The following is a 64216-nucleotide window of genomic DNA, read 5'->3' as shown; positions in this document are numbered from 1 at the left end:
GCTGCACAGAACGCGGACTCGATGAGCTTTTGTTCCCGGTGCTCATGATAACTTGGCAAGTTAATATGTTTTTAATGTTTTATTTTCATTTTTCTTGCTGACTGTATTACTTGGTTATGAAACAAGGGCATTAATGAATGAGTTCTGCCTTCATGTCTTCAAAAAATGAACTGATCATAAGGCTCTGCTACAACTAGTCAAAGAAAAAAAAGAAGATACCAACTGAGCCACCATTGATTCGAATGATCCCCTCCCATCAGGGGTATGGGTACGGGTGAGTGTGATGGGCTACCTCCTTTTGTTTAGCTCCATCGAGTAAAAAATAAATAAATAACTTACGTACCTTTAAATATTTTGAAATAATACTTTATATTATTTTCCTGTGTTTTATATTATAATAATATTTTCTTGTGTTTTCTAACACATACTTTTAAAGACATACATTATTTACATATTGCTTGTTTATTTATGAAAAAACGATGGCTTTCTTATTTAATTCATCTATATTCAAGTGTAACGCGTACATTGTGGCATTTGATAAAAATTAAGGGTATTTTTTGGCAAATAAGTATTTCTTGGAATAACCACTTATTAGTGTTTGGGAGGACCTTTCTCTAACCACTTGTTCTTATTTTAAATTCTTATTCGTGTTTGGCTGTTTGCTGTGTTTGGTGAGTCACTTATCCCATAATTACTTGTATTTATGAAAATAACAATTGTATCTATAGCTTAACATAGTCATATAATATATAATTATAATCTACATGTAATATATGTAAAATTTAATCGTAAGAATTATTAAAAATTGCAATTTGAGTCTAAAAAGGGGTTTTGTTTGAAAAAAAAAAGGTGAGGCAAGAAACCTACGACTCTTTGGAATGCGTATTATCCCAAAAAGTTGTCCAAAAAAACACCTCGATTGGACATTGAAGCACAAAGTTATGGCCTTTGGAAATTTACATACATGTTTAATGTACAATCATCACCCATCACCAGGTAAAACGGGTCAACGGTTTGACCCAAAATCATGGTCGGGTGATGGTTCAAATAGTTCAATCATATCAACAATGTTGAGAACATTGTATTGGATACGCATATTAACAAATAAAGAATAAATAAATACTTATCTCATAATTGAACTTGTTTCCATGTTCACTACAGTAGCTGTGTGAGGAAGAGAGGAGGGAAAGCGGGAAGTGAAATAAAGAAAGAAGAAATATAGAGGAATAAGAATAGGAAAAGAATGAGAAAAACAAATAAGTGTGAGAGAGAGAGAGGCGATGGTGGTAGTGGTGGTTCAAGAAATATTTAGGTAGTGTTTGGAACTATGGACGTCTATTGAATAAATGTTGCCACATATGCGCCACTTCAGCATTTCCCCATTATGCAAATCCATAAATATAGAGAATTGCAAAAGCAGGCCTTGATTTATATGCACACGTATTGTTGGGGTTATTCAATGTTTTGCTGATATGGTGTCTAATGGCACCTAAGATGGTGTTTAATAAATATGAAATCTGAAATCTGAAATCTGAAAAGTTAAAAAGATATTAAAAGTGTCTCAAATCTGAATAGAGTTATGGTAATTTTCTACTTTTTAGATATCCTGAATAGATAAGGTTGTTTGTGTTGGATCAACCATTTAGCATCTGAAATTTGATGATTTTACTATTTTACCCCCCAAACAGACTATCTGATAATTTTGAGTTCAATTTGTACTGTTTCATATTAAATAATTTATAAAATTCAAAATAATACAAATAATAAATAATAAATAACACATTTAATTTTATTAAAAATAATTGATGACTAATAACAAATATTAAGGTAATTAATACTTAATAAAAATTAAAATAATTAATAATTAAAAAATAACACAATTAAAATTAAAAAAATTAATGACTGCAAAATAATTATTAAGTAATAAAAACAATTAATAGTTAGTAATTTACACAAATAAAACTTAAAATAATTACTAATTAAAAATTAATAATTATAAAATAACACAATTAAAGTTAATAAAGATAACGAATGAATAATAATAAATAACTAATCAGTTTTGGCCTTTTGGGCACTGTTCATCATCGTTCATGTTGCAATGGACAAATAGGGGTTGCGGTATTCCTATTCCCCCTCCTCTCTTTGGTTATTTTCCCTCTAAACTCTCTCTCTCTCTCTCCTTCTTCTTCTTCTTCTTCTTCTTCTTCTTCTTCTTCTTCTTCTTCTTCTTCTTCCAAATGCCCATACATGTTGTTTGTCTTCTTCCTCTTATCACCAAACAAAGAGCGGCGGTAGTTCTAGTCAGTTTACTTCTATCGGCTAATCCCAGCAACACCAATTTGCTCTTCTCGGAATCGCACCTATAAGAGGGAGGACGTTCAAAGCTGAGGCAGATCAGTTTTGGGCATTGTTGATCATCGTTCTCATTGCGAAGGCCAAATAGGGGTGGTGGTATTCCCCCTGTCCTCTCTTCGATTATTCTCCCTCCAAACTCTCTTTATTTCCCCTCTCTCCCCTTCTTCTTCTTCTTCTTCCAAATGCCTGGATTTGTTGTTCGTCTTCTTCCTCTTATCACCGAACAAATGGTTGCGGGGAACTGTAGCGGTAGCTCCAATCAGTTTGCTTCTATCGAACGATCCTAGCTCTTCTTGGAATCGCACCTGCAAGGGAGGACATTTGAAGTTGAGACCTATTTTTGTCTTTTAACGCGGTCTAAAATGCATCTGACCACATTAAGAGGCTGGCCAACCACTTTCAATTTCAGATATGAAATGGAGTTTTAGACCCATATTCAGACTGGATTCCAAATGTCCACAATATCTAAAAAGCAGTATGAAAAGTGTTACCAAATGCCACCTAAGTGTCAATAAATGGGTTCATTATTGCTTTTCTCGGATTTGCAAACAAATCAAGTACAAACGCTTAGCAAATAAACACCCACGGTTCCAAGCACATACTTAGTTATGACAATGAAGAAGAAGAAGAATGAGAGATAGGGTGAGGCGGTGGCCAATGTTTTTTAACCGTCGTTGATCCAGACAGTTAGACCGTTCGGCCTGGAAATCGTCCAATCAACCGCTCCCATTTCACCCCTAACCCATTTTTGGGTAAAAAACCGGTGACTTTGTCAGAAAACCACTGACCTGAGCAGTTGAAGCGTTGACTCGTTTGACTTGGACAGTGGTTCACAGTATAAAGATGCAGAGAGAAACACACGAACTCAAATTTGAGTTTGTCTCAAATCTGAGTTCATGTCTGAGATCTATGGACGAAGAAGAAGAAAATGTTGCAGAGAATATCGGATATAAGATTTGAGAATTCAAATCTGTATTTGTTGTCATCGCCATTATCATTGTCGGTGACGTCGAACCATCCTCCCCCTCTTCTTTCTTCTTCCCCCCCCTTCCTTTCATTTCTCTTATTTTATTTTTTTCCTTTCTCCTTCCTTTCTTTCTTTCTTTCTTTCTTTCTTTCTTTTTTTTTTTGTTTTCTTTCTTAGCCACATCTCTTCTCCACTCCAACTCTCCTTTCTCGATTCTCATATAAAATATTTGCCTTAACCCTAATATACAAAACGTTCGACTCGGACAGTTGAACCGTTGACCCGGAGATTGATACCTATAACGGTTTCGTTTCTGAGTTGGTTTTTAAAACCTTGGTGGTGGCAATTATTCTGTGGAAGGGCGTTTTATCACCATTGGTTCAAGCCTCTACTATAGGAGGAGGAAGTGAACAATGATCTTCTTTTGAAGATGGGGTAGTCCCCATAAAACAAACAAAACATTGAAGACAACCTTGTCCCTAAAAAAGAAATAAAAAATTTATTGAATAAGCATTAAAAAGTCACACAATTTGGCATATTTTTAAGTGTTTATTTTCATAATAAGCATGATTTTTTTGCCAAACAGTGCTTATTTTCCGCACATTGTATGGTCCCACCACTTAAAATAAGTAAATGCTCTCGAAGAAGTTATTTTTTATAGATTTTTATATATGAAGACATTAAACTTTTTCTTTGTAGTTTTTTTTGGGGGGGTAATGTAATGCTTAAAAAACTTTGCTTTTTTAGTTGTTTATGAGTGAATATTACATTTTCGTGCATGGTCTTACCAACCAACTATTATCACAATTCAAAGGTATGATTCAAAAGTTAACACAAACCAGAGCTAATGTCTGAAAAACAATACCCTATTTTCTGGTTACTAAACACCAACCAATATGTTCAAACCATTTTTTTTTTTGCGTAAACTACCAAAATGTTCAAACTTTTTTTTTTTTTTAATTATGTTCAAACCTCAAATACTAGAAAAACAGAAAACCACGTCACGCAAACCTGATATTAAGTCATTAAGTTCTCTTAGATTCGGAGTCAAATTCCGTTGCCACTTGCCACCCTCTTTGGTTTATACGGGTTAAAAAAGGGTAAATTGCTGCAACCTCCTTTGAGGTTTCCCATCATTGTTGAAATTTCTCCTATTAACTTTTTGACAATTGCAAATAGGCCTCTAATAAGAGGTCTGAAAATGCTCATAATACCCACACAATTATTATTGCGGCTGGATTTAAAAAAAAAAATTTACAAGCGTCAAAAAAAAGTTCAAAGCTATAACTTTATCTTTGAGTGATTGATATGAAGGATAAATTTAAAAAAAAAAATCAATTTCAGACAAAGAGATCGGGTTTGAGCCAATGATTGATATGAAGAAATATTAAAAAAATATATATTTTGATAAAAAATAACTACATGAGTATTTTAGACATTTTGTGGCTCTTTGTTAGAGAATTCTTATAGAAGGGTCTACCTGAAACAATGTCAAAAAATTTAGAGGGTGTCAGCAATTTACCAAAAAACAAGTAAGTGAATATTGAATAGCATGAGATCGGATTAACCGATGGAAGCTAAGCTTTCTGAGGGTAAAAGGACTTAAACCTCCCTTGAAGCTTCCGATAAGTACTTAATACCTTCTCTTATGTTTTTAAGAAGACTAAACCTCCCTTGTCAGAATAATACCCTGATATGTGTGACAAATTAGTAAAAGACTTTTTAGCCCTTTTATACTCTTTAAATTTTCAAAGTTAAACACCAATATTATCAAATTCATCAACCATGTGTAGTTACTCTTACTTGGGAAAGCCAGACCTTTTTGCCCTTCACTAAGCCTATTAGTAGTAGCATAAGAACGAATGGCAAAATCAAGGTCAGTTTGAGATTAAGCATTCAAACTCCGATCCAAAAAGAACATAAAGCAATCCGACAATGTAAAGATTTCGTTCTAAACTACCACAACTTTGAAGGGGTGTTGTGGTTCTTTTAAGAAAACTCCTGCACAGCTACCGAGCAGGAAATCCTAACAATTCTCTTACAATAAAAAAAAATCCTTGTGTAAAAAATAAATAAAAAACAAATACCACCTGCTTTTGAACCATCAAAATCCCAACAAATGAGTATCAAGTAAATATAGCTTTGGTTCTTAAGCTGATCCCACTCCAATTACCGTATTTTCCGTGGAAACTCCTAAAACCCCAGTTCAAATTGTCCAAGTCCATAGCAAGTACGCCGGGAAACCCCAAATTAAGAAAATGCGAATGAAAAATTCTGTCGATTTATATTATTAATAGAAGAAGGTGATGAAGGTAGATTTGGCCCTCCATGACAATGTGACGTGGCATCTTATAATAGTTTGATGACATTTTGACACCACGTAGGCAATGATTTTCCTTATTTAAAATCTGACTTGGCAACCTATTTTTGCTGACCTGGCGATATACCTCTATCAACTTTGCAACCTACCTCTACCCACTAATTGGCAACCACATTTACAACTTAGGCGCCTCAGTAAGGCGGCTAGGAACACCATGTCAAGGGCCGATCGGTGGTATCTCATCGTTACTGGTCCAAGTGGCGACCTGCGATACGTACTTGCCAACCCCATCCGTGTGTGGATCTTGTCACTCCTGGGTCTTCCGGAAGTCAATTCCTGCACTAAATATTTTGGAGGCACAAAGCCTGGTCTATATGCGCTACTACCTCTGAAGACTTCAGCTTAGCCAACCATGATATCTCGGAGATTTCAGACGCTGTGCATAAAGCCCATGCCAAATAACACCTATATATAGGGCAATTTAGCTCTCGCATCTCTCTTCTATTTAGCTATCTCAAAAATCTCCAATTTACTAACTTAAGTATATGCGTGCCCACCCTAGGTAAAGCAACTCAGACACTCTAATATTGTTCCCCTGCAGGTTTCTCTAGAGAAGTACACAGCTTGTTGATATACTTATCTTGACATCTGAGTCACCTGCCAACAGGGAATTGCCAAATCGCACATCATCAAAAGGCAATGAGAAAAAATTTGACATCGCATAGAGGCAATATTGAGTTTTAAAAAGTCTTATCCGCCCATGATGTTATAAGCAAACTAATCTTCACAATTTGTTAACAAAGGTGAGGTGTTGTGATACACACTAGTAACCCCTCCTCGATATTTGTGGTTGCATGAATCAAATCCACGTGTATACCTAAGGGAACCAACTAAAAAGCGAGGGAAGGTTTTAGTATTTAGGAAAAACTTTTGGTTTAAGTCTTTTTTTTTTTTTAACCTTTATAGGTGATATTTGGCATTGATGTCATTTTCAGAGAAAACAGTGCCACGTAGACACTACATCAAAGAAAATAGTGTTTCAGAAAAATGCCCTCTCGTTTAGTACCGTTAAAAAAAAAGTTGCTCTAGACCATGCCTTTGGAAATCAGGAAAGTGTGGTCTAGAGTAATGCCAAATTCATTGTTTTTTGAGAAAACAATACGTTGATGCCATTAGTGCAATAATGTGATATTATCTTGGACGTTGGATAATATAGACCAATACTGAAAACAGTTATACAACACTGATACCAAACAAAACTATTGCTGTTTTCTCAAAAAACAATCTATATAACAGCACCGGTTTCAAATACTTATAACTCTACATACCCAGCATCGTTTTTATGAAGTGTCTGTAGCATCGATGCCAAACACCTACTTAATGGGTGAAATGACCTAAACCAAGTTAAGGCAATCCATTAGGCCTTGGCTTGTAGGCCTTTTAATTTTTTGATAGAGATAGATGAACAAATAATTGGATTATCCAACCTAAAGGGAAAAAAATAGTTGGTAGTCGGGGTCGGACCATACCGGATCGAGCTTTTGATAAATATTCTGGGGGACAATTGGTTCTTCATCTGGACATGTGGCAATTTTGTAGCGAGTTAATGTCGTAGCGCAGGGCTAAAGCAGAAAATCAAGGCCTTTGATTTATTGTTGTGAGTCTTGTGGCTAAGGCATTTAAGGGTTTGTTTGTTTCGTTTTTTCATAAGTACGGTATTGTTTGTTTTTACCCCTTTTTTCATTGATGTGTCGCAAGATATAAGTTGATTTTATTGAATCAATATGCTCATTCCAAACAGATCCTTTAAAAAATAGTCGCGAAGTACGGATAGGGCCTTGTTGAAGAAATTTGATCATTCCAAACAAACCCTCAAAAAGCATAAGAAAAAATGCAGGGTTTTTAAAGAGAGGCGAGGGTTTCGGCGTTGCTGGCGCGACACTGCAACCGTAGAGAGAATAAGAAGACGAGAACACCTGAACTTTGATCCTTCTCCCGCTAATTAATACTTGTATTATCGGTCTTGGTTTGATTTTCTCCGTTACAGTCACTCAGGTGATATGGGGAAGAAGAAAAGGATGCAGGAGAGTGGTGAAGGGCTCAAGCCGAAAGAGGATAGCGGTCATTCCCCATCAACGATATTCGTCAGCAACCTGCCCTATTCGTTCACTAACTCGCAGGTAAGCGTATCGTGTTTTAAATTAGTCTCTGTTTCGGGTTTCTGAGAGCTCAATCATTCTTTTGTTCTGCTTTGGAATGGTTGCGAAATCTTCTTTTCTGTTTTTATTCATACTTCAGTTGGAAGAAACATTTAGCGAGGTTGGTCCAATAAGACGCTGCTTCATGGTGACAAAAAAGGGTAAGTAAATGTGTTTCTATCGCTGATAAACTTTTAATTCTTCTTGTCTATTTCCAGTGATTGAACATTGTAGTTTACTTGGTATGAGATGTATGGTATTATTTTCTTTTGTATCCAGGGAAAACTCTGCCGGCCCGGGTACTGAAATACATGAATTCTCCTTTGATGATTTATTGGTTGCTATTTATATTGCATTAGTTGTTTCACGGGACTATATGGGAATTAGCTACTTATGCTTATCTTAAGTGGAACTAGTGTGGTAGAATCTAGGGAGTACTTTTGCATTCAATTGATTTTGTTAAGATCATACCGCTATGACTGTAACTTTTGGTGTGTAAATTAAATGCACACCATTACTGTAACTGTTTGGTGTAATGGTAAAATCTCAGGCTGTCATATTTCTGTTTTAATAAATTATATTCATTCATCAAAAAAAAAAAAATCTCAGGCTGAGAAATGTGAGAGTTGGGATTCATTCCGAGAGTGGCCATTATTTTCCCATTTAAAAAAAGAAAAGAGTATTATTTATCAAAAAAAAAAACGAAAAAGAAAAGAGAGCTAAAGGTTAGGTCCGTATCCAGTCCATCCCTCCCAAGATGGCAGATAGTTGGGACCAATATTGGGTAATGGCCTTTTACATTGTGTTCATAAGTTGGAGGCTTCACAGTTGGTACTACTTTTGCATCAAAACATGCTTAGTTCAACAATTCATAGAGAAAAAAAGAAATACCTACATTTAACATACTATAGTGACCAGTTCTAGAGTTTGCTATTACCTCTTATAATGTCGGAGTTTTGGGTTGACTCTTGTGTACTATAACTTGAGCATCTTAACAGGTAATCTATTGACATGTAGTTATTAGATGGACTAACTTGTTGCTTGTTGTTGTAGTGCGTTTGCTATTTACTCCTATCTTTTTTTTTTTTTTTTTGTGGCATTCATATATTGTTTTTCTAACCTTTTCTCATGGCTTGTTCACAGGATCGAATGCACACCGTGGATTTGGATTTGTCCAATTGTAAGTATAGGGAGTGAGATTGACTGGTATTTTTCTTTATAAAGTTTATTAACTTTATCAGGAAACAAAGAATAAGTAGCAACAACCATCAAATTCTTCCGAGAATAAGAATCCATGACTGAATATACTCACTCTGAATAGAAATCTATTGATTAACAAGTTGGCTGGTATCATATCCATCTGAATGACATATCCATATAAAATAGATCTATCCTTTTTGATAGAATGTCTAAAAGACTAAAGGGTAGAGAATACAAAAGAGAAGACAATATAAATTCAAAGGAACAAAACCCCCATTTTTATCATTAACATGATCTACTTGCTTTATTAAGAAACAATAAAATCTGAACTTAGAATTACCATTTTCTAGTTCACCCAATGAGAAAATGTGAATCAAAACCCTCTCTAGAAAAGGAAGGCCAAACAACAAATACCATTGGGAGAGATTCTTCTCAGTTTAAGGGGCCATTTGGCAAGTCTTTTTGGGAAGATTTTCTGGTAGCTCTGACAGTCAAAAGACGCATTGTGCTTTTGTGATTTGAGCAGCCTGAAGCCTGTTTGGTCAAGGTGTGTCTTTCCACGCGAAGACAAATAGAAAAAAACGCAAAAGATCTATTTGGAGCTTCCCAAAAATCGCCTGTTTTGGGCTTCTCGCGTCTTTTTAGTGCATCGGCTTTTGGCGGCTAGATCTACCGCGAACCAACGGGAATAGACCGAATTGCGGTCTGCCAAGCTTGTAAATAGCTGACATACCGTGCAGAAAGACGCGCCAAACGGGGCCTAAGTCTTTTCAAGTGCCACTTCTAGGTATACTGTCTGGTTTTTGCTGAAGGGCTTGCTGATAACCAGATCCCTCTAAATGAGATGTTTACTATTTTATTCTGTCCAATTGCAGTTTCTTTGCTATTGGAAAGGCCAAGGTTCCTTACATCCAGGCCTGAAATACCTGTAAATCACATGTGCTCTTCAGGGTTTTGCTTCTGTCCCCCCATAACAGGTCTAAGAACTAGCAGTAGCAGTTGATCTTTGTTTTATGATTCTCTAAAAAAATCTGTATATATGGCCCAGTCAAAGATGCTATTGTTGTGGTGGTTATCTTTAGATTTTGCTATCTGAGGCTAGTCAAACTGTTAAAGATAAGAGATGATGCTAGCTTTTTCCGGACTTCTATTATTAAGTTGTTTAAGCGGTCAATTCTGAAAGCTGCAGGAGTGATTGGATTGCTCCTGTTTGATTCCTCTGTAAATCCTTTTTTATGCTTCTTATTGGGTCTGTAATGCTTACCAATTATTTTTTGGAAATGCTGTTTGTGTGATTCTTATCAATACTAGTATCACCCATAAAGAAACAGGATGTCTATTCCATATCTTCTGCTGATGCTTTCTGTGGTTTATACTCTTCATGTGGACTGCATCAAAATCTGTTACTGACACTATTACTGATTTCTTCTTCTTGCAGTGCTGTCAAGGAAGATGCTAACCGTGCTATCGAGCTCAAAAATGGTGCATCTATTGGTGGTAGGAAAGTTGTGGTTAAATATGCCATGCATCGTCTTCCCCTAGAGCAGCGCCATTCAAGGGCAAATCAAGGTTAATATTTTTCACTTTAGCTAGTTCAGACTTTTTTAGTACAGATTCCTTACTAATTCTATTTGTTTTAGAGGCAGTTTTTTGATGAATTACTGTTTAAAACTTTATTAATCAAATAAAATTACAGATTCCTTTCTAATTTTATTTGTTTTAGAATTGTTTTTTTGAGCAATAACTGTTTAAGGTTTTATTAACTAAATAAAAAGAGTGAAGTACAAATTGGTATGTTCCATTGAACCATTTTCCAGTTAGGCTAGTCCCTGCTGCCTAATCCCTTTTAATTCTACTCTCCTTACACTTTTCATATTGTTTAATTGGGGAATCACCCTGATACAAAGAAGAAATGAACTGAAAAGAAGGCATGGTCCTAGGCCTTGGGTCTCACAACCCATACTTGCAGCCCACATCCTGGACATCCCATGAACTCGGGGCCCATTTTTGCAGTTTTGGCCAGCTCAAGTAGGATATGATAGTGATCTTAGTTAAATCAATTAAAGATTTGATTTGCCATCAATTTGTTCAAGGATTTGATAGAAATTGAGAAAACCTTTTAGATTTATTTAAATTTGAAGTTCTTTTCTTTGTTAGCAAGTATTTCCTTGTTTAGTTACACTTGTTAGAAAGATTATCTTGTAGATCTCAAAGAGGTTTGACATACATCTACATATCATTGTAAAAACTCTTTTAATGAGTAATGAAAGAATGAAGTTAAATCTTTCCTACAATTTTATGGTTTGGGAGGCTGGCTCCTAGGAAAACCCATTAGGACTTTTAATATAGTACAAGTTTATCAGTCTTTTCTTTGCAGCACCTTAACACGGCAGAAAGGAGACAAGAAGAACATCATGGATGGCCTTCTGGTAGTAAAATCAGATTTTGGGAGGATGTGTTGATTGGGGATACTCCTTTGGGTGAGAAATTTCCTTCTCTTTGTGATCTGTCCAGGTTCAAGGGTAAGCCTATTTCAGATTTCCTAAGTCAACCATCTCACCTTCCAGGGTTGAATTGGAACTTTGGATTTAACAGGAACCTTAGAGAGTCTGAACTTCTTGCAGTGTCCGAGCTGTTAGGATTGCTTAATTCAATATTTTTGGGGGAAGGTGGGTCAGATTCTAGGATTTTGGGTCCTAATTCAGATGGGTCGTTTTCTTGTAAATCCTTTCTACATTCATTGGTTGCCACACAATCTTCTCTTCCTTTCCCAGTCAAAGAAATTTGGTGCCCTCCTACTCCCTCTAAAATTAGTGCTTTTTGTTGGGAAGTTTTTCATGGTTGTATTAATACCTTTGATGTACTTTAAAGGAAATGACCAAATTGGTGCTTGTCCCCTAACTGGTGTGTCCTGTGTAAATTGAGCGGTAAGACTGCTTTCCACCTTCTAATATCTTGCCCTTTTGTTAGTTTTATTTGGAATTGGTTTACTTCCCTTTTTGGGTGCAGGTGATCATCTCTTGACAGGGTGGAAGGCTTATTCAACCCTAATGGTATCAGTGGCAAGACAAGGAGGGGTAGGATTCTTTGGAAGTGTACTAGAGCAGCAATACTTTGGACCGTTTGGGAGGAAAGAAATGATAGAATATTTGAAAGTAAAGAAAAATGCAATGAAGCTTTAGTTGAAACAATAGCATTGAGGGTGGCGCATTGGGTAAAAAGCTTGAAGCTGTTTTGAACTTTTAAGGAAGAAGACTTTTTCAGGGTTTGGGGACTTATCGTTGCAGCATCATCTATGAGACAACAGTTTTTTGAGGCTTGGTCCCCTCCAACAGATGGTTGGAAGAAGCTGAACTTTGATGGGAGTTGTGTGGGTAACCCAGGCCCTTCAGGCATTGGGGGGCCATTAGAGATGAAAATGGATTCATTATTGCTCTGTATTTCGGTCCTGACGAGGAGGGTGATATGGCAAGGGCAGAGTTTCTAGCTACAGCATATGGGGTTGAGAAGGCTAAAGAGTTGAGTATTAGTAGACTGATCATCGAGGGAGACTCAAAAGTAGTGATAAAATGGTTGCAGAAAGGGGAAGGGATGACATGGCAGTTGAAGAATGATTTTCGAAGATTTAAATGGATGTCAAGGAACATGTCAATCCAGGTGGGATGGGTTAGGAGATCTGCCAACAGTTTGGCAGATAGATTAGAAAAGCAAGTGGTCCAAAGAACACATATGTTTTGGGCACATTTGTAAATCTGTCTTGGGTGAGCTTACTAAGCTGATTTCTTTTGCAACATCTTGTTGTATCCTAAAGTATTTTAATTAATGAAATTCTTTCAAAGTTATTGATAAAAAAAAAGAAAGGAGACAAGAATCCAAGAATTCCATTACACCAAACAAAAAAAACATTAATTGCTCTAATCAAGACCTTCTGAGAAAACTCTCTCCAAACTACTGATGACCACACTTTCAAAAGACAGACTTGGAAGAACCCCATTAATCAGATACGCTACTATTATTCTTCCTCAACAAACTTATCCTCCCTCCCTTCAACTTCCTCATCCCAAACCTCTCCACCTTTCCCACCTACAGTCTTCTTCATTCCCTTCTTGCACCTTCTCTCGAGTTTAGCAAATGCTCTACGAGCAAACACCTCTCCACCCAGGAACCATAGGCCTAAAGATCTACCTAGCTCAATATCCCTTGTTAGACAGTTTTGTATGCCCTTAGCTTTAATCAAGATGATGTACTTTATGAGTTTATTGTAAATGAATAAAAGTGCATGTTTGATTCATGTTCCCTTGGTATGTTTCTGTGTAATACCCTTAAACTGGACACTTAATGAGTCTCGTGTTAGTTTAGAATGTTCACAGCTAGTGGGTCGGTCTGGGGAGACCTATCCTGACAAGGTTGACACTATGGTGCCACCAAGTCGGTTGGGGTGGCCTGTCTCAGTTGCCAGGGTGAGACCCTAAGCTCATACAGTGTAGGATTAATTGAATCTTTGAACTGGACCAGATTTCCAGTATTGCTCTGGACCTTGGAGATCGATGGTCAAAATTGGAAAGTTACACCTGACCCCTAGACTCGATTATGATATTGCACTAGGTGTCGGATTGAGCTGTCTTTGATATAACATTCAGTGAGATCCTTAGCGGGGGTCAAAACCTGAGTATGTTGGGATAGTCTGATAATTCATTTGAGTGGGTGATCATAGTGACAGGATTAGCCCCTTTGTCGGACAAAGGTAATGATCGGGGATGCACTCTCACTGATCGAAACCAAGACTGCTGGCAGCCGATTTCAATCGTTGAGATTTGTTTTTGCAAAATATATTTTATGAGATATAAAAGTATATATATTATGGTTTCTAAAAGGTTTGCAAAATGTTTTAATTCCCGGGATCCATATGAGCAGGGAGTGCAACACTGTTCCTTGCAGTCGAGGGAGAGGTCCTCTCTTGTCGGGCAGTGTATGATCATTATTGGCTGAGAGGTTAAGTGTAAGACCATTGAGGATAATACCTGATGGGCTAATCTTGCATCTGCCCACAGTCCTTGGGTGTTACAAGGTGGCTTGGCCCAGGGACCACTTAGGGTAAGTGTTGGGCCCATAGAGACCATGAGATGGTTTTCAGGGGGTGCACTGTCTATAACAGTGTATTCGGCCAGGCCTTGTAACAAAGGCTGGGCCAAACCCATGTGGCTGATGTGTAGATCAATGTTAGGGTCCCACGCCATACAAGGAAGCCCAACTGGGCAACAGTTTGGAAGTCTAAGTGAATATATAACCTTAAATGGGCCTTAAGCCCATTTCGAACTGGGCTAATTTGATTAGTCATTTAAAGGGGCGAATTCTGAGATGGATCAGATGATATGATTGGGGCCAGACCCTATCCACTTAGAGAGTTCAAGATCTAAATGAGATTTAGATCTGGAAGCCTCCTAATTAGATTAGGAGATGTCTGATCTGATCTGCAGATAAGATAAGAGTTATCCCTTATCACTTAAAGGGACTTCTAATTCAAATATGATTTGGATCTCCAACTCCTAATGGGATTAGGAGCTGATTTCTTTGAGATTTTAAAAGGAGGAGGGGGCGGCAGCCTTTAGACATGCAAGTAATACACGTTCTTCTCTTCAGAGCTGAAATCACAAGAAGAGAGAATCTCCACCCTGCAAATACTCTGTTGCCACCTCCTTCCTGTAGCCGCCGCCTCCAACAGTTCGATCTCCAGTTCTTGGGAGAAATCAAGATTTTATCTTGATACCAATCTTTTGGAGAAAAGATTGGTTGGAGCTGTATTCACAAGCCATCCAGTTGATTCTTGCGAAGGGTCAAGTTCTTTTGGAAGAACACTACTGATTCTGCTCTACCCTACACTGCGCCATCTTCAATGGGAGCAGACTTTGGATCATTCTTTGGGTGTGAACACCTCCATTGGGAGATACTGCTTCTCTGTATCAGGTATAGTCCCTCCCTACTCCTTTTGGTTCAGATCTGGTTCAGTTTATGGTTCAAGAATGATCGTTGAAAATATGATTTTCTAAATAGGGAATGCGATTCCCAGTTGGAGGGAGAGAATTTTTTTTTGAAATTTGCCCCTTATTCCGCAATCTTTGGGCGTCCATGTGATGGATATCCTATCCCTTCATCCCTCTCACCCATTTCTCAATTTCCACACTACCAGTCTTCTGTTCTTTCTCCTCCGATGGGTTCTCACCACTCCTCTTTTCAACATCTCCTCCAACCTCCCTTTCATCTTCCTCAATTCTAAACTCTAGCCTCAAGCTTCTCAATGGGATTAACCACCAATTGATTGTCCATTCTTAGAGTTGACTCAATCTTAATTGCTCCAACTGAAACAGTATGACAAGAAGATTTGATTTTAACTCCTTTTCTCTTGTACCACCTTTTGTATTTGTTAGTAGGACGTGCCCCAATTAGGCCTCCTTTTAAATGGGAAAAGACTTTCGTAACATGCATAATATGGGGGTTGCTTGTATAATGAGATTATTTTTTGCACCTCCATCACCTCAGCTTAGTAACTTCTATATTGTCGCTTATATCCCTCCTCCGGCCTAAATCAACTCCTAACTTTCCAATTATCACCTCAGAACAAAACTTCTCAATGTTTTCAACTGCAGAAGCCATCTCTGATGCCACACCTTCTCTATCAATCTCCATAGAGTATGACTAACTTCCAACTCTCTTTCGTCACCCCTATTTGCAACACTTCTTCCTGCTAAAGCCTTGTTACCATTCACTTCACCCCTTGCATCCACCACTCTCCCTTGTATCCTGAGTATGCGTCCTCCTTCTCTCCTACTCCTCATAATCCTCCACCAACTGGAACACCATCTTTGTAACTACTCTTTTGGCACGAAGCATATTGTATTTCAACCAAAATAGAACCAAACCATAAAACATTACTTACTTGTTTATAATGATCAGTCCTAACCGCCTCCTAAACATCAACAATACTCACATGATTCAAACTTCAACCTCATAGCTTTCACTTCTGCAAACAAGCATGTTGTCCTTCAAAACACTCAAGCTCTTTGACACTAGCTTCTTCATCCTAGATCTGTCATAAGTGGCAATCACCAAAACCCACTTCTCGCTCTCCCTTTAGTATTTCAATTCCTCTTTCCATGAGAATTCCTCAACCTTTTAGGACACTTTTACATTTGAAAGCTTTTACTTTTGAAACCCTTTAACAGCTGGACCGATCACCTTTCTTAAGTTGGTTGAGCTTCACCATTGGGGAGTGAAACCCCTTCGGCCTTTCAATTCTTCTCGAGCCTGCCGGTTACTGTTCAGTTCTCTCCATTCCCCAACATTTCCTTTCAAATCCACCTAAGTCCAATCTCTCTTCGCCTCCCTCTTCCATGTGTCCTTCCACTGAAGACCGCAATCCGGTCCTTGCCCCTTGCCTCATCCAACTCCCCTTTATTTCTCTCATCCACAATATCGATTTTACCCTTTGACCCTAACACATTATCATCTTCCACCTCAAGCCACCTCTTCCTCTCCCTTCCTGCCTTTGGTCCATCTTCCTGGAAAGCCTTACTGGTTTCTCCCCCCACAACCTCCAAAACACCCTTCTCACTATTGCCTACCAGATCTGCCCTTAGAAAAGTCGAGTCCTCTCATTCAACAAAAATTCTTAAGTTATAAACCTCCCTAGAAAATTGAAGTTTCAGTTGATTCGGAACATGGAACACCTAATACGTCAACCACCTCCACTAACATTCTTGCCAGATCTAACTTCTCCCACTTTTTGTTCATACATCAACCATAAGGAATCTGCTACATTCTTCCCCAGTTGCTTTGAATGTAGTTAGACTCCAAGCATGCAGTGGAATGCCTACCACCCCAATCCACAGAACATGCCACCTTCCATCTTTGGCACCCAATCAGCCTCTCTCCTATTGAAGAACATAAACAAGAACAAACCTCCATTAGGTTTTTACCTCCATTACCTTCTCATTTCCCCATTCAAATGTTGCCCAAGCCTCGACTTTCTTGGCATCGGAGTTGACTCCCATGAATCTACCAATCAAGCTGGCCTGCAACACCTTCATCCTCTCGTCCAAACTCTCAACTTCCCTAACATCAACTTGAACAGTCTCCGTCATTCTCTCCCTAACATCTTCTGTTGTTTTCCACATTCCCTTTTATTTTTTTACTAGGGTTATTGCTGAATTCCTCTAGTCTTTGCCTAATGGTACAATCACAGCCACTTATAAAACAATTCTATTTATGCTTGTATTGATTAATTAATGTATTTTAAGTTATGTCCAAGCTATTTTGTTGGTCAAACCAAAGCTAAGTCTCAAACTAACAAACTGATGGGTTTGTACTTTGTAGTTTGTTTCCAGCTTGCTTAGGCCCATTTCATCCACCCAGTTGGCTGCTATTTGCGTGCCCTGCATTACACCCTCAAAACAGTTTATTTCAATTATTTCCTTGTCTGACCAAAGTATTTGCAAAACGACTAACTGATCTTTCAATCCAGCAAAATGATGTTTTCAATTTCCATGAGCCCATGCTGTTGTATTTTAACCACCCTGCTACCACCTGTGAATCACCTTTTGCCACCACATTCTTGAAGTTTGAGGGATTTGCCCAATCTCAGTCCATGTAACAGAGATAGTGGTTTGTCTGTTATTTTTCGAAAAAAAGAGGAAAAATGGGCTAAGTTGTTTTTCCCTGTCTTGGTAGTTCATATGAATGATGTCAAGAAAAAGGATGGCGATGAGAATTTCTCCTCCAGGATGGTCAAAAAGGAACAAGCTTCAAAGCTGCACAGAAAAGGTATTATCTTTAGTTCAGTCATATTTGGTTTTCTATTTATTGGTTGATGAATATTTTATCTTTATGGTTTATTTGGTTCCAATACTTAAGGGGACTCTGAAGGAACCACAGAAGAAATGGTAGTTCTCAGTGACCATGCCAATAAAACTGATGGTTCAGAAAAGCAGAGGTATGTGATTTATCTTTTGGACCTTCTAATGCTGCTTTAAGTGGTGTACTGATTTTCCTGTTTATTTGGTAATTTTTTTGATCAGCAACACAGAATTTATTTATTGATTAGATTAAAAAAGCATATACATCAAGAAGCTGTGGGCAGAAGGATAAGCCCAAGAGAAGAAAACCACTAATTACAAACCAGCCCCGAATATAGATTGTCGTTGAATCCCTTGTTTAGCTTGCCCATCAGCCATTACTGTTAGCTGATCTCCTAGCTCATCTAACTTGGATCAACATGTCTTTAGATATCTGCTTGAAGCGCCTGAGTTCATTTCTTAGCTTCCATATTATTCCTTCCCCCCTTTTCAGCCAGTTTACAACAATCTTTTGAGTCCCCTTCAATAATCAGCCTGTTAATCCCCATTTCTTTGGCTTTTTCAACACCATACACTGCTGCCATCAGTTCTGATCTCACCACACCACCATGCTGAATAGGACCCAAGCATATGGCTAAAATGTTCCCATTCTCTTCCTTTATCACCCCACCAATACCCAATGGTCCAGGATTTCAGCTACCATCAAAGTTTAATTTCCTCTATCCAGTTACTGGAGGGGACCCAACATCATTTGTTCTAGATTTTCTAGAAGCAGTGTTAGCAATTGTTCCCGAAGATCTGAAGAGTCTTTTGTCTTAAAGTCAGCAAACAACTTTAATGTTTTCACCCAATGTGCCACTCTTAGAGATATCACTTCGATCAAAGTTTCTTTGCTTCTTTCCTTGTCATAAAAAAATCCTTAAATTTCTTTCTTCCCAAATTGTGCAAACCACTGCTGCTCTAGTGCACCTTCCCATAATTCTACCCCTTCTTTTAGAGCACCTGAAAGTATGAGAACTAAAGAATCTGTCCAGATTAACAGGAGGAGTCCAACTGCAACCGAATAGAGTGGAAAACCACTCCCAAATGTAGTTAGCGAAAGGATAGGAAATTAAAAGATGAAAGGCAGTCTCATTGTGTAGCTTACATAAGGAACGGGGACAAGCACCAATTTGGTCTTTTTTCTGAAGCAAATCACAAGTGTTAATGGAGCCATGGAACACTTCCCAACAGAAGGCACTGACTTTAGGAGGGATGGGCTGACACCAGATCTCTTTGACAGGGAAAAAAGGAGAGGAGGAGGGAATTCAGAAGTGGTTTGCAAGAGAATGACCTTGACTGGTTGAGAGCCCAAACTCTAGAGTCTGAACCAACTGTTCCGCAAAACCATTGAACTTAGCAAGTTGATCAAAGCGGAGACATTAGAGACTTCAGATTCTCTCAAATTTCTAGTAATGCCCAAATTCCAATTCAGGTTAGAAAATGAAGAGAATGAACTGATGAAGTCACTGATAGGTTTTCCCTTGAGGCTGGAAAGAGCAAAGAGGAAGGGAAAACCACAGGCAGGGGGATTCCCCAACCCAAATGTTCTCCCAGAATCTGATTTTCTGACCTGAAGCCAAATCATACCTTATGTGGGGAAGAAACAAGGGAAGAATATCATGAATGGCCTTCCACAGAGCAGCCAACGTAGCTCTACGCAAATAGCTTGCATCCCAACCATTGCTTGACAGCCCATAGATACTTGAGATAATTATAGTCCATAGTTTCTCAGTTTCTTTAGGCCTCCACAACCATTTACTCAATAAAGCCACATTCTTCATCTTTACATTTCCAATCCCCGAACCCCCTTCACCTTTCAATTGCCTAGCCTTTTCCCACCTAACCAAATGGTCTTTCTTCCTTTCCCCAAGCTCCCACAAAAAGTCCCTCATGATTTTCCCAATTGTTTTTTTACCATAGCTTGGGGCATCCTAAAGACCGACATGTAATAGACTGGAAGATTAGCAAAGGTAGATTTAATCAGAGTAATTCTTCCACCCATTGAGATATAATTCCTTTTCCAACTTGCCAACCTTTTTTTCTAACCTTTCCACTACTGGATTCCAAAATCTCATCTATCTAGGATTTCCACCAAGAGGCAAACCCAAATAACACAAGGGCCACTCTCCTTTTTCACATCCCAACAAATCAGCCATTGCACTCAAAACAACCTCTTCCAAATTGATGCCAACCACTAGACCCTTAGACCAATTGATTCTCAAATTGGAGATCCTTTAAAAAAGACTCACAACCATCTTCATGTTTTCCACACCTTCTCGGTCCTCTCCATAACTGAAAACAAGAATATCATTTGCAAATTGCAAGTGTGTGACTAAAACTCTATCTCTCCCAATTGTCCAATCTTTAACCAATTGCAAGGAGTTAGCCTTTGAAATTAACTTACTTAAGACCTCAGCCACCAAAGAGAAAGGGAGAGAGGGGATCTCCTTGTCTTAAACCTTGGATCTGAAAGTCAATTGCTGTTCCATTAACTAGAATAGAAAAATGATTAGTTTGTAGACAGCCTTTGATCCATTTACACCACAAATCCCCAAATTCACACCTCATAATGTTTATCAAAAAGTCCCAATCTACAAGGTCATAAACTTTCTCCAGATCCAATTTAATTGCCACAACCTTCCTTTTTAGCCTTTTTTTGAGCTTCTACACATTCACTTGCAATTTGGATTTGATTAATAATTTGTCTATCTTGGACAAAGGCCCCTTGGTAATGGGAAATGAGAGGGGGAAACACCTTTTTAAGCCTCAGAGAAAGCACCTTGGCAATTACCTTGTAGATGCTAGTCACTAAGCTTATAGGTCTAAAATGTCCTGCTAGGTGGCATTTTGTTTCTTTGGGTTCAAGGCTAAGAAGGTTGAATTCATCTCTGGGCTGATTACTCCCCTTGGTAATGGGAAATGAGAGGGGGAAACACCTTTTTAAGCCTTAGAGAAAGCACCTTGGCAATTACCTTGTAGATGCTAGTCACTAAGCTTATAGGTCTAAAATGTCCTGGCTAGGTGGCATTTTGTTTCTTTGGGTTCAAGGCTAAGAAGGTTGAATTCATCTCTGGGCTGATTACTCCCCTTCTGTGGAATTCCCTAAACACTTTCATCAATTCATTCTTAATTATCTCCCAACAATGATAAAAAGCCACTATGAATCCATCAGGTCCAAGAGTCTTGGATCTATCCATTAGAGAAAATGGCTTCCTTAATTTCATTTTCCTCGAACAGTTTCTCCAGTAATTCCACTTGATACTCTTCCAAGCACTCCCACTCTAGTCCATCCAGAGCCCACCTCTTAGTATGGCCTACAATAAATTGATCTGAAATGATCAACAAAGACCTTAGCAAGAACGCTGGAGCTACCTACCAGCGCCTTGTAAATAAAATTTTTGCTAATTTAATTGGAAATAAAATCAAAGCTTATGTTGATGAAATGGGAGCGACCTACCAATGATCATGGCACAAGTCCTGACTGACTTCGTCGCCGAGTGTACGTTCAGCACGTTGACCCCTGCAGTTGTTGAGCTCGTGACCACCTCGGAGGCATTAACCAGTGCGACACCCGTCTCGACTTGGGATGAGGAGCCTTGGATCCTCCGAGTGGATGAATCGTCCAACCAACGTGGAAGCGGAGTTGGGCTGACCCTCTATGGGCCTAGCAAGGTGAAGTTGGAGTACGCCCTTCGATTCGCGTTTCGAGTGCCGAACAATGTAGCTGAATATGAGGCGCTGGTAGCCGAGCTATCGTTGGCGAAGGAGGTCAGTGCAAAACATCTCGTGGTGTGCAGTGACTCGCAGTTAGTGCCGAGCCATGTGAATGGAGAGTACGAGGCTTGGGAGCCCGCCATGTTGGCCTACCTGGCTAAGGTTAGAGAGCTCCTGCCCAACTTCCACTCTTGGTACATTTAGCAAGTGTCGAGGTCTGAGAACATTGAGGCTGATGCGCTCTCGAAGCTGGTCGGTGCGATGGACACTACGAAGAGAACAGTCTACATTGAAGACTTGCCACACCCTAGCACAGAAAGGGTGGTAGAAGAGGTCACCCCATTTTGGTTGCAGAGCTGAGCTGGATGGATCCGCTTGTTGACTATGCGCCACGAGACTCTACTTGTAGAGCGTAATGCAGCTCGGAGGGTGGAGTGGTAGTCAACTCGTTGTGTAATCATAGGTGAGCAACTGTACTGCTGGTCATTCACGCTCCCTATCTGCGTTGCTTGTGCCTAACTGAAGCAAGCCAAGTGCTATGCGAGATATGTGAAGGTCTCTATAGAGGACACCTAGGGGGCAGGGTGCTCACCCAGAAAGCGTTTCGACAAGGCTATTATTGGCTCACAATGAAGTGTGACAAGTGCCAATGCCATGCTAACATACCACACCAGCCCGTTGCCGATCTGAGGTACCTTACCAGCTTGTGGCCATTTGCACGATGGGGGATAGATATCCTCGGTTCCTTTCCACCTACGACTGGGCAGAGGAGGTTCTCGGTCATTGCGGTTGACTACTTTACGAAGTGGGTGGAAGTCGAGCAGCTGGTATCCATCATAGCTTGGAATGTTGCAGACACAGAAGCAACAGACACACTCGTAGGCGAGCCTAACCACCGTGGCCGGCAGCAGCAGTGAAGGGCAGTAGCACTGAGCAACACCGAAGGGGGGCCCACACGACAACTCATCAGGGGCCCACTTACGTTGCCACTCTAGCCAACTCACCGCCAGCTTACCTTATCCCTTATCCCTTACCGTATCCCTTATCCTATCTACTTATCCTTTGTTCTTAGTAGGAGTTGTGTTACCAGTAGAAATAGGAAGTTAATTACCATTAGAAGTAGGAGTTTGAGTTTCGATAAGAGATGGATTATCCTAACCGAATACAACAAGGAACCCTCTTGTAATCTCCTATTTAAAGGAGCTTGGAATTGGAGTAAAGGCATTGAATTTTCGATCAAGAAAGAGCTTAGGAGAGTTAGGGTGATCTCTTGGACAAATCACCCCCTAGTTTGCCACAATAGGGTCAACACGCAAAGGGAAGGGCAAGGGAAGGCTAGGAGTTTTCCCCATGGACTGACCCGCGACGAGATCCTATGCCCGGGCCCATAACAACTTGGTATCAGAGCCTAACGTCATGGGCGATATGGAGCAACTATCATCCAAGGTCCACGAACTAGAACATAGGCTAGTAGAAACCAGCATGGAGGTTCGTGAAGTCAAGGAAGATGTCCGGGAGCTGCGACGCCTGCTGGAAGCATTCCTCTCCAACAAAGAAAGGAGTTATGAGGGAATCGCCAACACAAACAATCGCCGTCCGAACTAGGCAGAGGCATCCAGCGAACAACAGATCGCTGCCCTGACGGCCGCAGTTATTCCCAAGTATAGCCGTTTTGAGTTTCCCTCATACAGCGGCAACGGCGACCCATTGGGCTGGCTGTACCGCTGCGAGCAATTCTTTCGTAATCAGCGCACGGAGGAGAAGGATAAAGTCAGCCTGCCCGCGTTCCATCTGACAGACGAAGCGCAACTCTGGTTCTACCGAGTGGAACAGAACGAACCAGGACTTAGTTGGGATCAGTTCAAGTCATACTGCCTCCTTCGGTTTGGACCCCCATTAACGAGCAACCCCTTGGGAGAATTCATTAACCTCAAGCAGACTGGGACCATAATCGAGTACCAGCGGTAATTTCAGACCCTTCTCGCCAGAGCCTCTTCAGTACGCCCAGACCAGCAGGTGGATATGTTCACCTCGGGGCTAGCAGAACCCCTAAGGGTGGACGTGGAGATGCAACACCCTCCCAACTTGGTCACAACCATGAACCTAGCATGCGCTTTCGAACGCAAACTACAGCCCAACCACGGAACCGTCAGTATGGGGCAGCCTTCATCAGCATGGGCATACCCGGAACCACTCGAAGTGGCTCCATACTCAGCAGCCAGCCAAGAACGGAAGCCACAGACAAGCACCAATCCCAGATCAGCATCCAGTATAGGGAGCAATGTCGTTACACCCCCTATTAAGCACTTGTCTAGGGCTGAGATGGCTGAACGTAGGGCGAGGGGGCAATGTTTTAATTGCGAGGAACTCTACTCAGTAGGGCACAAGTGCAAGAGGCTTTTCTGCTTCCTGGTGAAACAAGAGGAAGATGAAGAGGAACCCCCTTCATGGGAACCCGATCCAGGAGGGCAAAGCCATTCCATCTATCTAGGATTCCTTTGACGGTGTTTTCCGACACCCATCCTGAATTCGAGCGTGAGGACAAGCTCGTGGTCCAAGAGGGGTGTAATGTTGCAGACATAGAAGCAGTAGACACACTCGTAGGCGAGCCTAACCACCGCAGCCGGCAGTAGCAACGAAGGGCATCAGCACCGAAGGGGGGCCCACATGACAGCTCATCAGGGGCCCACTTACCTTGCCACTCTAGCCAACTCACCGCCAGCTTACCTTATCCCTTATCCCTTATCCCTTACTGTATCCCTTATCCCATCTACTTATCCCCTGTTCTTAGTAGGAGTTGTGTTACCGATAGAAATAGGAAGTTAATTACCATTAGAAGTAGGAGTTTGAGTTTCGTTAAGAGATGGATTATCCTAGCCGAATACAACAAGGAAACCCTCTTGTAATCTCCTATTTAAAGGAGCTTGGAATTGGAATAAAGGCATTGAATTTTCGATCAAGAAAGAGCTTAGGAGAGTTAGGGTGATCTCTTGGACAAATCACCCCCTAGTTTGCCACAATAGGGTTAGCACGCAAAGGGAAGGGCAAGGGAAGGCTAGGAGTTTTCCTCGTGGACCGACCCGTGACGAGATCCTACGCCTGGGCCCATAACATGGAATGTGTAGAATTTCTTTTGGAAGAGTATCGTCTGCAGATTCGAACTCCACAAAGTATTGATTTCGGACAACAGCAAGAAGTTCGAAGACATAAAGTTCCAGAGTTGGTGTGCCAAGATGGGAATCCAACAAAACTTCACCTCGGTGGTCCATCACCATGCAAACGGTCAGGCTGATGTAACAAATAGGGCAATACTCCGCGGATTCAAAGCTCTTTTCTCTCGAGCTAAAGGTTTGTGGGTGGACGAGCTGCCCAGTGTCCTATGGGCCTATTGGACTACTAGCAAGACGACAACCGGGGAGACTCCTTTCAACCTATCGTACGAGACAGAGGTCATTCCAACCGAGATCGAGGTGCCGACTTTGCAGTCTAAGATGTACAATGAGGAGGCAAACGAGGATGAGCTGCGGACTAACCTCGACCTGGTAGAACTCAATGACTTGGCCTATATTCGGGCTGTAGCATACCATCAGTGAGTAGCTTGGTATTATAATGCTCGAGTAGGGGTGGATTCGAGCCGAGTTGAGACGGATAGTACCAAGTTCGAGCTCGGCTCGAGTCAAGAGTTCATAAGCTTGAGCTCGTTTCGGCTCGGCTCGGCTCATTTTATATTTTATAAATATTTTATTATAAAAATGTTTAGAAAAAATATTTTATAAAAATAAAAATTATATGTAAACTTTTTATTTTATATTTAAAAATTAAGAATTATAATAACTAATAATTATAATATTTTTATTATATATGTTATTTTCTATAATTTTATTATATATATATATATAATAAAATTATAGAAAATAACATATATAATAAAAATATTATAATTATTAGTTCATATATATATATATATATAAAATAATTATTAGGGGTGGATTCGAGCCGAGTCGAGACGGATAGTACCAAGTTCGAGCTCGGCTTGAGTCAAGAGTTCATAAGCTCGAGCTCATTTCGGCTCGGCTCGGCTCATTTTATATTTTATAAATATTTTATTATAAAAATGTTTAGAAAAAATATTTTATAAAAATAAAAATTATATGTAAACTTTTTATTTTATATTTAAAAATTAAGAATTATAATAACTAATAATTATAATATTTTTATTATATATGTTATTTTCTATAATTTTATTATATATATATATATATATAATATATATAATATATATACGAGCTGGCCTGTGAGCTGAGCCGAGCTCGAGCAGCTTGTGAAAAGCTGATATATATATATATATATATATATATATATATATATATATATATACGAGCTGGCCTGTGAGTTGAGCCGAGCTTGAGCAGCTCGTGAAAAGCTTGGCTCCTTGCCACCCCTACGCTCGAGTTAAAAGATGCCAATTTCAAGTTGGCGACCTGGTACTTAGGAAGGTTATGGTACTTGAGCCTAGTGTAGGAAAGCTAGGTCTGAATTGGGAAGGACCCTATAGAGTTCTCATGGTGATTGGTGAGGGTACGTACGAGCTCAAAACGTTGGAGGGGAGGCATGAATCTCGTGTGTGGAACGTTGACAACTTAAGGAGGTATTACTTATGAAGAGTTCAAAAATTTCAAGTTGCGTCTGCTGAGACTACACAATTTTACTAAGTGTGAAAATGAGACCACTCGTCCTGCTACCTGGTCTAGCCGATCTACGATATGAGCACTTTGGCTAAGTTGTACATAAGGGGGAGCCAAACCGCTTTTAGCTTTAAGGCTCCCTATGCCGACCTCGAGACACATAGGCAATTCGATACCTCATCATTGTTTTGATTTAGCCAAAATTACGGGTCTAGTCGCTTTGGTGCCTAGGCAACTCGTGCACCTCATGACCTCGACAATACCAAATGTTGTTTCGACACCTAGCCTATTTTCTAGTAATTGAGAATACAAGGTGGGGAGGGGCACGATATATGCGAAAAGTCGATTCCATTAAAAAGAAAGGGTGTATCTCAAAAAGAGAGAGAGAAGAAAAAGAAATGCAATCAAAGAACATGTAGGCTCTAAAAAGAAACAATTAGGAGTGGCCATGCTTCAGGTAACAGTAGAAACTCCCCAACTAGCGACTACTCTTCCTTATCTTCTTGAAGCTTGTCGTCGACATCGTCTACCCCCTCATCCGCTCATCGTCGACCTCTTCATTTACCTCATCTAGAGTTAGAGGCTTTTGGTCGACCTGCACGACTAGCTCATCCGACACCGACCTAATGGACATGTTATTGAAGTCAAAGTTGGGATGGTAGGGACTTAAGGAAGTGGCGACACAACTTGAATCCCCTCTTCATCGAAGGAAGGACACTCTTGATCTTCTCCTACTCGTAATTAGGCGGCGTACGTAAATGTTCGACGGCAGCGATCTCGACACGACGAATATCTTCAGTAAACTTAGCCCGTCACTCTTCCAGTTGACGATCCTTCGTTTGCACTTCATCGGTTAGGGCGACGATGGTTCCTTTGGCCTCCTCTAGCTTGCATTGCATGTTGGTACTGAGGTTGATGAAGCGTTGGCGGTCCTGCTCTACACTATGGTGGGCCGCTTCCGTGCTTAGGCGAGCTCCCTCTAGTTGGGCTTGCAGGGCCTTTATGCTCGCTTGCATTTCATGCCTTTCTTGTCTGGACAAGGCGACCTGATTTAACAAAATTTGGCTCATCATATTTGCTTGCAAGAAAGGAAAAATAAGCAAGGCCCGAAAGGAAAAGAAAATCAAGGCATAAAAAATAGAGATCATACCTGAAGGATGCACTGAGTCATTCTAATACCGATGTTAGAAGGATCCAGCCTGCTGTAGAACTGCAAATCCTCAGGAAGAAGAATTTCCCTCCCCATTCGTAAAGCAACTTGGGGATCGGTGAGACGATCGATGATTGAAATATCGATGTTGGGAACGAAGCGAGGTATGTCAGAGTGATAGGACCGGTAGCATGCTCTTCTTGACTGACCTGAGGGGAGGAGGCGAGTGGGTCCGTGGCGACCTGTGCGAACTTTATGGACATTGGGTCGCCGCCCCCTTTGAGGTCGACGACTTCGGGCATGCGCGTAGCAGGCCTCTCCTCGACACTGGTCGACGAACTCTCCATCGATGAGCGAATTGTAGAGTCAGTTGCCTTGCTCTTCTTCAAGATGCATATCATTCTAAGACGGCAATGTGTTTGATGAGATTTATTTGCATGGGCTAGATATAAATGGTCACTTATCAACTTGGAATCCCTTGGGATTTACAAGATTTGTGTTTTGAGCCCCACTTTGGGGCTTGAGCTAAGTTTTATAAATTGTAATATATTGGTAAAGCATTTGCATGTCTTTACCAATAAAAACTCATTTGCTTGGCTTTGTTAAGACTATCTTCATACTCTACTTGTTTGGATGCATTCTCAACTTCATTATCTAGTACAACTTTTATTGGCTATTGCACTACCTTACCATGGCAAGGAAAAACAATAAAGTCTGTAGACTGACTTTCGGCCCACTGGAATTGACTTAGTTTGTGTCCTGTTCCTCTACCATGGGCTTAAAATATATTGGAACTCCACAAAGGAAATGCAATAACAACTTCTGGAAGTGACTAAAGGAACTTGTGATATATCCGATCTCATAAGATAATTTGCTAACCTCCATGGGTAAGAGCCTGCTCTTTTATCTCACCTGATATCTTTGGCCAATCACTCACAATTAATGCATTGGTGCAGTGATTTAAAAGCCGTGCCTTGGCACACAAGCGAGGCACATTTTAGGGTAGGCGCCTTGCCTAGGTCCTAGGCGCATCCCTTTCAAAAGGCGCACACTTGGTGTACCTAGGCCTTGCGCCTCAGCCCTAACGTGGACTTGTTTTGTCTTGCCTCGAGGGGCGTGGCACAAAATTTGCTTGTAGAATCAGGAATGTAATTCGTCACATTAGCTACTTGAAGTAATGTAATTGAGAAAAAAAAGATTGTCGGTTTTATATGCTTGAAAATGTTTTATATGTCTGATTTTATTTTTAAATTCTCATTTGAATATGCTTTTTTATTTTTTAATCAATAACAGAAACTTTATTAAGAATTATGAAGCTTTTGGTACAAAAAAGGGGGAGATAAAGAGTCTTATCTCCCCATCAGAAAATTACAATGAAAGAAGATTAAAAAATAGCCCAAAAAATAGCCTCCCTATTCATCCCTTGCTTGGCCAACCCATCTGCAAAAGAATTAGTGGTCCTTTTCACCTATCTGTATTGTATCTCAATGCTTCTACATAGCCATAAGAATTTTTTCTTTTCATTATTGTAACTCCACAAGCCACTGCCCTCTTTCTTCAACCAGCTAATCACCACCTTTGAATCACCTTCCAAAATCAGCCGACTGATATTTAGTTCCCTTGCTCTTTGAACCCCTTCTAAAGCTGCAAGGATCTCAGCCCTAATAGTCTCCTTCTCCAATAGGGCTTGAGAACGGAGCAATAAGACTCCCTTCCTCATTCCTGAAAACTCCCCCAATCCCAAAGGGCCCTGGATTCCTTATGCTACTGCCATCAAAATTCACTTTTATAAATTCAGAGGGAGGAGGGGACCACAAGGGACTAAGAGTCCTCTTACACAGAGTAGAGGTTGCTATCTCTTTCCAGTTTCTTAACAGGTCAGCAATAGGAAAGTCTGAGAACAGTTCCATAATTTTTTGCTAGTGGGCAGCCCTTAAAAGTATTAGATCTAATAGTTCTTCCAGGGATCTTTCCTTTTCTGAAAATATTCGAGAGTTTCTTTCCTCCCATAGCGACCAACACACGACTGCCCTAATAATACTCCACATCATCTTCCCTTGCTTCTTAGGCCATTTGAAAAACGAAGGGGAGAACAAACCTTGGACACTCTCAGGAGGGTTCCAAGTACACCCAAAGCGAGAAAGTTCCCACTCCCAAACAGTTTTAGTAACCTTACAAGAGACCAAAAGGTGGTAACCGAATTTCCCATCATCTTTATAGAGAGAGCATCTATTAGGAAGTAAACAAGAATTGGGTCTCTTTTTCTGAAGTAGATCATTTGTATTTATTCTTTCCAGGAAAATTTCCCAACAAAAAAACCCAACCCAAGGAGGAATGGGCTTGCTCCAAAATTCCTTAATCGGAAAGGACACACCAGAAGGGGCAGATGACTGAGTTAAGGTTTCAAAAAACGAAGCACAAGAGAAGGTTCCTAAAGTAGAAGGGATCCAAATTCTGGTGTCTTTCCTATTTGAATCAAGGAAGATATTCTCAAGGATGGCTAATAAAGGTAAGAGGCTGTCCAAGTCTGTATCCCTAATTGCCCTTCGTAGGCCGAGGTTCCACCCAAAACCAGAAGTGGAGTCTGAAGGAACTAAAAAAGAAGAGATAGGTTCATTTTTCAAATCTGACAGAGCATAGAAGGAAGGAAACTGGTCCTTTAGAGGTGAAACCCCAACCCAAAGATGTTCCCAAAACTTTATTCGATTGCCAGAGTTAACATCGTACTTGATCCAAGGGGAGAAAGCTGGAAGCAAATCATGGATGGATTTCCATGGAGAAGCAGCTGTAGCCCTTGCCACAATTCTAGAATCCCAACTGTTGTCTTCTAGCCCATGTATGCTAGCCACGATCTTTGTCCACAATTTTTCCTTTTCCATTGTGAATCTCCACAACCATTTTCCCAACAGCACCATATTCCTTTTCTTGATGTTTCTAATCCCAAGACCTAGTTTTTTACATCTAATTACCACCTCCCATTTCACCCTATGATCTCTCTTCTCCTCTCCCGACTTCCACGGAAAATTCCTCATTAATTTTTCCAATAAGTTGGAGACCTTGGTGGGGATCTTAAACACTAACAAATAATACACAAGTGAGTTAGCTAGGGTGGACCTAATCAGAGTGACTCTCCCTCCTAAGGAAAGATAATTTCTTTTCCAGGACGCAGGCCTCTTCTCAAATCTCTCCACTACCGGAGTCCAAAAGCTTTCATTCTTAGAGTTATCTCCTAAAGGGAGGCCCAAGTACGTCAAAGGCCATTCTGAGATTGCATAACCTAACACACCTGCATAATTCCTTAACTCCCTCTCATCCACATTCACCCCCACCACACAACTCTTATCAAAGTTCACCTTGAGGTTAGACATCTGCTCAAAAAGTTGTATTGCTAATTTTAAATTCCGGATCCAGCTTATATTCCCACCCTCACAAAACAAAATTGTGTCATCTGCAAATTGGAGATGTGTTAGTGGTACCTCCTCCCTGTCAACTCTTCACCCTTTTATCGGATTCCTTGAGTTTGCTCTATGGATCAATCTCCCAAGTACATCAGCCATCAGGGTAAAAAGAAAGGGGGAGAGTGTGTCTCCTTGTCTTATACCTCTCAAATCAGGAAAAAAGTCAACTACCGTTCCATTCACCAATATAGAATAGTGACAAGTCCTAATACAACCCCAAATCCATTTACACCACCTATCTCCAAAGCCGTAGCTTCTCAACACCTCCACTAAAAAAGACCAATCTACTAAGTCATAAGCCTTCTCCAAGTCCAATTTGCATACCACTCCCTTCTTCTTAGATTTCCTGAAGCTCTCTAGACTCTCATTTGCAATGAGGATTTGATCAATGATTTGTCTTCCCTATACAAAGGTCCTTGGTTGGGTTCAATAATAGAGGGGAGGACCTTCTTTATCCCGAGGGACAACACTTTTACAATTATTTTATACAAGCTATTCACCAAACTAATAGGTCTGAAATCCTTATGTTGTGATGCCTCTTTTTTCTTTGGGACCAATGCAATGAAAGTTGTTCAAGCCCGGATTAATTCTTCCCCTATTGTGAAACTCCTTGAAGATTGACCTAAGATCCTTCTCCACTATATCCCAACAATCCTGATAGAAAGCCATTGTGAAGCCATCTGGGCCTGGAGCTTTTGTCCTATCCATTGGGAATACTGCTACCTTTATCTCTTCCGGATCAAACCTCTTTTCCAACCATTCTCCTTCTACTTCCAATTTTGATATGTGATTCTTTTTTCTCCTCCCATTTGCCCTTGAATGGAAAAATCCAGTGTTTCTATCTCCCTCCTTTAGCCACTTACACCTAGATTTTTGCCTCCAACTTATTTCCTCCTTAATTAGAATATCCTCCATCTGCCTTCTCAACTCCCATGTAATTTTCCTGTCTTCCTCTCCAAAGGATCCCCTCTCTTCCTTCATATCCAAATCCTCGATATGCTCTAGTAGGACTTGTTTCCTTTCCTCTAATCTCCCAAACTCCAACCTATTCCACTCCTTTAATTGTGATTTTAGAAATTGAAGTTTCTTGTGGGACCTCATTCCCTCCCACTCTACTACCGGATTATATTGCTCCCACCACTCTCTGATCTTCTCACTGAATCCCGAATAGGTTAACCACATATTTTCAAATTTGAATGGAGTGGGTCCATCACCTCTCAATTCCTCCTTACACATCTATAGGCCAATGGTCCGAAGTAATTCTTGGGAGTGCCCTAGATACTAGGTTACCCCAATGTTCCTCCTAGTTTGTTGAGAACAAGAATCTGTCCAACTTGAAGCATACTTGCCTCGACTAAAGGTTGGACCAAGTGAAGTTATTATTTAGGAGTGGAATTTCTTTTAAGCTCAAAAGTATCCACAAAATGGTTTAACTTTCTCATACTAGTTGTCACTCTCTGTCTGGGGTTGTTGGTTTCCTCTATAAACCGTATCACATTAAAATCCCCTCCCACACACCACAGTCCCTCCTAGAGGCCCCTAACATCACTCAATTCCTCCCACAATTTATTCCTTTGCATGTAGTCATTGGGGCTATAAACGTTTTGTTAGTACCCATTCGTACCCGTCTTCCACCTGTCTGAACTTCAGGGAAACAGAGTAATCACCTATTAGCTCCTCCAAGCCGATTAGTATATATTCTTTCCATAGTGTTACAATCCCGTTTGAGGATCCCCAAGATGCAGCGGCCACCCACTCGATTCCTCTATCTCTCCACACACTCCTTGCCCATCTACAATCAAAATCCATTCTTTTAGACTCCTGGATCATTACCACATCCGGGTTAAACTTCTTAATCACCACTTTAATTGTTACTCTCTTCCTAACACTGCCCAAGCCCCTCACATTCCAACTTAGAATTCTCATTTTAACTTCTCAAACTCAACCCCAATTCCTCCACCCTCTACTTAACCCCTTTCCTTCTATCCCCTCTCACCTCAAACTTCTTGTCCCCCTCAATATCTCTTTTCAACCTCTCTACTTCACTCAGCTTTCTTTTCTTTTCCTTACCATCATCTTTTTTAAGCAGATAAACTTTTAGATCATTTGGATTCTTCAATTTACACCCAAACTTTTGCACAAATTCTGCAACTGATTCTTCCTTGCTAGTTTCCTCCTTATCTTAAGTTCCTCTCTTCTCACTCCTTTCCTTATATCCTCCATCATTTGTCCTTTTTATCCCTTCTGTAAACCCCCTCTGCATTTCTTTCCTTTCCACTTCTCCCATTAGACCCTCAATAATTTCCCAGATCTTTGTCTCCCTACAAGTTTTCTCCACCACTTCCTCCCCTTCTTTATCCCCTTGTACCCTCACTGTGACTTTCTGACCATGGGCCTCAGACACTTGGTTGAGAAAGGAATCTGGCACAAGGGACACAGAGCACTCATCAGTAGTAAAAACTGAATTGACAGAGTTAACAGAAATACCTGAAATCAACTGAGGGTGGAGGGGTATTCAAACGAGGAAGATTGGTTGTCACTCCCTGTTCAGAGAAATTGGAGTTCTCTATCTCCTCGGGTTGGAGGAAATTAATCCCCGTCACTTGGTCTGCACAATGACCTCTTCCTGTACCCAATTGTTTACCTCCCTGTGATGTACTCTTGTTCAATTCAGAGTAAACCCGGGCTGACTCCTCGGATTCTTGCAAGACACTAGAACTTGGGAGGGGCACGTCCAGTTTTGGGGTAAGGACTGCTCTGTTGCAGGTGTTTGTTTCGTTCACCCACTCCTCCCCTTTTTCCTTTTGTTCCCCCACTGCCTCCTCAAGAAACAGAAGTTCCAGATTTAACATTCCCCTGTTTTGATCTTCAATATTATCTTCATTTTCCGAGCTGCCCAAACTTTCAAACTCTTCTGAATTCTCATCACAATCATTCTCTGAGCTGCAGCTTATCCATCCTTTGTCTTCCTCTTCCCTCTCTTCTATGCTGTTCCTCGCATAACGCGGGTTTGGGCGATCGAGACCAAGGCTTTGCTGCTTGTCACCGGCCTGTCTACATACCCAATTCAGAGTCCGATTACCCCGTCACACGTCTGTTCTGGTGTTTCAGGTGTTCGGCCCTCCTTAGACGGTGATAGATGACCAGTTTCATCTATCATTGAGTTTTCACAAAACCGCCCCACGTGATAACTTAAGTTGTCACGTGGGCCTCTTAAGGTGCAACCGGGTTCCCTTCTTGGCTCACCTCCTTTTCTAGCCGGTTCAGTTTTTGTTACAGCCAGTTCAGAAAAGGATTTCTTAACGTAAACCGCTCGCCCTTTTCCCCTTCTGGCCACGTCAGCAAAGGAAGGGCCACCCCCGAAACTCAATTTATTTTCAAAGAAATTTGAATTGATAGCCTTAAAGGGAAGGCTTCGATACAAGTACCCTCCCTGTGACTGTTCCCCTTCCTCTTTCACTCCCGCATGTGCATCAGACTTCCCCTCCAATCTTTGAGAGCCATGTGTGCTCCAACCTGCGAGCTCCTCTCCGTCTCCTTCCTCTGTTCGTCTTCCCCACAGCGACGCCTCAGCTTCTGAGGCCGCCCAAACTCTGTACCAAGCACCATCTGAGTGCACTTCAAAGGAACGAGGCACATTTTCTGGTTTGATACCTGCAACTTTGAGTTCTACAGCACGCAAGCACCTCAAGTTCACCTCCAGCAGGACACCCCCCAAAGCTCTTGTGAGTCTCCTGAGAGTAGGTTCGTTCCAGAGATTAAAGGGTAGCCCTAGAAGCTTGATCAGAAGACTACCAGCTTTTGGCTCTACTTCGTTGTAAACTGGAACCCAGTTTTGAACCTGTTTCCTTCTACTTGGACGGTGCAAGAGTTCAATTTCTTATTAGTCTTCCTTCTACTCATTTGAATATGCTTTACATGCTATGTTTATGTATTTTAATTTTGGATAAAAGGTTTTGTAAATCATTTATTTTAAAATCTAAGTTTATATTTTTATTAATATTATGCTTAATAATTTTTTATTTTTCTTTGCCTTTTTTTCCATTTTTGGCATCTTTTTTGATTTTTTTAATTTTTGTGCCTTGCTTAAAAAGGCGCACGGCTCGCCTTGCGCCTTGTGCCTCAGGCGCAGATGGACCCCTGCGCCCTTTTTGCGCCTTGCAGTTTTAAAACACTGCATTGGTCTGAAACAACTTTGCTATATTTGATCCTGTAATCAATGCCATCAAGATTTAGTGGCACTGACATTTTTAATAGGACCACAAAAGTACCAGAAAGGAGTGCAATTGAGACCAGAGAAGACACATCCATCCCCTAAAAGGCCAAGGGGTTACCAATAGAACTGGGAGAGTTGGCCCAGTTAACCAGTTTATGTCATGGACCTCATATCTGGGCTCAAGCATATTCAAAATAATGAGTAAAATGCAATAAAACCCACATGTTGATCTGGAATCGAGTATGATTTGATTCTGTTTTCTAAGTGTTAGCTCTTGGCTCTAGTATATAGGAATTATTTTGTTCTAATTGTCTGATGGTGTTCAAAATCTCACTGCTTGCAATGAAACTCATTTAAGATTGACTTGATTTGATTGATTTTCTTACTTTAAACTTCATTTTTTTTAGGATTTGTTTTAGCGGATATTTCTTTAGTTTACTATCTTAATCCTTGATGTGTTGTTTGATGCTGTCTTTTGGAAGAACCATTGCATAACACATGTTCGTTTTATTTCTATGAAGGGTTGCTAGGACGGTCATATTTGGTGGACTTCTTAGTGTTGACATGGCTGAGGAAGTTCACCGTCGCGCCAGAGAGGTTGGCACTGTATGTTCTATAAGCTATCCTCTTCCAAAAGAAGAGCTTGAACTACATGGTTAGTATCTCTAAGTTCCTATGTTCATGTTTGTTTGGTAAACTAAACTAAATAGGTGGTGTAGAATATGCTGGTTTCTTGAGTTTGATATTTTGTTACAATTACTGGAGATGATGATCAATTAGATTTCACTTGCACACACTGATGCATGCCATGCAACAGGTTTAATATTGAAAAGCCAAGGGGTCTGCTGGGGTTGGGCAAGGGATGAAGTTTTTCATCAAGCACCTTTTGTTGGCTTCCAAGGTCTTTCCCATTTGCAATTTCTTAAATCACTGTTCAAAAAGTTTTTTTTTTTTCCCCAATTTGCAATATTTCATCCTGTCCTGTCAATGTTCTTTCCGAACATGATTACAAACCATGGATTAAGGGGGACAAAGGAGGCTTTGAAAATTTAATTGGATGTTAGCAGTATGTGCAAACCTGTCACCACTTTATGTGCCATCATGTTCCACACTTCGGTTTTTTTTTAGGGAGGGGGGGTGAGAAAAGAAATGGTTTTTTTGGAACTTATTTGTGATTCTGTGACTAATGAATAAATGGCATTAATGCAAATATGCAATAAATAAAGCATCATTGTTTTCTTAGTGGTATTAGTAGGTCTATTGGTCTCTATTTCATTTTTCTACCTTAGTTTATTGCTTCTTGTTAGATTATTTTCTTGATCTGTAGCTATTAGGCAAATTGTTTTGTTTTTTCTTGATTCCCCTTTCCTTCATTTCATATACTTTGATCCCTGTAAGCTCGCCTAGTTCATTTTCTCCCTCTGCATATTTTGACTGATACTGATGGGTTTAACGGGCATATTAGGGAAGATACTCCTTAAAGTCGATGGATTAAAGGGTTTTAGTTGATACTAGTACATATTTGTTTTTTAATTGAAGCATCTCTCCATGAACTTAAGCCATTGCACGCTTATCAGATAGTAGAGCTTTTCTGTTAGAGAGATGGATATGAGAGCCATTGACAAATGACTAACTTGTGACATTATGTTCAGGACTGGCTAAGGATGGATGCAAGATGAATGCATCATCTGTACTTTATGTTAGTGTCAAAGCAGCACGTGCTTCTGTTGCTATGTTGCATCAGCAGGAGATAAAGGGTGGATGTGTTTGGGCACGCCAGTTGGGTGGGGAGGTATAATACTACTATTTTTTTGGAATGACTTTCTATCTTATGGAATGTTTTTATTATAACTGCATATTTAATCTGAAAACCTCCGATAGAAAAAAAAACACTGTTTATTTGTACTAATTTCTTTTAATCTGATGATTTTTCTCAATTGGCACTGGACTGGTGAGCTATGGGTCTTGGAGTCTGATATTTTGTTTCTTTCAAAGATTTGAGACCCATTATTGCCTAGTACATTAGCTTTGGGTACTAGCTTATTGTGCTTTCATCTTTGAGTGTGCCCTGTGCATTTGGCTTTTTCCTATTTTGTTCAGTTATTTCGATATAATCAGCAGTGAATGTTCTGTGACTCTAGAAAGGGGGACCTGGTTTTGTCAAAGACTTGCGTGTAGTTTTCTTCTAGCCAACAATGTTGTAAATCTTACAATTTACAATACGTTTCATGATTTGAATTGTAAATCCCAAGGGTTTAGATTTGAATCTTATGCTTCAATCCTTTTCTGCAAAAATCTTATGATTTTTGTTTGAATCCTACAATTTGATTTCATAAACCTTACAATTCATATGATTCTTGTGCTTTTACTGTGGTTCAAGTAAACTTAATTAAGAATTAATTTTCTACTTTTGCATTTGTTTGTTCATATTTAGTTTTGTCAAGGGAGACTTGTTTTAAAGCCCCTATTAGAAAATGGATTATTTACACTATTATATTTTGCATCATATGTAAGTTAAATAGCCATTGCATGTGGGTTTATTTGATTTTCAAGCCAAGCTTGATTATATCATCTTAGACTTCTATTGTATAAGTAGTAATTTCTATTGTTTTAGATACATCTATCGATTCAACTTTCTTTATGATTTATGACTATGATTTTCAAAACATTGCTAGCCAATATGAAGTCAGGCAACAAGATGCTTGTTTATGTACAAAATCTGCACCATAGTTTCCATCTTATGGCTCTTGCCTATAAGATGTGGTTCTCCGTAACACATTATAGTTGTCCTAAGGTCTTAGGCTTATTATAATGAATTAATAATATGGTCAAGGGAAATCTGCAGAACTCAGGAACATTCAGAAGTAAAATGTTGCATGTTGGGGTGACATTTTGAACATGCACACTTTGCATTGCACGTTGCATCTCAGGCTCTACAAACCTCTTGCTTTTTAGTTGTGTTTCTTGCCTTTAAAACACTGGATTGGGCTGTAGGGCTTAAGGACTTAAGTTCTTTCAGAAAAGGGGTATGTAGTTTGGTTGCTGTTTTGAGTGTAGGTTGTACAACATAAAAATTGTTGGTTGTCATCTTTTTATACATGCTTGTGTTTCTGTACTCAATAATTTTCTTTTGTTACTTTAAATATTATATTCTTTCAGTTATGCTTGTATACCTGTAATTATCAGAAGTCCTCTTTTTGGGGTTTAATAATTACAATCATCTTCTATGTCTCATCATTTTGTTCACATGTTCAAGAAAGTAACTTATTCTCGACTTCTTCCATCTGTCCTTCATTTGAGCACAGCTTGCTTTGTACACCATGACTGCATTTCCTCTTCACATTTTGAACCATTTGCCATCTGACATGTGGTGATATATTCACATTTTGAATCATCTTTTATGTCCCCTTGTTATGCACGATCTGGAGTCAGATATATGAATTCCTGCATGATTGCTTGCAGGGTTTTAGCTCTTGTTGATTATATTATTCTATTTTATAGTGTTTATGTCTTTACGCTTGAGTACTCTAAATCATCTTTCTGCTTATGTTAATCAGGGTTCCAAGACTCGGAAATGGAGACTTATAGTTAGGAACCTTCCTTTTAAGGTTGTTAGTATGATGATATTTTTCTCTTTCACCTGTTTTTCATTGACGGGAGCTTGTTGAATAAATTTTCATAGACTGTTGGTGCAGGCAAAAGTCAACGAGATAAAAGATTTATTTGCATCAGCAGGTTTTGTGTGGGATGTCTTTGTTCCACTAAATTCTGAGACAGGGTATTTACCCATTTTGCAACATATGTTTCTTCTTCTTTCATTATCATAACTGATTTCTGGGAGAGAGATTGACTAATTTGTTTCTCTCACTTGTTTTTGGTCGTGCAGGCTATCTAAGGGATTTGCATTTGTCTCATTCACGTGTAAGCAGGATGCAGAAAATGTGAGATTTTCTATCCATTGTTTGTTGAGAGCTGTGAAATTTTATCCTTTTTCTTTATTTTTTTCCTTTTATAAGTTTTCTATGTACTATAGAAACTTTATCTTTCCTTTCCAAGTTATTTTATTTTATTTATAATTTTTTTTTTCTCTCCAGGCTATCAAGAAAGTAAATGGGAAAATGATCAGTAAAAGACCAATTGCTGTTGATTGGGCTGTTCCAAAGAAAATATATACAACTGGTGGTAATTTGGTTGAGACTCAGACGGATGGTAACTTATGACCCTTACTGCATTATCTTTCTGAGACTCAGATGGTGGCTAATGATTGCGCATATACTAATTTATTTTACTATATCCCATTTGCAATTAAGGTATTTCTGATGCATTTTAAGGTGGTTAAGGTATTCCTTTTTCATGTGTGAAAGAATTTTTACAAAAGCAAATTCTTAGGAGGTGTTTAAAGTGGAGAATTTGGTGCCTGGTTCATCACTTGTTTGATTGTTTGGATTGGTGATTGGGAAGCATCCAATATTTGGGGTTCCCTTCTGGGGTGACCTACAGGTTGTTTTCAATTTTGGGACTCATCTGGAGAGTTTGGCCTCATGAGGAAAGGCTATTTTTCTAAACGGTGAAACCCTGCCCTCATTTTATGGGGTATTTGCAAAGCCATGGTATTACCATATTAGTGTGAATTAAGTGTAATGATAAGCCCTGCTTATGACAAAAGGAAGGCCTGGGGTGCCCAATGTCAACTGACCTATCAGATCCCTTTTCAGAATTTACAGAAAGAATGATTTTGTGAGGAGTTTAGAGGTGCTTCTCTCAATTATTTACTAAGGGGTTGGCAAGTTGTTGCTGAATTCCAAATCTGCAGACAGTGAAGGATGGTAGAATGGATTCCTCCTGCAATAGGGATGGTTAAACTTAACTTTGGTGGATGCTACCTGGGGAATCCCGGGGTTTTTGCTGTGGGGGAAGTTGTTAGGGATCACTGTGGCAATCTTCTCAATCATTCAGGGCTTCAGGCCTGGTTGGTCAGGGTGACTCTTTGAGGGATGATTTATTGGCTCTAATGCAAGGGTTGAACTTGTTGGTGATGCAGAGGATGAAGAATGTGGAAGTGGAAGGTGATTGCCAAACTATCATCCCATGGATGGAGGCACAAGATCAGATGCCTTGGAATTTAGGCCATGGATGAGACTGGCTCACTCCCTAGCTGTTTCTTTGAACTCCTCGTTCAATTGGGTGCTTAGGAGTGCTAACATGTTGGCAGATTCTTTGACTAGAGCTGGGGTTGGGAGAGAAGTTAAAGAAAGTGGGTTTCCAGGGCCGGGCTGTAATATTTAAAAGTAGCTTGCTGTTTTTTCTGCTTCTTTTTTCTTCTTTCTTCTTATGCTGTGCTGAATCTCCTTAGGTGGAGTTGTATATTGTGGTTACTGCCTGCCCTTTTGTGTAGTTGGTGGCTTCTTTGCGTGAAATATATTCTGTTATTCATAAAAAAAGATTACCTAAAGAACACATTTCATTTCCTATGCAATTTTTGAACAAAGTTCATATTTCAAAACACCTTTTTTTTGCTAGGGTACCTGCTACCGAATTGGCTGATTTTTTTAGTCCAGAGAATTGAGGTAGGATCAAAATCCTGCCTCTCTTAGAATTGGCATCTCATGAGTCATGATACCTAGATACCTGCACAAGGGTACCATACTACCATTTATGTCAGATGCTTCATTTTTTTGTGTGAATTCATTCTCTGATATTTGTCCAGCTGTGTCCTTGCCATAGTTGTCAACTTGTCATCCTTATTAAAACCTCATAAAACTCACAAAATATCTAGTGCACTTTGGAACTCTTTTTGCGTTGTTGACCAGTTTTATGTTTAAGATTGAGAATTTGCAGTAGGTTTCCTCCCAAACCGATTGGGTGATATTTTTTAAATTCTCTGTGTTTGGTTGTTATCCTGTTTACTTACCTAATAAGTTTGGGGTTTCCAGAATTGGGTTTGCATCTTATTCAGCTCAATAATAAAGCTGCACTTGGAAGAATGGTTTGATCTTCTGGGGCCAAGTGACCAAAGTGCAGAGTGAGAGTGTGAGCAGGAAAGCTTCTACCATAAAGAATTCTCAAGAGTGAATATGCAAGAGATTCATAAACAAATAGTAGGTGAGAGCATTTGCGTGTAAGAAATATCTTGGTGTCTATTAAACTTGACATATAGAAACTGTGAACAATGTGGCAATAATGGAAATGCCATACAATTTAGGTATGGCTTTAGTGATTTTAAAATTTAAATGTAATTAAAATGATCAAGATTGTCCTTATTATGGAGAATAGAGCAGAGGTAATTGTAATGAGAGGGGATACCTTTGATTGTTTATTGAAGTGGGCTCAAATGCAAAATGGTTTCTGTTGGAGCTTGTGTGTAGCTATTATACACTGATACCTGTACAGAGGTGTCATGTAATGTTTGATAATTCAACTTTTGGTGTAAATTTCACATCTGATACTGTATCAACTGTTTCTGAGTATCGTTGCATGGATCCCACTTTTAAGACCAAAATCTTAGCTACAAATTGTTTGTGTTCCCAAATCACATTTTGTAGTTTATAGAGCAAGTTTAATGCTGATTTGATTTAAATTTTCCAATCTGATAAGTGGGCATGTCTGCATCACCCTATAAATAGTTAATAGGAGTGTTACCTCTGGGGGAAGAACAAGATAGCCTTTTAAAGAGAGGGATTGTGGCAAATTTTGCAAGCACTAATGGGTTGATATATTGTGGAGAGTAATTTTTTGTATGAATCAAGTGGCATGGGACAATACAAAATAAAAGTGGTGTGGTTTTCCTTTTTAATCTTGTTCCGAAGACCATGTTCTAGAGGGATGTTTAGCATGAATGGTCTACTCTCAAGATCTCCTTTCTTGAGATCTTCTGGGTAGGAGTTCCTTGGTAATGGTTATATTTGAACAGTACCAGAGTACTTTATTTATTTATTTTTTTTATTTTAGGACTCTGAAGGAACATGAATGGTATTTCCACATCTTGGCTAGACTTAATGAAGTGGTAGTTCATCATTGGTACGATTAGGATAGAAAAACGCACAGGGGCATCACTTTATTTTGTGATGGTTTACGTTGACAATATAGCCCACTTTGTTATTGAAAAAGGCAAGTCCTTTTGGATCATTCATTTGTAGGGTTATGTAGTCAAACACTATAGTCTCCTTTGTGATTAAAAAAAAAAGCAAGTGTAGTTTGCAGTGTTTTTGTTCCCTTATTTTCCATCTTATGGTAGCTATCTGAATGACTTGCTGACTTGATACATGGTTGGGATGAGATGGCCTCTAGGGAATTTTGTTGCACAAGCATGGATAAGCTTTTGGTGGAAGCTTATTAACTGATAGTTGTCGGTTGAGTCTTCAAGGGATTACTTTGGATATATACTTGTTTTTTGGTTCAACCCATTGTGGGGTGGAAATGAATTGGTTTTTGTTAGTACAGCTCATAGCTGTCAAAACGCCACTTAGGTAGGTGTGTAGGTGGCAATGTGCCCATGGAGGATGGTTGCCTTGCAAAAGTGCCTAGCTTTTTTTGTACAAGGCGTCGTATTTTGTATATTTTTATTTTCTGAAATTATAATTTAATAAACATTGAGTAATGGCCTTTTTTATTTTCTGAACTTCTGATAATAAAAGACATTGTTAAACTAAATTATTCATTTTTTGGGTTTGATACTAGTTTCTGTTTATTATTTTCTTATTTGTTAAGGTACAATCTACACAAGGTGTATGCTGTCTTGAACCCTTGAAGACTTAAAAAACCTAAACATATAAGCAAGGAAGACTTAAGAAACCTAAACATACAGAAGGTTTCTTCTTCTTCTTGTTCTTCACTTCTTTTCTTCTTTTCCTATGACAAAAATAGGGGTTCAACCCTTATTTTTCTGAGTTTTCTTCTCATTCCTTTTCTTTTCATGAATATGTTGATTATATATATATATTTTGATATGAAGTTTATATTTATTTGATGAAGATTATTGTTAATTACTAGTAAAAGATGCTTGCTGATTGATATTGAACCTTGGAAAATACCATAGGATTTAGGGATAAAAAACACATCACCCAGGTGATCTCATGTTGCTGAGAATGAAACATCTTTTTATTGGTTCTGATAAACAGGTTTTCTACCTATTAAGTACAACAGATTTCATGTTTGGAAAAGCATCTTCAACACAAACACATGTTTATGGGTCAACCATTGTTGGGAAGTGAACAACTGGGATGTGTCAGATAGTCAATATTTCTAGCCAAACAAATACGGTATAGAACATCATTGAGGTCCTTCCTGTAATTGGTAGACAATGGGCATCTTCTTGATGTGCCTTCTACTGCAACGTCATTGCTTCAGATTTGTGTTTTTTTTTTTCCATAATCTTTTTTTTTGTTTTGGTTTGAGATGATCTCATCTTTTTTTTTTTTTGATCAATAACAAGAAACTTTATCAAAGATATGAAACTATGTGAAGCTTAGGTACAAAGGGGAGGTAAAAAGACTTAACTCCCCATCAAAGAGTACAAGGAAAAAATAAAAAATTAGCCCCAAAAATCGAATCCCTATTCACCCCTCGCTTTGCTAACCCACCAGCTAAGGAATTAGCAGTCCTCTTCACCCAGTTGTAATGAACCACCATATATTCTTCTCATTGTTATAACTCCATAATCCGCTGTCTCCCCCTTTTAGCCACCTAATCACCACCTCCGAGTCACCTTCAAGGACCAAACATCTGATGTTCAGCTCCCTTGCTCTTTGGATGCCTTCCAGGGCTGCGAGGATCTCAGCCCTAAGAGAGTCTCCTTCCCCAATTGGGCCTGAAAAAGAGTTGATCTCATCTTCATAGAGATGTAATTGTGCTACTATGAAAATTGTATTTGTTTTTTCAATTTCATTGGAACAAGTTATGTGTGTTTACAGGGGCAGAGAATGATAGACATGATGAGAGTGACAACAGTAGCATTGATATGGAAGGTGATTATGCTGGGAGTGATATGGATTCCCAACAGGTTGATGCAGAAGAAGTCCAAGAAAGATCTGATCACATAGAGAATGAAGTTCACTCTAAAGAACTGGATTTTGATGAGGAGGCAGGCATTGTAAAGAAAGTTCTTAATAATTTGATTACATCTTCTGCCACTGCAACTCTGCCATTTGGTGGAAATTCCAGGTTACCGCAAGGTAATGATGAACACAGCATTGAGACTGCTATTGATGCAAAGAACAAGTTATCCATTCAAGAAAAGAGTTTGGGTGTAGCTTTACCTCCGAAATCTAGCAAAGTTGAGACAGTAGCTCTTGGGCGAGTTGACAGTGAGGATGATTTACAGAGAACAATTTTTATAAGCAACCTCCCATTTGATGTTGATATTGAAGATGTTAAGAAGCGGTTCTCTGCATTTGGGGAAGTGAAGTCCTTTGTCCCCGTTCTTCATCAAGTCACCAAGTATTCATCTTATCAACCTAGCACTTCATTAACTCTTGCGTTTTTAGTTTTTTATTATAACCTTCTTGTGACTGGGCAGGCGACCAAGAGGCACTGGATTTCTTAGGTTTAATACAACATCTGCTGCAGAAGCCGCAGTTTTAGCAGCAAATGCTACATCTGGGTTAGGGATTGTTCTAAATGGCAGACAGCTTACTGTTTTGAAGGCTTTAGACAAGAAATCAGCTCATAAAAAGGAATTAGAGAAGACAAAGAGCGAGGATCATGATCATCGCAACCTTTATCTTGCCAAGGTTATTTGATTCCTTTCCAGGTCATAGTGTAATATAAAGTGCTATATGGTGATGGGTGATTTGATTCCATATAACACTCTTTTATTGTCAACAGGAAGGTCTTATTCTTGAAGGGACATCAGCTGCAGAAGGTGTTTCAGCGAGTGACATGCTAAAACGTCAAATGTAAGTAAATGACATTCAAATTGGAGATTTATGATGCTTTATTGCCTATGATCTTCATTTGATGTGATTAAACCATTTCAAGTGGTTATTCATATGGTGATTTAATACTAATTTAAACTCCCCTGCATGTGATTATTTATTATTTATTCCTTTTCAAAGTCTTTCAACCTGAGCATTTGTTCTTGTTCTTTCTGGGAATTGTATTGAGTGGCAAACATTCTGTTTGTTGAATGATAGTTGCAACTCTAGTTAGGATTGACCATTGGTTATGTCGAATCTGGGTTGGTTCAAAAAGACAACTAACATGACATGATGGCTACTAAGCATCTTCAGCATGCATACTTGACCTGGAGAAACTTAGGGGGTCATTTGATAAACAACTGAATTGGCTGAATGACGTTATTTATCAGTATGGCCTTAGGTGAATAAGCAGTTAAATAGGGAGCCAGCTCTTCAATTGCTGAATGGCATGTCAAGGTGACTATATTTCCTCTAAACATGTCATTATTTGATTATTTTATCCTCTAAAAAGAAACCAATAAGCAGTTAAGTTCAGCCAATTCAGCTGTTATCCCCTTTAGCGAGATTCACATCCACCACATACTAAACCATAAGGATGCATTTGGATCATTACATTTTGGGGGTCGAATGCGTATGCTGAGATGCATATGGAGCAAGGTTCAAAGTATCGTTACGTATCGGCCCGTATCGGCCGATACGTATTGTTCCGGGACCCTTCCGATACACCCCTACAGTGGGTGTGTTGGGGGTCTGACTGGTTCAGGGGATGGAGGGGTCCTAGACCGGCTCCCCTGGATCAGTTTTGAAAAAAAAAAGTAAAAAAAGGTAAAAAAACGAGTATCGAAATGCCTGATACACCCCTACCAGCGTATTGGACGTATCAATATTTTGAACCTTAATATGGAGTGGCAGTCAAGAAACATGTCCAAAAAATGAATATGATGAGATGGATGAGTGGAAAAACTAGAAATGATAGGGTCAGAAATAATGTCATTAGGAAGGAATCTAGGAGTAACTCCAATCAAGATTCAAAGTATTGATACAGTCCAATATGCCGGATGGGGGTATCAGACTTTGTAACAGCACACTTTACATTTAATTTTTTTTTTCAAACCTGTTCATGGGGGTTGGTATAAGGCCTGTCTACCCCCTGAAACACCCATTATTTTGCATATTGGTGACCCACTGATAGGATACGTATCCGATACAGGCCAATACATTGTGAAATTTTAATCCTTGACTCCAATAGGTGATAAATGAGAGAAAGTTCCTCAATCTTTTTCCCCTTTCTTCCACTCTAAATTTTCATTCTGCTTCAAAGAATCAAAGCCATCAAGTTCCTCAATCCTTCCAACAATCTCCTTTTTTTTTGATAATTCCAACAATCTCATTTTTTCTTTCCTCAAAATTTCCAAACTCCTCTTTGTTCCACTCCTTGATTCTAAAGTTCAAACTTTGCAACTTTTTATAGAAGCAGTACCTCTTCCATCTAAGTTCCATGTGGTCCTCCCATCACTTTCTCATTTTTTGAATAAACTCTGGATGAAGTAACCACATGATGTTCTCAAATCTGAAAGGACAAGAGCCTCCTCCCACTCTTTCTTGGGATAGCCTAATGGGGCAGTGATCTGAATCAGGTCTTGGTAAGGCTCTAGCTACCAAACCCCCTACCCTCCTCTCAGTCCTGAGAAAAGAGGAACCTATCTAGTTTACAACAAGTGGGATTCTCTTGGAAATTTGACCAGGTAAACTTTGCTTGTAAGAGAGGTAGTTCCCGCAATTCATAACTTTCCACAAACTCGTTGAATTTCCTTATACTGCCATTATCCTGTGGTTTGGGTTGTTTGTTTCATTTACAAATCTGAACACATTAAAATCTCCACCCAAACACTAAGGACCCTCCCAGATACCCCTGATTGCTGCAAGTTTCTCCCAAAAGCCTTCCGTTTTTCTATAGGACGTTGGGCCATACATATTTGTTAAAACCCATTCCATGAAGATCCATAAATTTAAGCCTGAGCCCTCTTCCACAGCATCAGAAACCTCAGAACCTCCAAGCTAAAGGTTTTTCCTGTGCATTTCCAAATCCCTAGCTGACACGGCAGGATTTAAGTCCTCTATTTCTGTTTTTCTACCATTGCGTTTTCTTGGATAAGGATATTGGCATTTGTTTTATACTTTTTTTGGTGTAATTTCTTTTCTACCTAAGATTCCCAGATAGGGATTCTAGAACAACAAAGAGCGATTTCTGAGAATAAATTGGGAAAAGGTTTTCCGGAATAATATTTGGTGATATGGATTAAAAGCCACAGGCTTTGTAGTTTATTTTGGTTTTTTCTATTGTCAGCAAACTTTGATCATATTTGTAATATATTTTATGAGTTTTATATGTCAAAGTCCAAGAATTTCTGGAATTATATGTGGATCGTTGATGGTCTTTTAAGTTCTTTGGCTTGGTGAAAAAATATAATAAATGAATTATGTTGTCTACAGGTTGTACAAGAAAAAAATGTCCAAGCTAGAATCTCCCAATTTTCATGTTTCAAGGACTAGACTTATTGTATACAATTTGCCAAAGTCTATGACAGAGAAGGAACTTAAAAAGCTCTTTATAGATGCAGTTCTTTCCCGGGCATCCAAACAAAAGCCTGTGATTCGACAGGTTAGCTACTTATAATTATTATAATCATATTACTGTTTGGCGTACACATGATATGGTAGGAATATTTTCCTAACTTAAGTGATGCATGGTCAGATAAAGTTCTTGGAGGATTCAAAGAAAGGCAAGGTGGTTTCAAAGAACTATTCACGAGGGGTGGCTTTTGTTGAGTTTACTGAACATCAACATGCAATAGTGGCTTTAAGAGTTCTTAATAACAATCCTGGTAATATTCTTGCATTGAAGTTTATATTCTTACATTCTCATATGGTACTAATGATTGACAACAATTTTGTAAGATATATTTCTGCTTGGGTTATTACTTTGTTCTGCATCTTCTCACTTTGCTTAGTTTAGGAATTAGGTATGAGAGTAAATGAAAGAATAGCATGGCTGATGCTAGTCATTATGTAATCCAAGAAATGAATTATTGGCCTTAGTGTTAACTTTTGTTTGTTTTATGAAAAAAGGATATCGATTCAACAAGGTTCCACATGAGGATGCACTTTTCTATAGCCAGCTTGAAATCTATTTAACACATAACACCTTATTTACACAGATTCATCTTACATTAATCCAATTATTAAGCTTCCACCCTGCATTGAAGGGTTACACAACGCGGGGGAGGGGGGGGGTAGCCCATGACGACGAGCAGGAGACCTTACCAACCCGCTGGTTGGCACCTTGCAGGTTAGGTGGTATTTTTAACAAATAAGACTTATGATTTATTGGATATCATCCAATATAGTCAATTCTGCTCAGCAAAAAAGACTTGCACATTTATTATTTTGTATTGAAAATACTAAAATAATGCCAGAACATGACACTGAATAATGGATATGACTGGATATGACACTGAACAGAGCAGAATGGCAGAACATGATTCATGTAGCTAACCTGAGACTTGTAAATGGATATTGGAAGACATGATGATTATAATTGCTGAGTGTAGAACTGAAGAAGACGGAAAGAGGAAATGTCCGAATTAACTCAGCGTCTGTAAGCTCACCCTAGGTTGTGGTAATCACTCAAAACTCATGTACAAGGCTGAAAAACTCAAATAAATAAATTCTATTACTGTGTGAATCATCTATTCCATGCACATAATATAGACTTTAGTCCAGCCAAACTTGTATAGCCAAGAATTCATAAAATAGAAATAATTGTTCCTTAGCTTCTGGAAAAGAAAGGAAGCTATGACCAGACATTCAAATTTTGAACATAAACCATCTATGACTGTACTTGAGAGTCTCCTTAGCCGGACAAACAGAAAGTATGTAAAAAGACAAAAGAAAAGAAACTGTTGCTGCAAACACACACACACACACAGAAAATACATAAAACTCAGAAAATCACAAATTTGGATTCTCTACGCCAACAAATAAGCAATGCGAAAATAATGAGATATAAACATCATTCCTATAGTCAATTATAAAAAAAAAACATCATTCCTATAGTCAATTATAAAAAAAAACATCATTCCTGTAGTGTATCTATATTTATTATGCATCCTGATCACTTAAGCATCCTTATGCTGGATTTTCAAAATGTTGTTTCTGCCATTTGCAGAAACTTTTGGTCCTGAGCATCGCCCCATTGTGGAATTTGCTCTTGATAATATCCAAACATTGAAGAAGCGGAGTGCTAAGCTACAGGCTCAGCAGCAGGGTGCAGGTTCTCATCTGGAAGATGTTCATCCAAAGACTGCTTTACAACAGAAAGATACTGGGAAGAAGTTAGGAAAAAGCAAAACTAGAGTTGATGACATACCATCTGAGGTAATAACCAGTAAAGACCATGAAGTGGATAGGGTCCAGAAAACAGGCAACAAAGAAGGATCAGCGGCAAAAAAGCACAAGGGAATTCCAGAAAGTGGGAGAAAAGGTGGGTTGACATCTGAAGAGTCAACTAGGAAGCCGAGCAGGCACCAGAAAATGACCAAACAGAAGGGTGGAAAATTATTTCATGGTGGAGATATGGTTGTTGGTACTGAAGACGAAAAGAAAGCAAAAGTGGAGATAGGTCCAAAGAAGAGGAAGCTACAGGATAGTGTTCATTCAGAAGAAATGATGGATAGGAAAAGCCTGAAGAAGAAAAAGAGCAAGAAAACAGAAGCATCGGATAAAGAACTAGTTGATAAACTTGACATGTTGATCGAACAGTATCGTTCAAAGTTTTCAAAGAGAAGCTCTTCAGACATGACTGGTGGTGAAAAACAAGGCTCCAGGCAAATCAGAAGATGGTTCCAGTCGTAGGTGTTTTCAACCTCTCTTTGTGAATCTTACTTCAAGCATCGGAGAAAGTCTCTGTTGGCTTCCAGCGACTAATTTAAGAGATGGTTGCAAATGTTACGCACGAGGCAGTGTTAATCAGAAAAAAAAGAAGTTTTGCACGAGGCAGTGTTAATCAGAAAAAAAAGAAGTTTTGCACGAGGCAGTGTTAATCAGAAAAAAAAAGATGTTTTTCACGAGGCAGTGTATCTATTTGTAAAAGACCAGTTCTGATCTGTTGGGTAGTGCCCCCCATCCAAATAAGTGAACTTTGGTTATGATCTGTGAGACGTTCTTCAACATTAATAGAATTTCTTCTCTTTTAGTTTCTAAAATATGTCACATCAGTAAAGAAGAAACGTTCTTGAAAATGTTTTTCCTTATAAGATGGTTGAAAAAAAATCAGTTTGATTTAGGAGAAAACCCGTTTCTGAAGCAATCAAAGGATGATTTAGACAAAACAAGCATGTTATCATTTATTCAGTTTAGAAAGCTATCGTGGACTGGTTACATGCAAACTGAAATTCTTTTAGAGCCTCTTTAAAAAGTGCTGCCTCAAGGCTCCTACAGGTTACGCCAATCCACATTCAAATAATGTCAAAGCCTCCTGGAACCAGTAGGAGCCTTGAGGCAGGGCAAGAGGCTCTGCCCCATAGGCAGTCTGTTCCCTTGAGGAATAAGCTATCGTGGCCTTGAGGCAGTCTGTTCCCTTGATGCTACATCTACGTTCTATGTTCAATTTTTACTTGATGGCTGGCAAGATTAGGTTTAGGGATAACTATTTAGGGTCCGTTTGATTTGCTGTTGGAATCGGAATCGGAATTGTCTATTCTTATAGTCTGTATGGTTCAGACAGGAGTGGGAATGAGAATTGGAACCAGCAGGAATGAGAATGGCCATTTCCTCAAATGGGGAATGCCATTCCAGCAGGAATGGGAATGAGATTCCGATTCTGCCCAATCAAACAGTTGGAATCGCCGATTCTGGACCCTTATTCCTGCGAACCAAAAACCGGGCCTTATATATTCTGTATGTTTACAAAACTACTTAAATGTACTATGTAGTTTCAATCAGTCAATACTCCTTTTCTTTAACTTTGTTTTATCGGTTTAATAGAGATGGATATCTAGTTCTCGATACCGATACTAAACACAATATAATATGTATCAATACTTTGAACCTTGGTTATCATGGCTATTAACAGTTGAAACCATTAATATCCTCTAACTCTTGGTATTTTGAGTTTTGGTAACACTTGATACTGATGCAATACACATGGTGATACGTATCGAGATTTTAAACCTTGTTGACAATTAATGGATAGATAGATTCCTGAAGCATTGAATTGGACTGGTCTAAAATGTTCCATAGCCTAAGTAGGGACCGCTAATACCCTAAGTAACAACTTTGACAGTTTGGTTAGACTCCCAAATAAAAACGAAATTCACTGAAACATATAACTAAAGCAACAAGAGAAAAAAAATACATGGCTGAGTTAATTGGACTATTTTATATGGGTGGTGTGAACTAGGGGTGTCAATGGACCGGTTCCAACCCAAAATCAAATTGGACAGATTGGATGGACCAGTAAGACATATTGAATCTGACCAATCCAAACTTAGTGTTCCAATGTATTTGTTGGATTGGATTGGACCTGATCTATCCGTAATAAATTTATATTGGATTGGGGCAGATTAAGCCAATATTTAGTCCATTGATAGAAGATAAGAACATAAGTGTCAATAAATCAGGTTTGAATTGGAACCAATCTAAATTAAAACAAATTTAAATAGATTAAATGGTCCAAACATTGAATTAGACTGGTCTAAGATGATCCATAATATTCGTTGGATTGGATTGAACTGGGTCCATTTGTAGTGGACTCAAATCGGGCTGGACCGGATTGGACCAAATCGACACCAAAATATGAACTGAGGTATATTGTTGAACTTGAGGCTGACTCAACATGTGTCAACCCGAAACCTGGTGTCTTGCGCAGTTGGAGGGACATCTTTTCAGCGTAGAACATTTGCACGTTTTAAATCTAACTTGTCCAAATATGAGATTCAGAAGAAATAGTTGTCATGCTGCGGGTAGGTCTGCTTTTAGTGGATATGCCAAACAAGGAGAGAATTAGAGAAACATTATCATGATATTTATTTCTTGGGTTTTGGGTCCTTGTCTTCTTTTTGATTATTGTTTTTTGTCTTGTCTCTTCAATTTGTGGTTGCAGTAGCCACCACCCCTTGTTTCAGTTTGGAATATCACTCAGTTGAATAGGAGATGGATGAGTGAAAAAAAAAAAGAAACTAAAAATTAACAGGGTTAGAAATAAAGTTATTTATATGAAAGAGAATTGGCTCCGATGGATGTTCAAATAAGAGAAAACAGGTTAAAATGATTTGGTCACTTGTGCAAATGACATTTACAGGTAGGGGTGCTTTACTGAACCTGGGCTCTTTTCCGAAATCAAACTGATACTACCAGTTTTTGCAATTCCCCAAATCAATATATATTTATTTTTCGGTTCGATTTTCTTGATTTAGTTCGATTTTTGATTTTTATTGAATACCCATATATGCAATAGCGGTTTGAAGAAAGGATTGATTGGGAAACTGAAGGGAGGGCAAAAGGCTAGGGGTAAGCCCAAAAGGAAATGAATTGAAGTAGTAAGTAATGGTTTAAGCACTCATACAAATTAACAACGGTTATGTCATTAAAATACAGGATTCATGTGGATGACCCCATATAGTCTTAGATGATGATGAGGATGATTCAGTTAAATTATTGGAAACAACTTGGGTTTTCTGTAACCAGTGGACTAGAATGAGGATTATAATTTGATAAAGTTCATTATTTGGAGATGACAAATAAAGTATTATGAAGAAATAAAAATGGCTCCTAGCTAATTGGGTCAAGTAGGGAACTTCCCTACACGGCCCCACCTATTTCTTTCACATGATTAAATCCTGTGGCTGATCTATATTGTCACTAGATTAGGGACCCGCTTGATTGTCCATTACATACTAAAATGCATTTACCATATAATATGTTAAATTTGTGTACCATACAGTAAATGCAGAAAATAAGTTTTTTCTTAGGAGAGACCATTTTGGATTTTAATTGGTTGCTAAAGTGACATTCAATAATGTGAAGTAAAAAAATAAAAAAATAAAAAAATTGAAGAAAAAACATCATATATATTCCTCTACATTTTTTTGTCCTATTTATATTCAAAATAACTAGAAAAGGAATAAAAAGTCTTTTCTACTTCAATCCATTTGCACCCCTGTCCCATACTCCATCATTTTTCATTACTCATACTTCAATCGATTTGCACTGCTTCCTATCAACAAAGCTTACAATTGCTCCGTCCTTCATTCTAAAATCTAAATATTTGTGGTCTTCATTGTTCTTGAACAGTTGAAAAAGCCAAAAGCCAAAAGCCAATTTAATTTAATTTGATCTCTCTCTCATAATATAATTTCCAATAAGAAGCAAACGTTGGCAGCATTTTCAATGTCAGACTAATGTACCAACGAGTTGTAATTATTATTATTATTATTTTGTTTTTTTGTGCCTTGTATTGGTTTGGGATGAGAGGGTAAGGTTGTGTGCTTCGTTGTTGGGTTTTGCGGCAAGGTCAGCTACGCTCTATTGATTTACCTTCCTTTTGCTAATCGCTAATAAAATTTTTAGGCGGCTCCCCTCTGCATAGACTAAACTTAGGGGAACAAAAAAATAATTCTAATTAATAATCTCTACGAAGTAGCCAAAACTCTTAATTTCTACAATTTGTTATTAGTCAATAAAACAAACAACCTTTGTCCCACTCTTACCCGCTGTTTTAAAAGCATTTAGGCCCTGTTCGGTTTGCGGGAAAAAGGAGAATTATTTTGATTCCAATTGTTTGGTTAGACGGGATTGGAATCTCATTCTCATTTGTGCTAAAATGGTATTCTCCCATCTGAAGGAATGGACATTCCATGCCAATGAAATTCCATTCTTACTGAATTCCCATTTTTGTCTGGATTAAATAAACTATGAGAATAGACATTCCGATTCAGATTCTAAAAAATTCAAATCTGATTCCAACTACAAACCAAACGGACTCTTATTTTCGTCAACCCAACATTTAACATTAAAAATATATTTTATGTTATAATAATGACCGATGACCGGCAGAACCACCACTTTGAACATTTCAGACTGAAACGTTACCATTATTTCTGCCACTGACACAGTGGGTTACTCTTCTATTTTGTTTTGATCGATGCAAATCACAATCAAAACAAACTTTTCATAATGGAAGGGACAAAAGTATACCTCAAACATTTCAGCCTGAACCATTTATGAAGGCATAGGAAATGACCCCATTAGGCCATTAAAGCAGCCAAGGAGCTGGGTCCATTCCTTCTACTACACTGTGGACCCTAATCAGGTGGAGCCTGTAGTCAAAACAAGACAAGGATAGTAGCTAGCTAGGGTCTTTTGTGATGTTCTGGCTTATAACTATGAAAACATCAATCACACTATATATTGCTGTCCCCCCTTTACCCCGGGCCACATAAATTAATAATTTGGGAAAGAAGAGTGAAGTTGCTGCTTGAAACTTTTCGATTAGTAACTTGTATTTTGGTCCCTGAATTTTAAAATGTGATAATTTAATATTCGAATTTTTAAAATGTGCCAATTCAGTACCTTTTGTTAATTAACGTCAATTATGTATATCACATAATAATATAGGCAGTTTAAAAATTTTAAAAATGTTGAAAATTATCCTTTAAATCACTGTTTATCATCTTCTTCCTCAGGAATTAGGATTGAACCAAATCAATGGTGAACAACCTCTGAACCCGCCAGGGTTTCAGCACTTGTCACATTGGTTAGTTGGGGATTTGAGGGGAGTCATTTGGTTTTTCTAGGAGTTGGATCATTACTACTCCCTTGCAAAATTGTACCAAAACCTTATACTTCAGTTTCATCTTCTCGAGGAAGAAGATGATCAACAGTATTTTAGTTTTGAGATGGGCATTTGGATGATTAATAAGAAAATAAGATGATACCCGAAGGACATTTATATCCTTTCACATATCATTTAACAGCAGATACCGGATAGACACATTTTGAAAGTTCGAATACTGGATTATCAAAGTGGCAGTATGCCCAAGGTAGACGAAACTAATCGATAAATTTCCAAAGCAATAAACTTTTGAGTTAAGTCACTTCAGTGTAGCCAATCCAAGCATTAGTCAGTTATAAACATGGTTGATTAACAATAAAAGACAAGTGGCTCCAGAACCAGATCCAGATCCAGATGGGTTAGGCGAATGGTCAAGACACAAGAACCGCCACCCCCTTGACATGGAGTTGGAGGGATATCTTATCAACTTAGCCCACTTGAATCTCCTGCTTCCATTTGTCTAAGTTCTAGATTTGCACGACACAGTTGAGATCCTGGTTTTGACTTTTTTTGCTACTCACTTGGTTGTTTTTTTTCCTGGTGGGATAGGCCAACCAAGGAAGCCACAACATTACATCATGAATGAAAACCACTAGTCACTGTTTGGATTTTCCCCTAAGATTTTGGGAAGATCCGGGTGGTTGGCTATTTTTTGTTTCTATTAGTCAGTTTACTTCATCTCGAATCAATTCTGTTGTTTGTCTCCTCATCTTTCATCTGAATAACGAGAATTTATCATATCCAGCTTAAGTTAATTGCCCAATTATAGATCGTTAACATGTGGACCCCTTTTGTGTGGTAGAAGTAGAGAACTGTGGAACGTTTACATGTGGGCAACTACCAATGTGTATGTGCTTTTTGGATCATCAGACTGAAATGAGAGAAGAAATTTCAATTCTCTCTTGAGACTTGAGAGACTTAAAGCTCAAGTTGGGTCCCTAAGACAAAGTCGTCTCCGACCACACACATGTATGGGCTCTGCAACCGTTTTGATCTTTGTTGTTGTTGTTGTTTGTTGAAATTGATTAATCACCACTCAATTAAAGTCAGCATCAATCTTTCTTTCAGTTTCGGTGCCTTCAAAAGTCACTAACTAGGTAATCGACCATAACAACAAGTGTGGAAATTAAGAGGAGAAAGCTTGGCTACCTAAAGTTGGCAACAAATCACAGGGAGGCTTTTGGGGGTCCAATCTTCCTTTTCACAACAGTTTCCGTTGCATATCCCCAGGAATTTTAATATATATTTCTAATCATATTCCAACACGATAGAGAGAGAGAGAGAGAGTACGTTAAAGATGTTACATGGTCTATTTACTTTGTTTTATTTTTATTATTTGCTTTATGGTGAAACTGGGGCCATTACTTTATTAAGTTAATAGTATAATGTTGAACTGGAAAGTGTGAGAATGTGAATTTGAGTATGATATCCGTCACTTGGTGCAAAAAAACGTCAAAGATTATGATCGTATCCAATCTACCATATATACAAAACAAAGTATCAGATCTATCTCCACTTGAAAAGAGCTCACCCAAAATTTACCTTTCATTTTTTGGGTCAGCACTGGCAGGGTCTACCTGGAATGGGATCAATACCACGTCAGACTCCATATTCACCGTATTCCCCACATTCTATAATCTTTAAATATTCCCTAAATACGTACGTCTTGAGGCCCACCTTTAGGCTTCAGCCATCCAGAGATAGGAAGAGTTATTCCTGATAACCCAAAATCCAGATTCAAATCTTTGTACAAAATATTCCCATCGGCCACCGGACGAAAATAAAATCCGGGTCTTGTTAAAAGTTCAAGCCTAGCTATCAATTTGACTCGAACCATATTCCAGTTAATATTAGCCATGTGGCTGCGGTATCAGCCAATAGGAAGAGGATTGTATCGGGTCATAGGCTACCAGCCAGCATGCCAGAATCGGGATTTCCTTTTCACACAATGCATCTAATACCAACTTCACAGAACATCCCATCCAGTATTGATAACATTTCCCCGTGAATACTAATAATATACAAGTATGAGAGATATTTCTAATGGATTTGATCGAATTTGGATCACTTCATTTCGGATCGGATCAAATAATAGCATTCTATTAAAAATTGGATCGGATTCAAATCACCCCTATCCGATCTATTTTATATATATATATATATATATATATATATATATATTATTTATATTATATTTTTGTAAAATTTTTATACTATTTAGTTTTTATAAAAATGTATATATATGATGAAAATAATAAAAAATAGTTGTATTTTTTTTCTTTATTTAAATTGGTACATTTTATTTTTCTTTTAAAAATTTATTAATTCTTAAAGAAAACAAATTAAATTGGATCAGATTCGAATATCCAACTTCTCGATCAAATTCAAATTCAGATCCATATCTATTAGATCTAATTAGATCTTTGAATTTACAATTAACAATGTCGAATCAAATTCAAATATACCCTAATTTAAATACGATTCAATCTGTTTGCATCCTTAGGTCCATGTCATCACAAAAATAAACCCACCAAAGTAATGGGTCGGGTGAACATTCAGAATCTTCATTCCACACTCTTAATCCATTATAGGAGAAGGTTTTTGATTCATTGTTACACTACATGTCGATGTTACGGTTGAGAATTGAGATAAGCCATGATGATGCCTATGAATCGGAATCTGTTGCATGGGATTCAACGGTTTAGAACATATGTCAAAGTCCTACTTTTTATTTTATTTTATTTTTTACTTAGATGTTAGTAGACCTAGCAAAAAGTTGACCCAACCCACGAACCTGACCCAACCCAACCCGGAAAAATAGGGTTAGGGTCTCATGTTTAGCTACCTGAATGTGAGAATGATCCGACCCAGAAAAAATTGGCTTGGGTTGGGTCGAGTCATGGGTCAACCTGTTGACCCGATTGTCAAGTTTAATTGATACTATTTATGCATTGTTAGAAGTTTCCACTCTTTAACTTTTTCTATTTAGTCTTTAATCTTTATTGTTTACTCTTTAAATTGTTAAATATTCAAGTTTTTTATTTTATATTTGAAAATTTAAGATTAATTCCTTTAATTTTGACATTTTTTATGTAGTTTTTCTTTATTCTTTTTTTAAATTTCAATTATTTTTTGGATGACCCAAATTGATCTATGAGTCTACCATAACCCAAAGGATCTAGGGTCTATCATTTGATACCCAACCCCAAATTAAACCTGACCCAAAGTCAACCCAAAAGGTGTTGACCCAACCCGAACTCGACCCACCCAACCCAATTGCCAGTTCTACACGTTAGATAATATGTAATGCCTGTAAAGGTTGTTGATTCTTTTGGGCGGCATACCCTTTTTTCTGGCTATTCCATGTTTTTGCTGTAAATCGAAGGGATAGGATTTGTTGGCCGGTGCAATTATTTGGATATCGGTCCCATACATCAAGGGATCTAACGACATCAAAAGTGTTCTGATTGGTGTACATTTGTGCCACGTGTACCAAGGTATTCCTGTGATTGATTCACATTTTGCTGTCCCCCAACCCTTCAGTTTTGTAAAAGATGCGTGCTTATCTTAATACCAAGCAGCAAAATGCACCTTATCCCGAATGAACACGTCACCAGTCTAACCGCGATAGGACCCACCACCACCACCACGCAAGGCTTCCATCAGAGGAAAAGGTTTCGGTTCGGTACAATCGCTTTTAACGGTGGATGATGAATCCACGCCTCCTTATCTTTATCAACTTTTTTGAATGCTCAAAATTCACCGTGAAAAGGTGATTGTACCTACTACAATTCATTTAATAGGAACAAAGGTAAAAAGTAGTACTGATTGATGGATTAGCGGAACAAATAAAAAAACGTAATTACAGCAGTAAAATTGGCAGAGCCAATTACATGGAGAACGTGAAAGAAAGAAATACGTAACGTAACGTAACGTAAGACAGTAGTAAAATCGGGTATCCGGATGATGGGATGACTGAAGTGGGAGCAGCTCAGCTGTGAAAAGACAAGATTCGGAGGCAACGGTCGGGTTGTCCGGGATCACGGCTGCTGCACAGCTGCCGCACATGAGATATGAAGGACAAGATATGGGCCCCACGAATCTCTCGTCACTCAGCCGTTAGATATTTAATGCCCTTGGAGTCCTCGACAATAACTGCTCAACTATCACACCATAACACCATCCCAACCCATACAAATATTTTGTTTGTTGTTAGCTGGCGCTGTGACGTGGTCACCCATTCACCAAGATGAGGATGACGTGGAAGAGGTGAAGGCAGGTTGAAATATACGTTGGCCCGTTGCTAGAATGCGCTTGGGGTCGAACTCCATCTTCCGCTTGACAAATAAATCCCACTTCTCTCCGAAGTGGGCCTTCCATTCCTCTTGTGTGCTGTGATTGGGCAGGTAATGCTTCACTTTGATCCCCGCCTCGTTGCAGAATCTGAGAATCTGACGGTTCTGGTTGCTCAAGTACTCCATCGTTTGTGTTTCTTCCCCGGAATCCAGTGCCGATCGAAGCAGTCCTACAAGGTAAAATATGTCCTCGTCTGGAGTTACCACCGAGCTCCGATGGTCCCATCTGCATCATAGCAACAAAAAGACTTGGTGTTTTACTTCCAAGAAGTTGGAAATTTGGAATCTGATGAGTGACTCATGGAGTTTTACGTGGGGGCCCAGTTTGTCCGGTCTTGATTAAACTTGTTATCTATGAAGGCTTAATAAAATTGAAAGGTACTTAAAGGGTTTGTGTTTTTATTTGGGCGTCTAACACTAACACACATGTAGGTACAGAGTGATAAAGAACCAAGCAGTGGTCCTACACTTGGAAGATCTCGTAAGTCAGCCCAATCGAATGATCTCAGCCGTCAGACACAGTGATAAACGATAACAGTTTCAAAGGTTATGGTTTGTCATCATCGAATCCGGATGACCTTGGGCATCTGAGAATATGAGACACGTGTACGGTAGATGAACTTTACCATTCTTGGTAAAAAAGAATAGGTTCCAATTTCTTATTTCCTAATAGGGCGGTACAGACAATCTCCCAAAGGACATTTTTGTTCTTTAACGGCTCATCATTTGACGTACGGGTCGTCTTTTCCAATGAGCGCGCTCTCATTGGTTGCATCCTACGTGTTACAGATTGGATGAATCAAAGCTAACTATAAGTAATTTTGCAGCCAAACGATTGACTCGTCCATGCATTGTATACGCTATACAAGATTTTACAGAAAAGAGGAGATCCAGCACCAGAACGAGGAACTTACTTGTTTTTGTTCATGGGGTAGATGAGAATGGGCCCACTTGTTTTGTTTCCCAGAATACCCTTGAAGACACCACGGTCAAAATCGGCAATTCGGGACTTGGGAACAAATAGATTTAGCCATGGATGGGGAACATCCCACAGACCCTTGGACCGGAGCTTTAACTCGGCCTTGTGAACCCGGTCCAAGAAATCCAGATAAGGAATATCTGTAGTGAAGATCGTTGTCGGTATAAAATCCAACTTCTTTAGCAGAGCCCCGACTTCCTGCAATTTAGTGATCCAAATTCGAAACCAAATTAGTTACACTCTAGTAATCTTGATTATTTAATTAACAAGTTAATCAATAAACTAAGCGGCGAGAGAGCGAGCAGAAAAAGGTTGTTTTTGTCAGGATAACTAGGATTAGGATTTGGATTTGTTTAAAACTTAAAAAGCATTTAGTTAGCTAGGGAAAATCATTTGGTGGTTGGACGGCTGAGATTTGGTTAAGTAAATATTAAAGAATAGATTACAGAAGATCTTTGCATGTTGCGATGTGGAAGTGTTATTGATATTTGTGGTAAATGTTAGTAATGGTGTAGAAGAATGGACAGACACAACACAAGGGAATAATCTGACCCTTTAAAAATTAAAATATTAGGGGCAACGCAGCATGAAGAGACAAAAGGAATAAGCTATTTAATTGTTCTGGTTTATTCCTGCAGACGTAGCTAGCTAGCTAGCCTAGGAATGATCAAGGTATGCGTGCATGGTGGTTTTGATTTAGGATTAGGAGTATTATACCTGATCGACGGTATCGGCAGTAGATTCATCGTAATTCTTTGTGACCTCCAAGCAGTACAAGACACCACCATTAGCGGCACCAAGAGAGCTGATCTTGACGGGGTTACGAGGGGAGAAGAAGGAGGATCTCCAGTTATTGATGAGCCCTTCATCTACAATAACAAAACCTTCGACATAGTCGAACCTATCAGTTGAAGGGTGCCCATGCAGAGAGATGAGGTACTCCTGGTCCTTTGTGAAAGCTGAGAAATTGGAGTACAGTACCCGAATCCACCATACCTACACACCCCACAGGCCACAACAAGTTAAAACGGGCACAGGAAAATGAGAAAAACGAGACTACGTACGTTGGAATGGAACGTGAGACACGTCACAACACTGCCAGCCTTCACACAGCCGTTTTTGAATGGGTTCAGAGGTTCAAATGGACCCAACTCAGCAACTCTAATTGCGTCCTTTGGCTGCTTCTTAAGTTGGCTTGCTCGTAATTAATGCCTAAAAAGTATTATGGGGGCTTCGGTCGGCCTAACCACAACGAGATGCGCGTCCCTACTCCCCGCCCAACAGAAGAAAACAAGCTCTCCTTTCTGGACTTTATAAAGGGAAAGAGATCTAGAGAGGGAGAGAGAGAAGGAGAGGGTACCCTTTGTGGAGCCGGTTCTAGAGCAATTCTGGCCCTAGTTATGATGCCAAACTGTCCTAAGCCACCAAGAACCGCATGGAATAGTTCTGAATTCTGTTCATTTGAACATGTTACCACCTCTCCCTTCCCTGTAACAGAAACATGGATAAACATAGTGAGGTCCCAACAATGGAGGAGAGATAGGGAGAAATATGAATATTATATAAAAGTTATTAATTAAGAAATTAAAGAGGTATATTGCATAAAAAGTGTAAAAAAAGCCCCATATGAAAATATATCCAAAAAAGGGCCATAAAATTAAGAAAACGATGAAAAAGCAAAAGTGAGTATTGAAAAGATTAAAGTTGGATAAGCGATACTAGAGGGGTCATGTGAAAATAATCAAAGCTGGGTATGTGAGAAAAAAAAAAAAAAAAAACAAATAATACTAGCATATATGATAAGAAAGTTAGCTAGAGATGGAAATCTAAAGAAGCCAAAATGTAATTAATTAATAGAATGAAACTCTTTAGTCATTTGTTTCCATGAGAGAGAGCATGGGAGCTGGAAGGTAGAGGTGTGATTAAAACCTGTAACAACGTCGAGTTCATAGACATTGGTAATCTGAGGGCCGTGGTTGAAAGCTTGACCGCTAATGCCAGCATTAGAAAGGGTTCCGCCCACAGACAGATACAAGTAATCGGTCCAGGACCGTGGTGCAAGTCCGTATTCGAGAGTTGAGTTCAATACATCTATCCATAGCTCCCCACCCCAGACGTCCATGTAGCTGCAGCTGGGCTTGTCTCCCAAAAGGAGAGTAGGGCGAGCTGCTGGGTTTCCCTGCAGACTGATCCGGTTTCGCTTGGATGTGGAGCTGCTCATGGCAATCACAACCCCATCGGTTGCATGGGCCTGGCCGTTGATGGAATGCCCGTGTCCTCTGGCCGAGACAGTGAAGCCCTGAGCCGACTGGTAAGCGGTGCGAACCAACCCGGCGATGTCGTCAGCCGAGGCCGGGTGTAATACGGCTAACGGCTTAACTCGGGTCATTCTACCGAAATCAAGGGAGACGGTTTCCACGTCGGCGGCGTCGACGCTAAGCTGGCCGTCGAAACCCAGGCCGAGGAGGCCGTTGGGGTCCACCGTTAATCCGACGGTGGAGAGTAAATGATAGATGACGAATGATAGAATGAGAGGCTTGGTGGTAGGCATATCTGTGCTGTCAGTGTGTTGGGCTTTTAATTTATAGAAGAGAAGCGGGGGGTAGCCGACTAGCCGTGGCCCGTCCCGTGGTGGCGTGGTGGAGGAGGACTGGAGGATAGGAATATAGGATAGCAAAAACTACGAGTGCAACCCGGTGAAGCGAAGGAATGAGTGAGCGAGGGGATGGATCTACTGGGCTGGGCTGGGTCTGGCTGAAACTTCGGGGATGATGGATGGATATGGAACAAAATCTTGTGCAGCAGCGTGGGGAGCCGTGGTGCTAACGTAAGCCGGATTGCGCTTTAAAGATTTTCTACGCAACAAGCACAGATTCGCGCTCTTTCTCTCTCCATCTCATTCTCATACTCGCTTTATTACAATGTTTGCAGCAGGGCGAAGAACGAAGTGAATATTTATATATATATATATAGAGAGAGAGAGAGAGAAATAAGGAGTAAGGAGGGAACTGGGGTGGGAAGGGCTGGCGGGCTGCTATCTTTCTCTATCTCCGTTTCTCTCTGTGTCAAGGGTTTAAGATACAGGTCATCAATTTATAGGACAAGAACGGGAGGCATGATGACACGTGGAGCCCTGCGTTGTAAAATGATGGGACGACACGTGTGAAGAGAAAGAGTGGAGATGAAGGTGGTACAGAGTGGGGACCACCAGGGGGATACGGAGGATCTGTGTGGGGACGAGGGCTTGTGAACGTTCACGTGGGTGCAGAGAAGGCGACGGTGTTTGGGCAGAAGCCCAACCAATGCACTATGCACTGCAGACTCCTCCATTCACTTTTATTTCTCTCATGGTCATGGTCATGGATCAGCAACTCAGCCCGTGCCCGTCATCGCTTAATTATCAGCTCCAATTCTACTTAATCATTTAATTTTCTTTAACCTATGAATTAATTATAAGGGATTAATTAGGGATATATTCTAATATTCATATTTCGGTGGTGGTACGATTATTGGTGATCATTTATGATCCATCTTACCCAGATCCGGGCTATGTATATTTGTTGTGGTATAAACATTTTACTAAATAGTATGTATGTGGCATATATTATTATATAGAGAATAACTTTTTAAATATGTTTTTTATGTAATTATGAATATCAAATTAAATTTTAATTTATATGGACCAACCCGGATGTCCAGCCCGGCACCTGGTCAGGCCTTAATACTGTTGATGCCCTATAAAACCCTGGTCCATGATAATATATAGATCCATGCATGGTTCACGCGTAGAAGTTGTTTCCATTTTTTAAAGAAGAAGATCATTTCATTTGCATGTGTTCGATGTGCCAACGCCCCTGAAGAGGATGCTGCTGCATGCCGAGCAGCTGAGTGAGGTGATAAAGCAACTTGGCAATTTAAGACC

The 64216-nt window shown here is 39.3% G+C and overlaps 2 protein-coding genes across 4 annotated transcripts; one reads left to right on the top strand and one right to left on the bottom strand.

The window, feature by feature from the left end:
• Positions 1-7495: 7495 nt before the first annotated feature.
• On the top strand, positions 7496-50332 carry LOC148850783 (RNA-binding (RRM/RBD/RNP motifs) family protein). Of its 3 annotated transcripts, XM_088944879.1 has the most exons (18): positions 7496-7822; positions 7941-8001; positions 8984-9020; positions 10479-10609; positions 17765-17857; positions 17948-18026; positions 35676-35809; positions 36807-36946; positions 38712-38762; positions 38850-38932; positions 39041-39095; positions 39249-39363; positions 44064-44589; positions 44669-44882; positions 44977-45047; positions 47562-47730; positions 47824-47953; positions 49297-50332. In XM_088944879.1, exons 1-18 carry the CDS (start codon positions 7703-7705, stop codon positions 49980-49982), a joined length of 2895 nt encoding a protein of 964 aa, XP_088801005.1. In that variant the 5' UTR covers positions 7496-7702; the 3' UTR covers positions 49983-50332. The 3 variants fall into 3 exon arrangements, with proteins under 3 accessions (XP_088801005.1, XP_088801006.1, XP_088801007.1); XM_088944880.1 differs by lacking the exons at positions 7496-7822; positions 7941-8001; positions 8984-9020; ... (1 more) ...; positions 17765-17857; positions 17948-18026 and adding an exon at positions 34337-34682; XM_088944881.1 differs by lacking the exons at positions 7496-7822; positions 7941-8001; positions 8984-9020; ... (1 more) ...; positions 17765-17857; positions 17948-18026 and adding an exon at positions 34374-34663.
• Positions 50333-58755: 8423 nt separating this feature from the next.
• Positions 58756-63361, bottom strand: LOC148850782 (cytokinin dehydrogenase 5-like). Its single transcript, XM_088942575.1, has 5 exons — positions 62224-63361; positions 61655-61782; positions 61012-61290; positions 60230-60492; positions 58756-59541 (listed from the first exon to the last, which is right to left on the bottom strand). Exons 1-5 carry the CDS (start codon positions 62843-62845, stop codon positions 59202-59204), a joined length of 1632 nt encoding a protein of 543 aa, XP_088798701.1. The 5' UTR covers positions 62846-63361; the 3' UTR covers positions 58756-59201.
• Between the last annotated feature and the right edge of the window lie 855 nt (positions 63362-64216).

Source organism: Nelumbo lutea, chromosome 5 (genome assembly GCF_056320005.1).
Source record: "Nelumbo lutea isolate HS-2025 chromosome 5, American lotus-T2T, whole genome shotgun sequence".
Lineage (NCBI taxonomy): Eukaryota > Viridiplantae > Streptophyta > Magnoliopsida > Proteales > Nelumbonaceae > Nelumbo > Nelumbo lutea.
The sequence above is the reverse complement of the archived record's forward strand: the minus strand, read 5'-3'. Positions and strand labels throughout refer to the sequence as shown.

Bases quoted from the DNA above. Each gene is read 5' to 3' on its own strand.
- LOC148850782 (XM_088942575.1), bottom strand. From the start codon at position 62,845: ATGCCTACCACCAAGCCTCTCATTCTATCATTCGTCATCTATCATTTA. The intron at 60,493-61,011 runs GTATAATACTCC...ACTAAATTGCAG, and splicing joins CTGCCGATACCGTCGATCAG to GAAGTCGGGGCTCTGCTAAA. The intron at 59,542-60,229 runs GTAAGTTCCTCG...GCTATGATGCAG, and splicing joins TACCCCATGAACAAAAACAA to ATGGGACCATCGGAGCTCGG.
- LOC148850783 (XM_088944879.1), top strand. From the start codon at position 7,703: ATGGGGAAGAAGAAAAGGATGCAGGAGAGTGGTGAAGGGCTCAAGCCG. The intron at 36,947-38,711 runs GTATAATACTAC...TATGTTAATCAG, and splicing joins CACGCCAGTTGGGTGGGGAG to GGTTCCAAGACTCGGAAATG. The intron at 45,048-47,561 runs GTAAGTAAATGA...TGTTGTCTACAG, and splicing joins GACATGCTAAAACGTCAAAT to GTTGTACAAGAAAAAAATGT.